The 72,089-nt window shown below is 48.1% G+C and overlaps 2 protein-coding genes and 1 pseudogene across 2 annotated transcripts; 1 reads left to right on the top strand and 2 right to left on the bottom strand.

Moving 5' to 3' along the window:
* Positions 1-31,920: 31,920 nt before the first annotated feature.
* On the bottom strand, positions 31,921-47,230 carry LOC139049258 (putative nuclease HARBI1; annotated as a pseudogene).
* On the top strand, positions 36,200-38,646 carry LOC139048680 (putative nuclease HARBI1). The gene is made up of 4 exons (XM_070523172.1): positions 36,200-36,595; positions 36,663-36,805; positions 37,337-37,505; positions 37,933-38,646. The coding sequence occupies exons 1-4, from the start codon at positions 36,386-36,388 to the stop codon at positions 38,644-38,646; spliced, it is 1,236 nt and encodes a 411-aa protein (XP_070379273.1). The 5' UTR covers positions 36,200-36,385.
* On the bottom strand, positions 38,703-46,089 carry LOC139048434 (uncharacterized). The gene is made up of 3 exons (XM_070522822.1): positions 45,941-46,089; positions 43,011-43,091; positions 38,703-39,617 (listed from the first exon to the last, which is right to left on the bottom strand). The coding sequence occupies exons 1-3, from the start codon at positions 46,068-46,070 to the stop codon at positions 38,884-38,886; spliced, it is 945 nt and encodes a 314-aa protein (XP_070378923.1). The 5' UTR covers positions 46,071-46,089; the 3' UTR covers positions 38,703-38,883.
* Positions 47,231-72,089: the final 24,859 nt, after the last annotated feature.

Below are 72,089 nucleotides of genomic sequence, written 5' to 3'. Positions count from 1 at the left end.
ATTATTAACAGGAGTGTGACGTAAGCGCATCTTGTGGTCCCGCCCCGGCGCAATGGCCGCCGTGACGAAACGCGCGGGCGCCAACGAATCACGAGAGGGCAAACGAGAGAAAGGAAAAGCGAGCTGTTTGAACGATCGCACCGCTGGTAAGTTATTGATCCTCAAGCTGTTGGAAAAAAATTACGCTCTCGTATTTTATTGAGCTAGCCCAATAAGCCATAACATGGCCACAGCCCTTTTTATGCATGCCATAAAATGCAGTGCAACTGTAGAAAATGCTGCATGCTTTCAGTGTTGCAGCTTGCTGCACGGCCACCACGTGGACAGCGACCACGATGGGTGGACACACTCTTGGCCACGTCGCCGCAGTGGGCCTGCAGCCTCGAACACGGCGCCGAGATGCTCCAGGTTGGTAGACACTTTGGTGTCATTTTACATGAAGGACATATATATTCTTATGCTCTGTTATCATCACGAATCTGAAAAACAAACGAACTTGGGATGTAAGCCCGAAGTACGCGTTGTTTTTAGGGTTCGGTATCGTATCTTGCCAACGATCAACCACCGGGCAAAAGGTTGGTTAGCCCTGAAAAGTGCTGTTTGGTGGTGAGAGATGCATTTTAATAAATGACGGAAGAGTAGTTCCAGCAGGTCTTTGTCTACACGAAGAGGGCATAGTTTGTACAAGACGCATCACACTGCCAAAGGATGCCATCAAGCCAGTGTCTCTTCAACAGAGAGAGAATTGTTGTGCACGTTGCCATTCTTGACAATAGCAGCTTCCAACCGTGAGCTGGTTGCGAGTAATCAGCAGCTGATGCGAACCGTTCCACCACGATTATTCACTCCAGGTGCGGTGCTGCGGAGGATTGAAGAATCCACCACCCGCCTCGCTGTCGTGGCAGAGAGGACGGCAGCGGCTCAGGAAGGCATCGTGGAGCAGGTGCGGTTTGTTTGTACAGTGTACCTGCGATTTGCAGTGTTACGATGCTTTAGCATATACGTTGTGGTGATGCCCGAATTCTCAGTATGTTGGCAAGTGTAGGTAGTGCTCTGCGGTGCTGTGAGGACGGCTCATTCCAGTCAACGTATAAACTTTGAACAAGCGATGTTCTGTAGGCACCGCTCGCCAGTCGTAGGCCGAGATTGTGAACAGGATCAAGTCGCTTAATGTAGGACTGCCTAGCTGCACCCTAACCAACACTACCGTAGTCGAGGATGCTACGTACAAGAGACCGGTATATACGCAATAGAGATGCTCAGTCAGATCCCCAGTGCTTGCGCGATAAAAGTAATGATATTTTGTGCGCTATTTGCTTTAATTCTCTTTAACGCAACATTAACGCCACATTAACGCAACTAAACGTTAATGTGGGCCAAGAAATTCAGTTTTGTGTCAAAAGTTGCGCCTCAAAATTTGTAGTCTTCCACCGACAGCGTTATACCATACAATGTGAGAACTGGAGTGCAGTGTAACCCTCGCTTCTGGGAAAAGAGAATTGTGACAGCTTTGTCTGTTGAAAAACGAAATCCATTTTTGTCAGCCCATTGTGCAAGATTATGGTTATTTGTATTTGTCTTTCGCAAGTGGGTAGATTTGAAGCGCGGCAAGCCACTTACAAATCGTCGACATATGAATGCATAAGAGACGGGATTATCTTATTAACAGAGTTCATTCTGACTATGAAAAGGGTCGTGCTCAGTATTAAGCCTTTGTGGAACACCATTTTCTTGTATAAATGTGCGTGAAAGTATTGTGTCGAGACGTGCTTGAAATGTTCTATTTGAGATGAAATCACATACACAATTTAGCGTTCTCCCGCGAATTCCCAGGTCAACCAGGTCTCGCAAGATTCCATATCGCCACCTCGTATCACGCGCCTTTTCTAAATCGAAGAAAACCGTGAGACAGTATTGTTTGTACAGAAACGCGTCACGTATTTCCTGTTCTAGTCGCACGAGATGCTCAGTGGTGGAGCAGCCCTTTTTGTATCCGCACTGGTGCATGTCTATTAGGCGGCTTGTTTCAAGAATGAATGCGAGTGTTACGCTTATGCTGGTTTCATAGGATCTGGCTAGACAAACCGATGAAATGGGTCTATAGCTGCTAGGAATGTTGCGGCTTTACCAGATTTTAGAAATGGTACTACTACCGCAGGTGTCCAGTCTGTAGGCATTACCCCAGGCTCCCATATCTTGTTGAAGATTTAAGAAGTGTCCCTGCCGATGCTTGAGATAGAGGTGTGCCAGCATTGTGTAGTGGACACTGTCAAGACCTGTTGCCGTTTTTTTTTTGTACCGGCAGAAAAAACTATTCAGTTTATGCATTGTGTGTGTGGGGGGGGGGGGTATTTAAATTTCAGCTGAGGCCCCAGCGGTGGACAGTCTGTTTCTTCGCCGATTCCTTATATTTTAGAAATGTATGAATAGTGTGCTGAGCTGGAGATGTAAAAGTGTTCAGCTAATAGGTTGGCCTGGTCCTGTAGTGTTGTGTGCCTGGACACGTAAGTAGTGGTATTGTGTAAGATGAGCACTCTCTAAATTTCCTCACCCGGTTCCACATTCGTTTTGATGTGACCGTACTATTAATTGAAGATATATATTCTTGCCATGATTTTTTAGCTTGTCTTCAAATAAATCGTGCTTTGGCTTGATTGAAGTTGTAAGAGGTTGCTATAGGTGGGGTACTTCCGTAGGATTCCCCAGGCATTATTTTGTTCTTTTTTAGCGTCGGAATACTCCTTCCGTCCACCAGTCCACCAGGGGTACAGCTTCTTGCGCACAATATCCGATCAGTGGGGTACCGGCTTTTCAGCCACCGAGATTATGACCTCAGTAATTTTTTTCTTAAGTTCATGGACGATTAGGTCTGGCAAGAAGACATCCAGTTTCGAGTTCTCCATAAAGATCAGTCAGTTCACGAGCTGTAATTTCCATCGGCGTGGCCTAGTGCTTAAGGTTGGAGGTGATGATAAACGTTTAATGACTGCGGGTAAGTGGTCAGTACCATATAACATGTCGATGGTTTCCCATTTAAGATAATTAAAGAGATGGTGAGCAAGAAGGTAAATCTAGTAATACTTGTTGGGGGGCTAGTTGGTGCATGTTTCCCGAAGAGGGTTGTAGCGCCGAAAAAGAACACATAGCAAGCGAGACGGGACCCGTCTAGCAAGCGTCCCGTCTCGCTTGCTATGTGTTGTCTTTTTCGGCGCTACAACCGTCTTCTGGAAAGGTAAATCTAAGCAACTAAAAGTGCGGGAAGTTGGTGAAAAGTAGGTCGGGGCACCTGAATTTAAGACGCAATATCATTGGATAAAATGAAACCTTCAACCAGCTGTCCTCCGTCAGTTTTGACTGCCCCAACGAGTACAATGAGCATTCAAATGCCCTAATAAAACAATAGGTTTCGATAATTGATCTGTTAACGTTTCTAACTGTTTAGTAGTAAAATGGGTGTGGGGTTGAATATACAGTGAACAAATGGTGATGGTTCTGCAAGACAGAATGGCGACAGCTACGGCCTCTAAAGATGTATTCAATTGCACGTTTCGGGTAGGAGTGCCGCCCAGTACGATTATAGCTACTCCACCTGACAAACGGCTCCAACATTCGCGGTCCCGTCGGACAAACGTGAAACCTTGGAGAATTTGACTATTTTTGCAGCCGAGATTTGTTTCCTGGAGACACACTGCAACTGGTGCAAAGTTGTTGATGTCTTTGAAGTCACCTGAATTGTGAATGCGACATCTACAATTATCATGAATAAAAGCCATTTTGAAATTGAAAGGCAGGAAATAACACTAAGGAAAAAATAAGAGGTAAGTTGTTGGGCGACAGATTTAACAAAGGCTAATACAAAGGAGTGCTAATACAACTCTCGTCCTCCAGCGCCTCGGAGGAGGCGCTGGAGGACGAGAGTTGGGCGCCGAGACGCGTCTAGGGCCGTGGAGTTCGCTTGATCTTAGGGCCCTGCGGGACTGGTGTCTGCACGGCCTTTGAACAGGATAAAGCAGCGCCGGCTGATTCCACCATGGGGGCGGGAGGGCTCACTGCGGGACTATATTTATGCTATCTTCGTCTGGTCGTTTCTGAGCGCTCTGGAGCGCTCTCGCGAGCGACGTTGTCTTCGGCTGGTTGAAAGAGGGTGCACACCCTGCGTTCGGCTGGTTCTTCTCAATTGCTCTCCTCCATCTTGGAGCGCTCTGAGGCGCTCTGAGCCCTGTCGTCGGAGCAGTCATCGAGATTGAAACGTCATCGCAGCGCCGCGTCGCTGCTGTTGGCGACGGCCCACCGTAACCTTGGCAACCTAGGCCACTGCATGCTGGCGTCTCGAACGTTCGTCCCGCCGGCACGTCCGCCGGGTTTTCCGGCAGCGCCGGGAGCTTTGGATAGGCGAACCACCGGACGTTGGCAGTAGTCACGTGGTTTCACATCGGCAATTTCCTCCTCCGAGAGCGAGTCGCACGGTCGGCTTGCGCACTTCTCCTCTACCTTGGGCTCGGGAAACTACCGATCTACCCGACTCTGCTTCGGGGCATACAGGCGACCAGTCGAAGATACCATTAGTGTGAGGACTCCGGAGGCCTCTGTGACACTGCCCCCGCCTGCGTCACATCGGCATAACGTCTTCGCGAAAGGTATGACAATCGCTTTTTTGCCTCAAAGACCAAGATTTTTTTGCATTTAACAGTTAATGCAATTACCTTTTTGTTTTTCCAGCAAGGGCAAGACCGAGTAACCTCAGTGATCTCCTTTGCAGTTCACACAATGTGGCGACGAGGTGCAGTTGTCAGATTGGTGACCATTGGAGCTGCATTTAGCACAGGTGTTTGGGCTCGGCATGCATGTGAAGCATGTCCGAACCTTTGCCACTGAAAAATCGTCTGGGGTTCGGGATCTATGGACTCACATTGACTTCAGCATAAGCTGAATCGAGCGATGTAGGCATTACGCCTGTGCCTAGGGTGAGTATAACATGTTTGGTGGGGATTTCTTCGTCGTTTCTGCGGATTACTATTCTTTTCTGCTTGTATTAGGCCTGACATTTTTTTTTTTCAGCGCGCCCGCTTCAGTTGGCGTGATCCTTCTGGCCCTTCAGGCATCATGAGGAGCTGAGCTGTGGTCTGCGTGCCCGTGCCGTGCTTGCTTGCAGCGTTGATGAGGCGGCGGCCCAGTCCAATGTTTTTCCTTTTCCTGTTCTTTTTGTATTTGTTTTTAAAATTAATTTGTAATTTATTTTCATATTTTTTAATTAATAGCTGTATGACAGTGTGACAGCTGTTGGGGCACTTGATGCGGTTGTTGCATGCGTGGATAGAGTGGTGTTTAAGTAATAGTTAGCTACAGGTTTATTGTTTACATAAGGTCCTTGTTCAGCACGGCTGCTGTTTGCATTTTGGAATGGTCCTGGCGTTGCAACAACGCTAATTGACATTATCTATCTGTGTCACAGATATATCTCTGTAAAATTATTAAGTCCGCGGTCGCTTAAAAGCGATCTGAGCGCGCGCAGCTCACGACTGTGCGCCCAGAGGTTCTAGCTATGGAAGTATGCGTTAGTGGCCAGCGGCGCTAATAATCCCATTCTCTTAGTAACCGTCCGAACATAGTCGTCCTACGTATCGCGATAGCAAAAATCGCTTATCGCGGACATTTCTAGCCCCTTTCCTGTACAGTACACTTCACTAGACGCTTTTTACACGCTCGCAAAGTACCTACGGACGTATGCGATTAGCTAACTGCGCTATCGCTAATCCGCTGGTCGAGGGTTCGAATCCTTCAGCTCGGCACCCTTTTTTTTCTCTTTTTTTTTCTTTTTCTTTCCTTCATTCTTTTAGTTTCCTTTTTGGACTGGGCTCTGCGGCTGGGCATTGCTGTATGGCACGGGGGCGCTGTTTGTTTGTTTTGGAAGCCTCTGTTTAGTAACACGTCCCCAACTTTTTCGTTATGGCCAGCAACGTTCACTTTCTCGTTTATCCTTTGTAAAATGTAAAGTGTCATTTATGTTTGTACTCGGATCGTCGGCTGGCATCTCTGGAGCGTCACTATGAGCAGAAGCAAGGCCTTAATAATAACTGGAAATGTTCGGTGTGTGCATGCGGTTTTCGGAGCTCGCGAAGCGTTGCGGCACATCGTTGGCACTGTTCTAGTAGAGCGAGTTTTGCAGCCGACACCTCTAGTCAAGTTGATAGTGTTAACGAGGTGTCCGTGGACAAAACGGGAGTGCAATTATCTGCCGCGAGACTACAAGCTGATCCTGGCTCTAATACCAGTGTTAATGACATTACTCTAGCATATGCTCCACTTAGAAACGAGTGTAGTCGGTGTCTAACGCTATTGTCCTCCAGAGTGGCCCTTGAGGTACACTATCAGAAAAAGCATGGTGTTGTGGTTCGCTGGATGTGCTCATCCTGCTCCCGGGCCACTTATATAACCTCCCACTCGGCCTCCGCGCATTTTTCTAAATGTAGAAAAAAGAACCCCTCCATTGCGGAGGTTGAAGGGGGGGCATTGGCCAATAAAAGTGCCACCGGTCGTGCTGACGCCATGAGTACTACGACTATCCCTCCTGGTCGCACTGGGACTACTGGGGCAGTTACTGGTGATGGAACTCTCCGGGCGAATGCCTCTGCTCGGCACTGGAGCGCCTCGGAGTTGCGCAAAGTGGCCTCTCTTAGGCTTAAGCTGGCTGAAGGTGCTACAGGTTATGCCATTAGTTTCTGGATCGCTGGGAGGACTGCCGCGGAGATCGACGCCCTCCTTTCCTCGGCCCAGTATGGCGAAGTCGAAAAACACTTGAGGTCTGAGCATTCGGCGGACTATTCCCAAGGCACGTTGAAAGAGAAATCCGACCCCCCTCAACCTCTAAACAGTAATGCTGGCTTAGCCTCTCACGGCAGGCAATCTGGCAAGTTTAAAGCTCCTCTACATGCTCGTATGCCGTTATTTTCCTCCTCCTCGTCATCCTCCTCCTCTTTGGGCAGGGAAGAGCTGCCACCCACCCCTGGGCAGCTACCCAGTGACAACTGTGGTGCTAAGGGCCAAACTGTTTCCCCTGCCAGCGATGCTGGGGTGCCACCACGGGGCGAAACTAAAGAGGTGGACATAGCTGATCGCCTGGGGGTTCCCCAGTTACCACCCACTGGGATGAGTGGTGGGTCTGGCCGTACGTCGCCGGGGTACGGTGCTACTACAGCGCACTCGCCGCCCTCTGCCGGGAGGGACGCGCTAGAGTGCAGTGGACTTAGGCCCCGGCCAACGTCGCCCGCCTCACCAGATCTCCAAACCGGCTTTATGGGGGGAGGCGTTTTTGTGGCACCTGAGGGAGAGGATCGCTTCTATGAAGCTCAAGAATTTCAGGAACAGGAGGGCGGAGATGGAACGGCTGACAGCCTGCCGCATGACGACGAAACTGTTTGCTTGCTACAGCTTGCTGAGGGGGATCGGGTGGATCTGGATGCGCTGCCACAAGATGTCCGCATCAGCAATGACATTAGAGATTTCTCCAATGGGCCTCAGGTTCCAGTTGGCTCATCTCCCGAGAGTGCCAGTCCCAGCGATCGGGCGGAGCCGATAAGAAGGTCGCGGTCCCGTGCAGTTCCTGCTGCAAGCGCATACCAACCCTGGACCGAGCAGAAAATCCGCATTCTGGCCCAGACCGAGGCTGGGTTGCCGCCCGGCGAGCGCCTTGTTAACGCGGCTCTGGCCGCCATATATACCACACGTTCCCTTGACGCCATAAAGTGCCTGCGGAGGCAAACTAGGTATCGGGAGATTCTGGCCGATGAGTCAGCACGGGCTGTCACTCCAGCGCCGTTGGGGTCTACTGTGCACGATGCCGGACAGAGTGACACTAGCACTGATAATGTGCTCTCTGACGGCCAGAGTCTCTCGACCGATGAGGTTCATGACTTACTATTATCCCGTGGCGTCGATGACTGTGGCCTAGCAGTGAATCTTGTCTATTCTCCTCTTACAATGACCGACCTTCGCTCAATTTATGAGTACTTTTGAGTAAAAATTCGACGCGGCCGGAGGCGGGGTGGGAGGCTAGACGATATTAATGCTAAGGTACTGAGGCGCCCTAGCGAGAGTGCACGCTCATTTAAACGGCGACTGCGCGCTGATCAGCGCCTTTATGCCTTGGGCACAAAAGTTCTTATGGAAGAACTAATCTCTGGCGCCGGCACTCTGCAACCTGTAACTCTAGAGGATATACATGACACCTTTGATAAGATTTTCTCCTGTGAGTGTCCTCGCGTTGAGGAAGTCGGTGTGAAGGGCGGACCACCACGGTGCTGTCCTAGAGTTTCAGCAGAGGAGGTGGTTCTGGCACTTAAAGGTATGGTTGCTTCGTCGGCCCCTGGTCCCGACGGAATTACTGTGCGCGAACTACGAAAGATTCCGTCGGAGGTCCTAGCTTTAATAATGTCTAATTGGCTGACTCACCACAACATTCCCGATGAGCTCCGAATCTCGCGCACAGTTTTTATACCGAAGTCACCCGATGTGTCCTCTGCGTCAGAACTCAGGCCGATCACAATTTCATCTGCCTTATTACGTTTGTACTCCCGTGTGCTTCTGGCCAGATTGCAAGAATCTTACAAATTTCACCCATTACAGAGTGGCTTCTCCAGGGATCAGTCGGCGCAGTCGAACCTTCTGCTGTTGAAAGGATTGATGAAGCATGCAAAACGCTTCAACCGCCACTTTTATGCTGGCTCGCTTGACCTTCGGAAGGGTTTCGACTCCTGCAGTCATCATGCGCTTCTCTCTTCCTTGCGAGAGGGAGGGGCGCATGATGACTACGTACTGTCGATCGCTGACCAATACTACGGTCAATCCACTACCTTTCCTTACCGAGGCAGGTCCGACGGGATCAGAGTGTTCGTGCAGAGGGGGATCAAACAGGGTGATCCCCTGTCACCGTTTTTGTTTAATCTGGCCCTTGATCCCCTTCTGCACAGCCTCAACTCGTCCGGATGCGGGTATAAAGTGGTGGGAGAGACTGTGTCGGCCCTTGCCTATGCCGACGACCTAATTTTAACGGCTTCTAGCTATGAAGAACTGGTGAGGAACCTCGAAGTGGCTTTACAACACTTCAAAAAGATTGGATTGGCTCTAAACCCTAATAAAACCTAGTATTTTGGGTGGAGGTACGAGGCCCATCGGCTCAAGTGGTTTGACTACGGCGTTCCCCAGCTTCATCTGGGGGATGCCGTGGTAAGCCCCAAGAGCCGAAATGAACCTATCAGGTATCTGGGTCTCGACCTCTTCGTTAATAAACCTCCGAAGGCTTCAATTACACTAATCGAGAAAGAATTGGCATTCATTAATTCGGCCAAATTGAAGCCTTTCCAGAAATTACATTGCATTTCGACCTTATTGGTACCGAAATTGTTATATGCCACGTCAAGCTCCCTCTCAGTTCTACCTATCTGTGCAAACATTGATAGGTCTGTCCGGCAGGCGATCAAGCAAATTTTGCACCTGCCCGCATCATTTCCCGACTTCATGGTTCATGCCCCGCATCGAGTAGGTGGCCTGGGCGTCTTGGAGCTCTCTCGCGTTTCGGCCAAATCTCAAGTCCTTCGCGAGGCTCCAGCGTCTAGGCTCTCCGATCGTGGATGCCGTTCTGGATGGCGCACTTGGCAGTTTCCGGCAGCAGCTAGAGGAGAAGGTGGGCGTGCTGTCGGGGATCGTCGAGTCGGCGTCTCTGGATAGGGCACTGCATACAGCCCGAAAATCACACTTGGAGGATGTCAAGAAAAGATACACGAACAAAAGCCTTTTTGCTTTTGAGAGTGATCCAATCGGGAATAGGTAGCTCAGTCCGAATACAAAGTTTACGAGTGACGGGGACCGCATCAAGGCCCTTCGACTGAGGTCTAACCTATTCCCTACGCGGACACACTCTAATCGGCATAGTAGTGATGATTCGGCAAAACTATGCAGACGATTCCATAAGGCCCAAGAAACAACCTATCATATCCTCCAGGTGTGTGAGGCCGTCCACGAGCCGCGTTGCTCACGGCATAACTTCATTGCAAAAGCCATAACTAACAAACTTCAGGCACGTCATCCAGATGCTGACATCTCAAGTGAACGCCTCCTTGTTGCCCATGACGGTGTCAGGCTCCGGCCTGGCATATTTTTTTTTTTCTGTGGGCTGATACTCCCACGTAGCTAATACCGGCAAGTTCAGAGAGCTTCTCTGCTAGACATTTTGGAGGCGTTGTATGTCGGTCCAATTTTGTCTTTCAGGCATTTGGCTACAAGGAATGGAGAGAGCTTTCTTACTGGCATGTTGCTTTCGCTGTGGACAACATAGTACTTTCGGAAAGATGGACTGTTGCTCCGAAAGAATTTGAACGGTGCGGCATCTTTTCAGATGCCGATCATAGAAAAGAGGCTTGCGCTGCCATAAGAAAAGGTGTATGTTCGGCAACAGCGCCGACCGCCCACCACGGTGCCCAACGACAGAGGCGGCACAGCTTGTATACATCCAACTGCACGACGCCAGCCGTACGCGATCACTATAACCGAATATGGTGTACCCAAGGTAGGATAGCCACATAAGGTTAACACTTGCTGCCTGGAAGATCGGCGGAAACACGAAATGAGCAGGAGACAGGAAAGATGGAAAGTGAGAGAAAGACGAAGATTCGAGGGAGGGAGAGAGCGACAGGAAAAGGCAACTACTGATTTCCCCGGGTGGGTCGGTCCGGGGATGCCGTCTACGTGAAGCCGAGGCCAAAGAGGTGTGTTGCCTCCGCCGAAGGGTTGTAAAGGTCCGAACACCCGGCATTGGCTCAACCCCCAGAATCCCCTTTTCCCCTGACACGGCTAAGCCGCGCACGGTTCAAGGCGGGAGGATCCAACCCTCGTGCGCTCAGATACGTGGTGACGCAACACATCAAACGCCTGCTGACGCAGACGTGCCTGCGGGGGAGTAGCAAGGGGTGGCAGCAACTGCTAAAAATGCACAAATGTTTCCAGCGCAGGACAAGTGTCAGCATAACGCTGCGATAAGGTGCGGAAGCATATCTTGCAGAAATACCTACGAGTGGCAAACACTATGTGTCATCCAATGCTGCTCAAAAAACTGCGAGAACCTACCGTTGACGGCGACGTGCACGACAAACTGCTTTCCATGTGCTGTATATGCCGGTTGCGCGCACGACTAAAGCAATTTGTCTCGCACGTACTGAACTTCCACGCAAGTATAGTACCTGTCTGGGTCGCAGTGCTGCACTGTGATGCTGTGCTGCAGGAGGCATACGGGCGCTCGCCGTCGTGGTCGTCTTGTTCCCGGTATAAGCGGCCCGTATGCAGCACCTCTGCGTCAATGCAGAGACTGTAGTCCCGCACACGCTACCGCAAATGTTGCTGCCTGTTCAGGCTGTAATACAAGGCGTGGTCATGCTTGAGGCACTGGAAGTGGCTCTACAGGATGGATCCAGCGGGGTCTTGCGCAAGCATGGGCAGCGTTCTAGGGCAGGGTGACCGGGCGACGGCGTCGAGTCATTGCTCAAGAGCATAAGCACTGTCACCTACACACATACAGATAGCAGTCATACTATTTCTTACATCTTACACAATATAGGACAACATACACACGCAGCGCCTGCTGTTCTCTTCTTTCCAAAGCAATTTTGTTACTGCTCAACCAGCAGAAACTCGCCGTCTTGGACGGCAATGCGGCCGCTGATAATGCGCCAGCGAAGCGGCGCGTGTCGCCACACGTGCTCATCGTGACATAGCCAGCAAACCGGGGTGTAATGTGGAGGACCCTCATGTCGGAGTCGCACACCTGGAAAGATCAGGCACTGGTGTGAGCGATGCTAATGGCTGTCCATCAACTGTAGCTCCATTATCGGTGCAGTTTCGCTTAAAACATACCACATGGCATTGAGGACGTCCTGACACCGTACGTTGTTGCCTTCTGCGCAGGAGGGAGCTTCGGAGCGACAATTACGATTAATGCGCCATCAACACACCCAATTACACCCGAACCTGCCGGGGTGCAATAGTCCTTGCTTGAACGGCTGTTCGGTCCCTGGCGGTGCATGGAAAAGCCACCCCTCCTCGCTTCTTGGCAACCATGGCCTGCGCGACTATCGCGATACGCCTGCTCACTGACGCCTGTGACATGTCGATCGTCGCGTCGCTGCCGACTGCCACGCTGCCAATATTGCAAAGAACCTGAGCAAGCAGCGAACTTGGTCGTCAGCGCTCACGCCCCCCGCGGTGAGCGGCTCGAGCATGTGTACCAGACCACTGCGAAGCAGCCGGACGGTACTCTTGTTCATTCGGAAGTGCCGCCGAAAAGCCTCCCCCGTCAGGGCGAAGGCGTCACGGCTGTGCCGGGTGTGTCATTCACACCGTCGCGCACGGAACCACACGAGCAGCAGTGCGTTTTTAATGGTGCCACTGTAAGCTGGCCCAAAACGTTGCCACCGACACTTGTCACTTCCCACAAAGCGAGACAAGATCCACAATATTCAACATATACGGCCGCAACACAACGCGTGTAAGACGCCACCGAAGGACTCCTATAAGGTACCACCTCTCTAATCTCTACTACACCGCACCAACCGAACGGCTAAAGACGTGTTCATTTATTAAATATATGTCAAAAGCGCCCATCGGCACCATGACGTTAAAATGGTCTAAGCCAGAACTACTAGATGCCGCTGCAGACATTTCGGTTTCACTGAAATAGCCAGTCGGCGTGCGCCGTTGGCGGAGGCGACGCCAGCAGACGATGCCACGGCATACGAAGCCAGCGTCGCTAGCCTGTCGGCGGCACTCCTCGCACGCGTCACCGCGCTTTCGATACGCATTTAAACTTTCTAAGCACCACGACGTTATCCAGACATCACCTGTCGTTCTTAAATTTAGACTGCACGTGAATAATATTCAAAACATTATTACTGCTAAACATGCGTCTTGTATTAGAGCAACTACCGTTAGATTCCAGGGGGCGCTAGCGTCGCCTGCGAAACCCAGCCCCATGGACCCTATGGGAACGTCAGGGGCGTGATACCAGCTCATCAGGCAGCGTTGTACCGCCAGCGGTTAAGGCTGCAAAATGCGCAATTTCGCACCCATCGCTGCAAAAGGCGTGCACGCGCTACGTACTAGCGCGAACTTGCATGACATTCACGTTTTTACGTTAAAAGATTGGGCGTCGGAGGGGAATATAACGTTACTAGTTTAGAAGAAGATACAACGGTCAAGTATAACACACTTTTTCATTGGAAATGGTGACTGTAGCCCGTCGACCATCTGTTGATGAACCATTCACTTATACTGCACTTCGCAGTTTTTCTGCAGAAGGGTGGACGCTATGGTGAAAACAATTCGCTCTAATCCCAATTGGCGATTATACGGCACCTTGTATCTTATGCTGTAGTCGACACACTTCTGAGCATAAAATGCTGCCCGGTACCAATTGATCTAACTCACGCTAGAATGTGTAATTGGAAGTGTACTATATAAAATACTTCGTTTAGGTTTACTGAGTAGACAAAGTAACCAGGGCAGTCGATAGAATTTTCACCAAGAATACTGATCAAACAAAACACGGAGAAAACACCAAATAAGGGCGCACTCATAACTGAAATTTGAATAGGAGTGTATCACATGAAAAATGTTTCCTGTATCTTTATATAAACGACACGGTAAATTAGGTGAGTCGATACAAGTAGTCCACATGAACCTACAACTGTGACCAAATGCGAGAAAACCACACAAGCTCTAATGGGGTACAATAAATTTGTTGAAATTGTATGACATAAAAACACGTTAGGCTTTACACAACACCACAGAAAGGAGTCGGTACAAGTGCACATGAACCTACAACCGAGCAAATGCGACAAAACCACATAAGCGCGAATTTAATACATCAAACTTATTGAAATTCTTTATTCAAGTTGTATCACATAAAGACGTTTGACCTTTACACAAAACGACCACAAATAGTAAGGAGTCGGTAAACTAAAAGCGCGAAACGGTCACAAACCAGAGTCCATACGAGCGCGAACGCAGGATTGAAATTTTATTGGAGGTGTATCACATAATACGCACATCGCTGGGTTTGACACAACACGTATTCTTGGGTGCGTTCGTGTGGGTGACGTTTGTCGGTGTGTTTAAAATGTGAATTCACTGGTGTTGTACGTGGTGCCTCCCCTTCGCCGCGTCTAAACGAGCAGTGCGTAGCAGCTTAAGCGCTTCGGCAGCGCGGCGTATTCCTGCCGCTTCAGCATTGCCACCGCGTCTGTCGGCACAGCGCAAAATACGAAGCCTACTCACGCGCCGACTCCTGCTTCGAAGTCCAGGCGGCACACGAGGAGCCTTCACCGCGTCGGCCGCACGGCAGCTTCGTCTCCCGACTGCTGCATCGGTCACAATCTTCTCAGGACGGCCATGCTGGTAACAGCAGTTCTTTCGCAGAGCGTCGGTGATAACGCCAACACCAACGAAGGCAGCAAGCGCAACTGACGATAGTGATCTAAAAGAAAGGGAGGACGCTTGATTCTGCAACACGTGAGGCGCAACTGACGAAGAGGGCATGCGCATGCAACGCCGTCGAAGCTTATGGTCGAAGTGGGAAGCGGAAAGCGACCACACCAGCCGCCGCAGCCAATGGCGTCCCGGCGTTCGTCATCATGCCACTCCGTCGTAACAAATCGAGAAAGCGTCGAACGCGCTCCTCCGAATCCGGCGGGGTCCGGCTTGCATCGGCGCTGCCGGGCCCCACGTCTGAAGTAAGAGCTGCATTCTGAAACGCCAGGCGCCAGGCTTTGCCAGCGTTTTGGCGTGTCGAAAAGGTGAAAGGCGGCCAACATTCCACCGAGATGTCTGCCTGCACCTGCGTCCTCTCTTTTCCTGCGCTTTCCGAAGTTCTATTTGTTCAGTCCTCAGCTACGTCACGCAACATTAGGGATTGAACAGGGGGGTGGGGGGGGGGGGGGTATTCCGTAGGAGTGCACCTAGTGGACTGTCCATTTCGGCCGCAGCTGTACGAGAGAGGAGACGAGTCAAAGGAGGAGACCCGCTGCCAAAGATAAATGATCTACTGGCAGCGCTGGCCGGGGAGCTGCATTTTACGAAGATAGATCTGAACAGGGCATACCAGCAAGTATTCATGGCGCAAGAGTCGAAGAAGTACTTGACATTAAACACACAGAAAGGTCGTTTACACTTAACAGGCGACCTTTCGGAATTGCGTCAGCGACAGGTATATCTTAGCAAATAATGGACACGATGCTGAAGGGCCTGATGGGAGTGTGTTGTTAGCTCGATGACTTACTACTCACGCGAAAAACCACTGAAGAACGTTTAATTAACCTAGAAGCGCTCCTGAAACGTCTGTCAGAGCGAGGTGTCAGGGTGAAGAAAGAAAAATGTGCGTTTTTTTTTCAAAACGAGCTCTGCTACCTGGGACACAAAATAAGTGCGGAAAGAATCGCTGCGCCACCGGACAAAATTGAAACAGTTATCAAGTAACGCTTCTGCACCGACAATAAAGCAACAACTGCAATCCTTGCCAGGTGTCGTCAACTATTACGGGAAGTTCGTGCCTAATCTGTCAACTGTTGCTCACCCCTTTTACCGGCTTTTGCCTAAGGATCCTTCGTGGTGCTGGAACGACCGCCTGCCGCGCAGCATTCGAGCAAATCAAAACAATGTTATCACCACAGGTGCTGGCCCATTACGACCCGGACAGACCGTTGAAGCTGGCCTGCGACGTGTCGCAGTACGGAGTAAGTGCCGTACTTTCCCAAGTTTTCGAGGACGGCAGGTCTAGCTAGACCTGTTGCTTTCGCATCGCGCACATTGTCCGAGTCGGAGACGAAATACAGCCAGCATGAAAAAGGGGCATTGACCATAATTTTTTCCATAAAGAAGTTTAACTACCACTTTTTATGGTCGCGCATTCACTCTAATCACGGATCATAAGCCGTTAATGCAAATTTTGGGACCAACAACTGGGATCCCGCCTACTGCAGCTGCGCGATTACATCGTTGAGCAGTGACGGTATCGACGTACAGTTACGACCTTCCCTTTAAGAAGTCAGCCGATAACGCCGAAGCTGATTTTTGCTCCCTGTTGCCGCTTCCATATGTCAAGGACGAGACGCAAGAAGGCGAAGAAACTTTTTATACCTTGCGCCTGGCCTCCCTGCCAGTGTCGAGTAAAGAAATCGCGCGTGCCACGAAACGCCACAACGAGCTCACAAGTACATGTTGGCCAAGATCTGTCGGTGAAGACAGGCTGAACCATTACGTCACCAGGCGCAATGAATTAACCTTGAACCAAGGATGCATATTGCTGGGAACACGAGTACTCATCCCCGCAAAGCTGCAGAGGGCAGTTTTGGACGAGTTGCACGAGAGTCACCCAGGTATAGTTCGCAGCAAGGCACTCGCGCGAAGTTATGTCTGGTAGCCGTGTATCGAAGGGGACCTCGAGCGTATGGTGCAGTCATGTACAAATTGCCAAGAACAACGCAGTGCCCCTTGGAAAGCACCATTGCACCCGTGGTACTGGCCCACAGCGCCGTCGCAACGCATACACATTCATTTTGCAGGACCATTTCAACAATCCATGTTTTTCATAGTGGTCGATGCCCACTCCAAGTGGCCAGAAGTTTTCGTGATGCAGTCGACTACTACAGAGGCCACAATTCAGCGCTTAAGAGATATTTTTGTGCGTTTAGGTTTCCCCGAGACAATTGTGTCGGAAACCGGCCCGCGATTCACGTCACAGGACTTCAAACAGTTCGTCCGAGATTGGCTGCCGACACGTGCAAACAGCACCCCACAATCCTAGCGCAAATGGACTCGCGGTACTTTTCGTGCAAACTCTGAAGCATGCGCTACAAAAGGATGACACGCGCCAACCACTCAAGGTAAAACTAGACAAGTTTCTGCACGCCTATCGGTACACTCCTCACGCAACAACGCACGAGGCGCCGGCCAACTTGTTGTTGGGTCGACGTTTGCGTACGCGCCTTGACGTGCTCAAACCTGTGGTGGGGGAGAGGGTGGCTTACGAACAGTTCAAACAGACGGTGAACCGACCATGTCGAGTGCGCGAAGTCACTCTTGGTGATCATGTTCTCGCACGCAATTACAGGGGACAAACAAAATGGAAGCCAGCAGTTGTGATGGCTCAGACTGGACCAGTGTCTTTCAAGGTTCGTGTATCAACCATTTCAGGATGCTTGAAGTGACGGCGTCACAAGAACCAGTTGCTTCAAAGCACGGTATAGTGCCTTCGGAAAACATCAAGACGATGAGCTCTCCATTGGGCCACACAGCGACCCCCGATCAGGACCAGCTGCGGAAAACGTCGTTCAAGACGATGGGTACTCCTTGCGGCCACACAGCGAACCCGGATCGGGACCAGCACTTTCAGTACCACCAGCTAGTGTTTCTCCTTCACCACCGACGTCGCAGGCTGACACTTCACGGGGCGACGAGGATCGACGCTACCCAATTCGAAATCGTCGACCGCCTGATAGGTTCCAAGCAGGAACGCGAACTTTGATAGTTCCATAATAAAAGGGGAGGAAGTGTTGTGTCGGGGATAGCGCACGCGATAAGCAGACTGTTGTTAGTGAGCATGTGCGCACAAATGCTTTTAATGTCGTGCTATGTGTCCTAACCGCTTATTCTTAATGTAACCATGAGCCCATAAGCTTCGGGCAATAAACACCGTTTTCCCGTTGGAACCCTTGTCTGATCGCTCACTCCTGACGAATGCCATAATAAGGCCCATTGTGCGAACTGCGATGGCAGCCACCCTGCATATTCCAGATTTTGCGCAGCCTGGAAGAAAAAAATAATTAACATCAAACTCAAAGAGAACATCAGTTTCAGAGAAGCACGGCAACGTCTTTCACCTTCATTCGCAGAGAAAATATCATTTGCCGAAGTGGTGCAACAGGGTGGAGCACCGCGGCGGACTTTGCGGCCGCCCAAGGCACGCGCAGCGCACTGAGGCGACGGCCACCCGCACCCGCGGGGGGTGCAGCTGAGGCTGCTCTGCCATCCCTGAAATCGGCCACACCAGAGACCTCTACTAGCGCTGGCAACAGCCATCGCAGCTTAGAGGCTATGGAGCAAAGAAGTATTCAGCAACCTCCGGGCTGGTGGGGTCGAAGCAGTCGTCCCTCGGAGGCGAATCCTGACACTCTATGTGTCAGGTTCTGTGCGTCAGGAGACCCGATGGACAATACTTGAATGTTCAAGCAGTACTCGAACGTCAGTAAACTTGCTGAGGTATGCAAATTAGAAGCAATTCCCTCTTCTCCAATATTGACTACACACAAAAAAGATTCGTCATTGCACTGCAGTAGAGAAGTGTTGCGTAATCGTACTCTTTGACAAACCTTGTTAGATAAAATAGAAAAAAGCATGAGAAGTCCCTGCATCGATTTGTTAAGCAAATATTCAAAAAAGGTAAAAAATGCAGTACTGGAAGCACATACACCAATTTATTTCACCGCGCATCTGAGTCCACAGACATTAGGACATTTTAAGGGAGATCGCTCGTTCTATTATATGCAAGACATTACCTTTTATGTGTAGTATCCCATGTGCACGCGCAATGTCGAACATAAGAAGACATGGTAGCCATTAAAGGAATATAAATTGTCTCATCCACCAATAAGGAATACACACAGAGAATTACCTTGTGCTGCGGAAAAAAATGCTGTTAGCTGGGAGACGCAGGCGTAATAGCGTCCTAAAAGTAGTTTGTGCATGAATACGTCGCTTTTGCCAGTGTTTGTGTTACGTCAATGTATGAAAAATGTAATGCACGCCCAGTAACGTCAGTCTTTGTACATTGCTCTCGTCGTTTCCCTATTGTGTACGACCGCAGCGTTCTCTGAGCTCGTGTTTATTTTGCTCCCCACAACGTTTGACTTTGGTCATAAAATAGGGCAACAATGACATCGCAAAAGCACCCTTGTCAGGTCATTCACAATTTACACGTGCCTTTTACAAGAACAGTGTTGCCAGGCGGATTCCTATGACCAAGAAACTTTATCCTTTCAATACACTTTGTCAACATGTACATTGCTCTTTGCACCGTGAGCCTACTTCAAGAGTGTCCCTAAACTCAGGAACCACAGCTAATCTAGTCAGCTTTTATGCGGTTAACCTCGTTTAAATGTCGGAGATTTCACATGACGAGACCTCGATATCACTACGAGGCACGCTATAGCAGAGTTTTGACCGTCGTCTGCTCTTTAATGTACAGCCACCGCACAATGCACGGGCCTTTCTTACGTTTCACTCTCGGCGAAATGCGGCCGCCTCTAAGCCACCACGGCGGGTGGCATTTGTGACTTGATATTTCTCTCTTCTATAGCGGCTACAACTCATCGAATTATTCTACTATGATTTCACTGTTTCTGTACAGAAGGACATCGCGTACATCTCTAACGAGATGTACACGATGACGGAAATAATTTAGTGAAACCTCGAATGTGCACAACCATTACACAATGGTTGAGAATGCATACGGTGCTACGTGTACAAACATATGACGTACTTGATCAATGAGTAAGATAGCTAATTCCATATAATGAACTGTTGCACCAGTGTAATACAAGAAAAATGGTGTGTGAATATAAATGTAATTGTTCTTATTAAAAAAGTACTTGTTAGTGAAAGTGAATACGTGTACTTTTTGTAACAGGAATATGAAGAGCGTTTCCTATAAGCGTTTCTCCCATTGTCGCACTGCCTGCTCTGGTGAATATGACGGTAAGGGTGCTATTACCGACATCGAAATAAGTTACAAGTGAAACAAGCCAAAAATAATATATAGATGTTGACCTAATGTCGGTTTAATCAAATACAATTGCAATTTTGCGTTTAGCAGACTGTACATGATTTTCTCACAGTTGTTTTTTCAGTACGCCTCCCTCCAGAGCACGCTATGCCCGGCATCAATGAGTGGTTCATATAGTTAGTCTCTCTGCACGCGAGCTGCTTGTCATTGGTAGAATGCCCTGGATGTGCTCGTCATCACCATTAGTCCGCACGTGTACTTGCGGAGCACGGCATTCGCAACCAGCTCCTTCGTGAAAACTCAAGCCACGCAGAACGTGCATCGGTGAGCGTACGCATACAGCGTAAAATTTTCGCACAGTTGTTCACTTTTCACTTGCAAGGTCTGCAAGTGCACATGTGGTGAGAAATGAAGGGAACGTGCACATTTCCAGAACGAGGTAGCTCAATCGACAAGGCTTTATCGCTATTAAAAGGACATTTCTCTAGACAGACTTCAAACACAAATTTTTTGCTGTTTCTTTTAGTGGCGCATCTCATGTTCCTTTCGCCTAACAAAAACAGTTATATGTAAATGCATTACGACATCTAGGGAATGCGCATTTGTTGCAGCCGTGTAACATGCCACGAAACCGTGCATAATTTCACGTCTCTGCAAGGAGGATTGAAAAGAAATGAGTATATTTTGATTTCGCCAAGATGTTTCCACCTATTGCACAACGTCATCGTGAACAAACGCTGTTTTTATTTTCGAGCTGTAAGTGGATAGCAACTACAGCCGCCAGAAACTGGCATGGTCATAATCGGTGGCGCCCTTATCCGTCGAGGATACTTCGAAGAACCCGTGCATGCAAGCGGTTATCCATAATACGGCATATTTTTATTTTTCTTATTTTTATTTCCCACACTTTCAGTCGCAGATGCACAAATTGAAAGGACCGTTCGTTTTCGACACATTCTAAATTCTTGAGTGTCATTGCCCTTCCTTTTCTTCCCAGGCTGCCATCGGATTCCGGACGAAGACGGTTCTTTTCGTAGGCGTGCGAAATAAATTTTGCACGTGTTGCGCAAGGGAAAAGGTCATTCGAGGACCGAGGGAGCACATTTTCTGCCGAAATTCGCGCCGTAGCTCAACAAGCATGGAGCGTGACATAATTGTCGAAGATTTCCGGCGCAGCCTGGATATCCACGGCCTAAAATACACTAGGCTGATAGCCGACGGTGACTCTAGCACGTAGAAGTCCGTGCTAGAAGCAGCGCCGTATGGCCATCACATTGTGCAGAAGGTAGAATGCCGCAATGATGTCCTGCTTCAGGCAGCAGTGCGGCTGCGCAGTGGCGTCGCCTCTGCAGTAAGGTATCGCAGTTCGCAGGACGCTGTGCATCAGAGAATCAGACAACGTGAGGCCGACATAAGAAATGGACCAAGCCTAGTGTTCGGCGAGCACCAGAACTGTGCGACCTAATTCTGTTTCCGTCCAAAAAATGACGAAGTAAACCGAGTTCCCGAGCTGCGGTCCACGGGCGTGTATGAGGAAATACTCGTAGCCATGAATCGAGTGCCTGACAACTCGTTCAGCCTAATGCACAACGTGGACAACAATGCCGCGGAGCACTTCAACTTCGTGGTTGCGAAATTCGTCGGAGGCAAGCGCGTGAACTTTTGCCAGAGGCGTTGGTACAGCACAAGATGCCTGGGTACGGCAGTATCCTTCAATTCCCGAGGAGGCTATCACTGTGTGCTGCATAAGAGCATGTACAAAAGCAACCCAAGGCGATGGACAGGAGCCCACGTAAAGACGAAGGAAACGCGACTGAGAAAAACTCTTGGTCACAAAATCGCCGCAATATAGAGGGTAAGGAGCACTTAAGGATAGGACTCCCTTCCGCATAAAAATGCGAACGTGGATCATGATTACGGGCCGAACACACAGAAACCCGACATGGAAGAACGCTTCACACAGGGACGCGAGACTTTTCTGGAAACTCTCGAGCTGTCGCAAGAGCAACGAGAACGAGATACGAGCGGACTGGCCGAGAGCCCTGTATGGTTCCAGGAGCAAAGGAAGCGCCTGAGCGCTTCGTCTTTTCGCAGCGTATGCAAAATGAGAGAACACACCAGCTGCGAGAAGACCGCGCGCTCTTGTATAATTCTGCATATACTGACGCAATGCGCTTCGGAAGACAACACAAAGCACCAGCCGTTCAGGAGCTGGAGGAGTATCTGGGGTTCCAGGTGCAAGAGAGCAGTCTGTTTGTCCACCCTGCGCATTGTTACCTGGCCGAAAGTCCTCACCGCCTAGTAGGAAACGACAACGTTGTCGAAGCGAAGTGCCCGAAATCAGCAAGCCCCATGACCATCGCCGAAGCAATGGAGCAGAAAAAGCTACATCACATGACCATTGACACCAGTGGCAAGATTGCACTAAAAAGCAGAAGCGACTATTGGTACCAGATCCAAGGGCAGCTCAATGTAACTAAGAGACAAGCTTGTTTGCTCGTTGTGAGGACGGAGAAAGCACTGTTTGTGCAGGAGACAGCAAGAGACGGCAACTTCTGGAGTGACCACACGCAACCGCTCTTGAGCAGGATCTACCGGTTTTGCCTTGTACCAGAACTTTTTGACTCACGGGTACCGCGCAGCCTGCCCGTACGACAGCCTTCGTATATTTGTGAGGCACAAAACCGGCAATCGAAATAGCAATTGACAGCTACATAGATGGACACAAATAATTCAGTGCGGTGTAAAGGCGCGGGTGAAGCAGGACGTAATGCACTACATATTGTATATATTCTCGACAGCTACGGAGAACTGAAAGGACACTATGACGAGTGTGACCAAGCACGATGACTGGAGCATGCGAAACTCAGATACGCAAAGCCGCGAGAAATGTCCCTGTACGCATGCAGTAATAGAATTACACAATTGCGCACCAGTATAAACGAGGGTTCTCAAGGAGACCTCGTGGATTGATACTTGGGGCATGCCAGTGACATTGGGGGTATGTTGGAAGTTTCAGTGCTGTTGTTACTGTGTGACTGATCGCAAGTGTCCCTTCTCTCTAGACCGCCCAGTCATAGCCCGTTTGCTGGGCTGCTACTATGATGACTGTGTATGAAGCTGTTAGATTGTGTAATTGATCGCAAATGACCGTGTTCTCTAGTCCACCCAGTCAGTGTCTGCTGGCGGAAGTGCTAATGATTGCGATTACTGTGTATTAAGCTGTTACATTCTGGTAATGATTGCAAGTGTCCGTATTTATGACTATGTATATGATGTACAAAGACGCTCTCCTCTGCCTAACTTAGTCCTTTGTTCGTTTTTTTTTTCCAGTTCAGCTATTCAAACATGTTAGCGATGTATGCGCGTTAGTGTCCCTCTGCGCAGCTCACAAGATTACAGGGATGTTTTACAGTAAAGTCTACTAAAGCCTATTTCTCATTATGGAAGGCACATAGGACCCTCGCCGAGAGGCGAGGCACGGGGCGTATGCACAGTTCACTAACATGATACAGAATCCAGAAAACGGATCCCAGGGCTAGACACCGGTAGAGTTCGAAAAGTCTCGTAGTTCGAACCGGCAGGAAAGAAATTGGGCTGAACATAGCGAGGAATTCTCAACATCGCCCCTGCGACCATCTCTTGAACTCCACCGCAATGCACCAGCGTAAGTCAATGGGCTGCCATATTAAAAATGGTATCTCGAAAGAACGCCAGGATTTCAACAAGTGCTTTAATCCTAATCAAAACACTGCTATAATGCAGCAAAGATGTTAAGCCCAAGTGCCATAAATTGCGCATGTTAATAAAACTGCGCGTGCCCTCTCGACGTTGATAATGGAAAGTCGGAATTTGGGTCGCCTTCCGAATTTCTCTTAACATGCTGCCCATTTAGTTACACTGGTACACAGCGGTAAAGTTGGAAAGATGGTGGCAAGAGGAATGTCCGAAATTCCAAGAAATGGAAAGACAACTTGCTTTCAGCAAGTCGTCAATGAGGCAGGGCAGATATGGCAGAATAAAAACACAAAACGGTGAAAAAGAAGCGGCATATCTGATCATTGCCACTCGCCCTCGCACTGTACAGTGCAAATAAAGATTATTACTATTATATGATTTATTCAATGAACACAAATCAATACATCAGAAACAGTTCCATCTCAAGGGGCAATACAAGTAGGAAGGACATGGTCATGCATCATGGAGGGCAATCCAAAAAAAAAAAAAAAACTTGACAGGACAAATCATTCGCTTGGTATAATTAATAATGAAATATTCGGTGGCGGCGGAAACATCCATGTAGCTGAACCCGAGGTTTGAAGCTCCAAATGAAGGGAAAACGGAAAGTTTGTGAAAGGAAATTCTACGGCGGCATGACTTGTTCCCTTGTTTGCACTGCACGTGAATTCCTGATGTTCATTCTTTAATAGTTTTCCAGCAGCCCAATTAAACGTTCGGCGCTTCTGTGACATCGCGAAATTAGCTTGGCCGCCTGCACCATTATGCTCATGGTAATTCTCCATGGTATTGATCACCGAATCACCACGATACAAAGTGGCGTGGGTGAAGATGAACTACCGCCGAAACGCGAGTTTCTGTGTAGAAGGCATGAAGGCAGCGCGAAAAGAAAAAAAAAAGACACGTAACATAAGACATATAGCATGATAAAAAACATTTAATAACAGAGAAACGGTGAAAAACAATAAACGCAGTTCGAAACATATACTTGTACATAGAATCTGGGTAGTCATTCGCACACCGTCGATTTTGCAAGGCGAGGAATCCGCAAATTTAGTTATTTGTGGTGACGAGTTTCATTTTCTAAGCTGCAACAGTGATGACAGGTACGTGCTTCATGACGCGCGCACTTGGTGCTGGCGCGACACACGCGCGCAAGCAATGTTGCCGGGTTGCGCTGCGACACTGTTGCGCACGAACACGGTAGAGTGATGCATTCTCATGCATAAATTCATAATTAAGATAAATGTATTTGCGCCGCATACGGTGACGTTCAAAATATTTTTGACAGCTTGCACGTTCATATTGCAAGTGCTTGTTGACGTCAAGGTCGCGTTACCCTAGCGCATTGTTCTACTTTCGTTATCATGATGTTATCCTAAAGTTGCGTTTTCACATATAGTGCAGTGATCGTCGAGCGAGCTAGGCTCTTGGTCAGCTTGGGGGGAGGGGGGGGGTCCTCTTTGACGACGTCAACGCAATCGTAAAGCAGCCCTTTTTTCTTCTGTTGAACTACTGTCATACGGTTCTTTTTGTAATTCTTAGTGTACTTTTGTGCAACCTACTTTCAGTATTTAAGTCATATATGCAGTTTTTTTTCTGTTGTCAGAGTTTCAGTGTAGCAGCGGTTTTTTTATGCGAAACGTTCTAGTTTGAGATTTAAGGCACTTCTGGCCGCATTTCTTTCAGGTTTTTATTGATCTTAGATAATTTTTGCTTAGCCTGTAGCATTTAGCATTGGCTGATAAGTCTTGAATAGCTTGCTTGTGCTCTCCTGGTCACCATGACTCGCGCTTTGTTGGTTGGCGATTCGATGGTGAAATACGTCGGTCAGTATTTCCCGCCGCGTCGTGACCTGGCTGTTGAGGTCAGCGCGCACAGGGGGGCAAAGATTGAGCACTTGCTTCCAATGATTGCCCACAAGCTAGGAAGCTTTGCCGTTGTCAGTGTGCACGTCGGCAATAACAACACTGTTGAGCCTGTTGACGTGTACATAGACAAGTACCGTCGCTTAGCTCGTGACATAATTGCAAGCAATCCCGTGGCGCAGGTTGCGTTTTCTGTCATTCTCCCTCGCGGGCAGAATGAATACCGCATGCGCGCAGCACAGCCGCCTAATTTACGTCGCGTGAACGAAAAGTAAAAAAAGGTGAACGCTGCGCTGCAGGAGCTGTGTCAGGAGCAGGACATCCACTTAATGGGTGGCTTGGTTGAAGATTAGGCAAGCTGCCTCCTTGCCAGGGACGGTGTGCACCCGAGCTACCACGGAAACCGGCTGTTGGCAGACTACTTCTACAGGGAGTCCCGCATCCTGGCTGCCACTGCCGAATGAGTCCTGCACAACTACGAGGACAGGCAGTCGCCATCTTCCTAGAGTGGCTGGGCAGTACCACCTGCAGCACCTGCCTTCAGCAGTGCCGACTTTCCTTCCCTTGGAGCTAACTTTATTTCTCCTGCAGCAAGCAAGCCATCTTGGGTGAAGCTAAGAACACCGGCGCAGGTGACCAGCCGTGCTTCCTTGCAGGCGTGCAACACCGACCAGCTTCCTTGTACCCTTGAGGGTCCTGGCTTTGCTCTCGTTGGCGGTTTTCGCGTTCGCCGCAAGAGCAACAAGACCTGGTGCACCTGGGTCTTGACCCATGGCCCATTGTTCAAGGGTACCCAGAAGGGGAAAGGCTGAGGTGGGGCTTCAAGACCATGTTCCTTCTGGTAAGCCAGTGAGCCTCAGCCGAGGTGCTAGCACCACTGGTTCCAGGGTCATGGGAGGAGTCATGCAGGCAAGTCCTTCTCCTCTCTTATCCACAGAGGGTGTGGCTGAGGCGGTACATTTTTCCTATGGTGGTGAGTGGACTCTGGTGACATCAAGGAGGAACCGCAGAAAGGCTGCGACACTGTGCAAGCAGACAAGTCAGGCGGCGCAGAGTACTTGCTGACACAGCTGCCAAGCCCTTGCAGCGAGTTGCATCTTTGCCTGCAGTAGTAAGGCGGCCAAAGCAGCAATTAAATATACCCGCTTCTATTGCAGCCTCAGGTGCAAACATGCAAGGGCAAGCCACAACCTCACACAACAGTGCCCATGAGTGCTGTTTAGCCAGCAAGCAGCAGCAAAACTGTCTGCAGGCCACTACAGTAGACTTTGCAGCTGTCTTGTGTGGTGTGGTCGAGGCTGCTGGCTACAAAAGCCGTAAAAGTATGACTGACAAAGCTATTTGTACTTCAGAAAGGGCCAAGTCCAATGCCGGAAAGCGCTGCAGGCGTCTTCAGGCAGCTTTGCCTTCCATATCTAGTTCAGACAGTGACAAGGCTGTCTCCATACAGAAATGTGGCGTTACGACTGACAGTTCTGTTCAGGCTGTGCTCTAGGCAGGTCCAAGTAAACATTCGGCAGCCTTGATGCCAGGCTGCAGTGTTGCCAGCTCTGATGCCGCAGCTTCTGTGAAGACATGCGGAAGTAATTCTGATGTACTACTTGGAGCAGGAGCAAAACGAATTTTTGAAACGGCACATTTGACAATTTTTTAAGGAATGCTTTGATGCCTGGTGCAAGGAAGGGAAACGTAGTTTCTGTGAGCAGGTCAAATAGAACCCTTTTGCGGCAGACAGTAAAGATTATGAATTTATCAGAATTACTTACCAGTGTATTCATGGCAGTCCTGCTAGGCAGAGGGGAATTGGAAAGCGCCCTAACCAGAGCTATAACAGCACTAACTGCAATATGTCTCTTTCAATTGTCCTTTGTAAAGAACCGGCGTTGCACAACATCAGCCAGCTAGTAGACAAACATAACCATAGCCTTGATCTGTATAACATCTATTCTCAGAAAAGGCTTCTAAGCAGTAATGAGAAGGCAGAATTGTATGACCTAATCAAGTGGAATGTCGCTCTAAAAGATTCTAAGAACTTGGTTAGGCAGAAAACAGGAAATACACTAACAACGAAAGATGTCTACAGCTTGAAAATGGAATATTCCATTCCTATTCGAACTTGAGAGGCACATGGTGAAATGTTGATTCATGAAATATAAACCTTAATCGGGAAGAAACCCGACTGGCTTATTCATTATGAAAACAACCTCCAGTTTATTCTTATTCAAACTAGCCACATGCGTGAAATGCTTGAAAAGTATCCGGAGGTCATATTTATTGATCGCACTTATAAAGTTAACAGGGAGAATTATGTCTTGTACTCAATTCTTGTCGAAGATGGTCTTGGTCATAGAAGATGTGTTTGCTACGCATTTGTGCGGAATGAAACTACAGAAATCGTTCGGCCCATGTTTTAGCAATTTGTAGACTTTAACTCATTTGTTATAGCAGCCTGCAAAGTAGTAATGATAGACAAAGACATGAATGAACTTCGCATTTTAAGTTCTCTTTCGAAATAGCATAATATTGCTGTGCACATGGCATGTGCTGAATTGTTTCCACAGAAATGTTTATGAGAGGGCAAAGGCTCAACGCAAACTACTACTTCTAATTTTGAAAGAACTAATCTATTCACAAGGTCTCGAAGAGTACTATGATAAGCTGCCACACCTAATGCAAATAGCTCCAAGACTCGCCTACTACATGCCACAGTGGCATTCGTGTAGACAGATGTGGGTGCATGCTTACAGGAAATAACTCCCAACTTTAGGTAACAACACAAATAACCACATTGAAAGTCACAATCAGAAGCTAAAAAGCTTTCTTAAACCATCGTTGCATTTAGTTGAAGCTGTAGCAGAACTGGTCAACTATGTTAATAATGACAGCATATCTCTGGAGTTTGCCCAACTGAAAGAAATTAAACTTAAGGTTAATGTAACTTGCATAGACAAATTTCAGATGGAACTGTCGCATAGCTGCACTGTGGAGGCCAAAGATAAAATACTTGAACAGTATGAAAACTTAAAGACAGAAAATTACCAGGTTAGCAAAAGCAGTTATTCATATTCTGTCGCATTAGTAAGCAAGGAGTACAATGTAGCACAAAGCTTCGACAGCTGTGCATGCACTTTGCATGGTCAGTATGGCTTGCCATGTGCACATATTATGGTAGCTCGCTCATTTTCGGTAAGGGAATTAACGCATGCATTCCACAGCGGGGGCGTAAGGAACATTTTCTTGACAATAGCTGCACGACGCCGAGCACAGGATCCAAAGTAACAAGCAGTGTTCAACCATTACTTTCCATTAAACTAGACACTCCTCAGCAAAAGTACTATTATGCCTATGAGACTCTTCGTAATATGTCAAAAGCTGTAGCGATCGTCCTGGCAAATTGCAGCACTCAGGAATATAATGAAAAAGCTAGCTTCATGTGAGGCATTTTTTAGAAATTTGAACACATTCACACAAAATCAAGTTGCTGTAACATAGTAAACAAAAATTAACCAAACACAGCCTACCGTTCAAGTGAGCCCTGCTAACGTAGTAGGCAAAACAGTGCATACAAAGCTATTATTCCTGTGGTTAAGGCGAGAAGAGGGCGCTCAAAAACGATAAAAACTATCAAGCGTGTGTTCCGGCCACAGAAGAGCAGAATAACCTTTGCTACTATCAAAGCTGACATGTTGCAAATTTACAAAAGTTATTCATTTACTGAAGACGACTTAACTGCTCTGATGCGAGGTGGCTCACTGCCCGATAGTGTGATTAACCTTGCCCAGTATTTAATAAAAAGAAAGTTTCCCAATGTGCGACGTTTCCAAGATGTTCTATCAGGCGAAAGGCTACGTATCTCGCAGGTCACTGGTATGTTTGTTCAAATTTGGATGTTCGGAATCCAGATCATTGGCTTACAGTTACAAGCATAGGCGCTCCCCAAGATGCAACCTTCGTCTACGATTCCATAGATCAAGACACTCCTCCTTATGCCATTAAGCAGGTTTGTCATATTTTAAAATCGCCATCTCCAACCATAACGTTTTCTTTTTCGGAAGCCAACGTTTAGGCACATATTCAAACAACATTTTTTAATTCTCAAGACGTTGGGGGAGTATAGAGAACTGTGAGAAACGTTGAAATGAGGTGTTTCCCTCACGAGTACTTAGGCCCAAACAATGAAACATTCCTTTCCTTAGACCGCTTCCTAACCTTACGTGAGGCCTCCTTACAATGAAGGACCGATGGAGGAAGCAAGCGTACTCTGAAAGCTCCCTTCGCCCGTCCTGACGTGAGGAACCGTCGCCGTACGTTTGGGTTCGAGAGCATCATTTAAAAGCTGTACGGGAACACCACTATTGAATAAAAAGAAGTTGTATCGTTACGCAATTTTAATTGAAGTGCTAATACACAGACACGCGGTCGCGTTCTTCTAGTTTTGTTTACTATACGTGAAAAATTACATTCTAGCGCAAAGATTGATGGGTTCTAATAACACCAGCACGTCGGCGTCCTGCAACGCGTAACAACGCTATTCATGCCAAACGTGCGAATGAAACCAACATGCCTGGCAAGACATACTTCACAGAAGAAGAGAAGGACCTTCTGCAGGACCTCATCAACAAGTACAAGAACGTCATTGAGAACAAGTGCACGGACGCCGTGTCTATAAGCGTGAAGGCCAAGGCATGGAAAAAGGTGTGCGCAGAGTACAACAGCAGGCGCTGTGTACGTGCCCGGGACGCCAAACAGCTCCAGAAGCTATGGGATAACATGAAGCAAAGGTGGAGGCGCGAGAAAGCGAAACAAATTCGTGACGTCATGACCACACGCATGTATCACTGTTTCGTAAAGAGGCACCAGTACAATGCGTATTGCACATTTACCGGAGGCGGCCCACCACTACCGCCTATGGAGGATCGGCTCGGACAGGTTGAAGCAGTCGTACCACACCTGACCGCGCGAGTACCGAACCCATTTGACAGCGACCGCCCGCTAGACGCTCCGTCAACGCAAAGTGCTTCGAAGATCCTGAACGGGATGTTGCATGACAGCGGGAGCAGCCGACAATGATGAAGGTGGGAAGACGTTCGAGAGCTGCACGAGAGAAACCGGTAAGTGATCCCTTCTATTTGCAGTCAAACTTCTATTGCGGTACCGACCGTTACGGTCCATTATGTGCAGGTGCGGACAAAAGCTAACGGAGCACGATACTTCGTTCTAAGTGCAATCACAAGTTCTTTATCGAAAGTGAAGAAACATCGTTCGTAGACGCAAAAGCGCACTATCGTCAACTACCTTCGGGCATACACCATATCCGGCAGTTTCAATTAGGCAACGCGTCATAACTGTTTGAATTCAACAACGTGCTTACTTTGTCCACGCCTGAACAACTCGAACGCGTTACGCGTCTGCAGCGGTAGTTGTACCTGCATTCAGAACAAGGCTAGCTCTCGGTTACGCAGCTTTCAAACTATCTATTCAGCAGAATATGTTTTTGCGCTATGCTGTAATTTTCGCGATGCTTGTGACGCCTTGTTTCGTCGTCGCTCGCGGAGTGAACTTGAGCAGATATGCTCAATACGACCGCAGCCAAGTGACATATGGCCCGCTTCCATCAGTCTAGCATAATGCATACGAACACCGCCTGGCACAGGAACGCGAGAAAGCGACGCTTTCTAAGTACACAACATTTGTCTCGTGCAGCTGTCTATGGACAACAGCGCGACGAATGCGGAGCAAACCGCATTCTTCCCGTTTAAGTTTAAAGTCGTGGGTTTTGGTACCTCCAAAATATTTGCCCGTATGCAGCATTCTGTACGATAATATTCTTCCTTACTTGTTGAGCAGAATTATACTGTGGTCAACATTGAGGTCTGAGAACTTATTAGCCGCTTCAATTTACAATGTATTGTAACGAGTTCCGAGTATGCGAAGCGTCTGTCCTTACCACTCTTTCGGAAAAGGAAAAAAAATACAGTTAAGCGTGCCTCATTACAAGTTACTTTTACTGGAAGCGCTGTCACTGTGATGAAAACCTAACTTTGAAGATAGAACCGATGCAAGAAATGAATGTTAGACAATAAATAGCACTGCACGGGATGAAGAGCTTACCAAATATAAAAACAAAAATTGCTATATACGTTTAGAGTACATCAAAGAAAATATGCTTGCTTTTCAGCGATTGTTTTTGTCTCTGTGCTGTTCTTTTACTTGCAATGTCTGCTCACTTGGGCTTAATGATGTCTGTCTTGCCGACCTTCATAATTCGTGATACAATTGAAGTTCATCAGCAACTGGCAGTCCCGGCACACACTATAATTGGCAAGAGTACACGGAGCAGAATACGAGCCAGCATCAGTGGTAGCAACATATAAAAAAGTTTATTTTATACTCAAGCAAGAGAGACAATGAGTGAATATTTATACACAAATGTTACAAAAGAAGTAGGACAGTGGCATACACAAAAACTCTTGGTTGAATAGTGTTTGCCAGGCACAACACCAAAGTCATTACCACGATCTCTTGGATTAAAGGAATAAAGCAATCAACATAATGTCACGTCCTGCATAGAAATGCAGCCTACGGTACAGAATCTCTGCTGCTGGGCATGGCTACTGAGTGTGGCATGTTAACTTGACGTTTTCCTTGTGATGTTAAACATTCAAAGACAATGCAATGCTTATATGAGTTCCTAATGCAATATTTCTTAACGTGTGCAGGTGCTGGCAGCAATGAATATGAGTTGCCTGCCTTGCTGGAGGCTGTCAGGGACGTCGTCGGGGCAAATAACCCAACTTTAGAGGGCATACCTGACGCTGTCAATCTAGACGAGTAAGTTTAAAACCTCCCCAAGTGCAATGAAGTGCAGGCACTATGGTCAATATGTCAGCCACTAGGATGAAGTGTTGCGGTATGGAAATAGTGCAACGTATATTTTTTGTATTTGCTCCTCAATGAAGATACACTGAAATCTGGCACAAGAATTAGAGAATGCAATCACATGCACATGGTAGGATTAAATTACTATAATGCTGTGTGTACATTGCAAAACATGACTCATAAGTTGCTGTCGTGCATAATGGCCCCAATTTGCTTATGAGAAAGCCCTTAAAATAAAATTTTCACACTTTCAGCATTTAGCGAAGACCAAAACACACTTAATACAATGCGAGTCCATAATGTTCAGCACTTCCTGTACAAATAGGTAACCTCACAAGAATGAAATCGAAGCTATGTACATAGCTGCCACATTGAAACAAGCAGAAATGAATTTCTGTCAGTGTTTGTCATTCTGTTCACTCCCCTCTTTATACATATTACGGAACACTAACTGTGCAAATCATTCACACAGGCTCCATGATGATGGTGATTACCGGCCTTTGTCAAGCCCTGCTGATGACCCAAGGCAACACGAGCTAAATAACAGCAATCTGACAGAGGTGTACACGGACTATGAAGCCCCTGTGGATGCAGTCGATGAGGCGATGTTCTACTCATCGAATCATACAGAAGCTGAAGGGGACACTGCTGGCTCAGAAGTGGGCAACCAAGGGAGCCCATCACAACAAGATGACGCATTGCCTTTTCACGATGACACTGTCCCGGAACCAGTGGTGGTGGGAGCAACAGTAGCCACCACTCCAGCGCCATCGGCAGCAGGAGGAGGTCAAGCAGCCCTGAACACAAGAGGGCAACAAGCAGCAGCAGCAGCAGTGGCGCCTCAGGCTCCACGCTCCTCCCAGCAGAATCATGGCCTCCAGGAGGCCATCCAGCTGAATAGAAGAAATGTTTAGTAGGAATATGCTGTCCTAGAAGGCAAAGAAAGAGCTGTTCATATTGAACTGAGTGCAGCGGAAGGTGCTGCAGAAGCAGCAGCAAAAGTGTCAGAAGCAGCTGAAGGCTGGAAGGCAGTCAGCGATGCTGCTGTTGCCGTCATTAACAAATATGGAGCTATTACTGATGTAGTTTTAGCAGCAACAGAGGCGTTTCAGAAAAAGAGCGGCATAAGCTCGAGATCTTAAAACTACAGCTGGAACTCAAAGGAAAAACCAATGAGAGGGCAAATGGCGGGGAAGGGAACTGAGTGGTCCCACATTATTTTTAATTATCAGTCAGCTTTATACCTAGGATTATCTTTTATAAATCATCTTTCCTAATGACGTTTCTATTGGTACAAATGTTAAGAATAACTTGAGCTAAAGCTATCTGCAAGGTTTGTAGATGCATATTTGTTATTTGTGGAGGTGCATTGCATTTTAGGGCTTCCCTTTTTTCTGAGCCATGATATGGTTTGACTTAATAGGGCTTAATGTCCCAAATCAACTCAGGCTATGAGGGACGGTGTAGTTTAAGGCTCTCGATAATTACGTCCTCCTGGGATTGCACTTCACAGCACACGTGATATGAATATGTAGTTTTCACACTGACGTAAAAGCATATTGCAATGTGATATGTGCCCAGTGTGCTTGCAACCCTTTCTTGAAACACAATGTGCAGGTCGAGTGGATGGGTTGTCTCTTTGTTCATGATGTGCTCGGCGTGTCATTCCTTATTTCAACTTCCACTGTTATGGCAGCGTGTCAGCTGGGTCTTATGAGCAATGTTTGCAGACACAATCATCTAGTTTAAGTTTAAAACACCTATATCAGAAAGCATTCAGGTGTATTCCTTAACAATGCCTTCGTTTATTTTTGTACCTAATTTCTTTGCTTGGCCTTTGACACTCAGGATTTTTCTTTGTCCGTGTTTCTACCCACTTTCTAGCTATTTCTCAACTGTGATAACACTATTGCATAATCAAACAGGGACTTGTTGTTGTCCGGGGCAACATACGTGTATGTTGGGGGCATAAACCTCAGTGGTAGCATTTTTCTTGTGCCATTAGTTCAGAACTGACATCATAACTGATTTCCACGACTGTGATACGCTTGCATACTTATCACATTAACGGAATAGAGCATACCTAGGTGATATTTGTCTCTTGTAACCAAATTTTGGAGCAGTATTCGATTCCTATGTGTATGGGTTCTCCTGCATACATAATATGGTTTCATGTGCCATGATTCCCTAACTAATCTTGTGCTGTTCTGGCAACATGCACCACTTTTATTATAAAGAACAAGGTTTAAATACGCAATCATCTTTTGTACTCGAGGTTAACTACAGACATGAAATGCTAAGCAGTAAATTTTTTGCTTGACTTTTTGTTAACATTGACGTTTTCTTGTGCAATTATTTACCTTTTGAAGTTTTAGTTTTTTGTTGTGTACACAAACAATAAAATGTGTTCCTGTTCACTGTCTAAGGTTGTCAGCATATATGACAAAAGCACTGCGCATTCAGCAAGGGCTTTCGTGGAGTCCAGCAGGGCACGATATGTTAGAACAGTAACACAAGGAATAACATATTTACCATTTTCGTATTTCATATTTACATAAAAATTTCATACTTACACTAAGAAAAGTGTTGCTGCACCAGTGCATTTCGCACTGTGTTGCGATCATCAGTCATGTCACTGGGAGGAGTTGGCACCTCTGGTGGAAGCAGGCATTCATCATCACTAGTGCATGCGTACACCTTGTCAATGTTGTGCAGCACACAGCAGGCGACGATGACAGCTGAGCACCGGTGAGGTGCCATTCGCAGTTCCCCATGCAAACTGTGGAAGCGCCGCTTCAGCTGCCCGATCGACCTACAAAAGCAAGGGGACACTGTTAATTGGAACAGTCACACGCAAACATAGCTGTAGCATGCAAATATTGGTTCATGTGTCTACATCAGGCTACGTGTCTTTCCGGCTGTTATCTGTAAACTGCATACTGTACATTCACATTCTGGAAGTTACGTTTTCTATTGAGCAGTGCATATTTTCACTTGGCAGAATATCACAACAAAATGTGAAGAGCACAGCACACTCAAGCACAATAACAGATCAGCACCTGCCTTAGTGAAATTATTGCTACAAAATATAAGTATGCTGCTGATAACCATAGTGCATACATATTTTAAGGAAGATGTTCACTCAGCCTGCTTTAATGCGTCAATGTCTGACCCGCACAATCAGAATGCAACCAATACAAATTGACTAATAATGCACACCTCTGTTATGTTGTTACGTGGTGGCATGAGAGCTCAATCGTGTGCTGCATAGAGCTGTGTGCGTTTTACTTTTTCATGTGTTGCTCACTTCCCGATACCGTGTATACGAAATAAAGTATAGGCACCTGTGTTTGTTTTCGACCGAAGCGTCAAGATTTACCTCTCCACAATCGCCCTCGTTGTGCCGTGTGCAGCGTTGTAGCGTCTTTTCCCGGGCGTGTTTGTAGTGCGGAACGGCGTCATCAGCCAGGGCTTGCACGGGTAACCACTGCCTCCGAGTAGCACCACTGTCTCGGCCACACTGCTGTTCGCCAGCATCCGTGCGTTGTGAGTGCCGCCCGGCCAGCGTGCGACGACATCGATGACGCGGCAGTGGCTGTCAACCACCAGCTGCACGTTTATGGAGTGATAAAAGTGGCGATTGACGTGGGCTTCTTCATGCTCTCCAGGAGCCTGTGTCCGCACATGCGTGCCGTCAATTTCACCCACGACGCGCGGAAAGCCAGCGACAGCGTTGAAGCAGCCTTGGACTTCCCGCACCTGTCTAGGCGACGGCCAACTGGGAAGAAAACGAGGGTGGTCACCTTTATGCTATCTTCGACTGGTCGTTTCGGAGCGCTCTAGAGCGCTCTCGCGAGCAGCGTTGTGTTCGGCTGGTTGAAAGAGGGTGCTCGGGTTGCGTTCGGCTGGTTCTTTTCGATCACTCTCCTCCGTCTTCGAGCGCTCTGAGGCGCTCCGAGCCCTGTCGTCGGAGCAGTCGTCGAGATTGAGAGCGTTTCCGGTCACGTGATCACAACATGCCGTCGCGGCGGCGTCGTCTGGTATTCCCGTGTCATGTGGTGCCTGCGTTATTTCGCTTAAAATGCTACGAAAAATCCGTTTGAGCGGTGCGTTGATTCCCTCACCATTGCTGGCAAACGCGGAATCAAGCAGCGAGAGCTCTGAGAGCGATGACGACGACTTCAACCGTACTTGTGAGCAGAAATTTGCCCAGCTCTTCGACGTGCCTAACAGAACACCGAAAGTCACCGGCTACGTGAAGAATGTTGTTCGGACGTACTCAGAGAAAGAGGTGGGTCGTTACAGCGAACTATCGTGTTGTAAGTAAACTGAATACGTTTCCCCCCCCCCCCCATCAGTTTCGCAAGAATTTCCGGCTCCCCAGGAAATCGTGCTACGCCTTAATTGAGCGTTTCTCCGAATCCAGCTTCTACCCCTCGAACCAACGGCACGGTGGCTCACCAGCTAAAACGGCCGAGGAGCACATGCTTTCCTTCATTTGGTAAGGAAACCGTAATGCGTAAGGTTTTACTCTGTTTCAAGCGTGGCTTTGAATGCGGAATGAAACACGGATAGGAAAAGCATGTGCGCAATGACTTAACTGCACGACGTGTCTCCGCTGCGTAGCCGCACGGTGCGCATGCTGTAAAAAGAAAATATGAGCGTCTGCCAATGAATGAAGCAAATATCAAAACAGTGGTGAACGCTTTAAGGGTAATACGTCTGCATTTTCCGGCCTAATAATACACGCCTAGTTTCTGACGGGCACTGTTAACGGTCAGGAAATGAAACGTGCGCTGTAGCCGCATAATATTCCGGTATGCATAACGCCCCTGCGACAGAATTCTTGTTACCTGCCATGCGTATTTTAGCACATATATGACGATGTTTATATGTAAGCTACTCCCAAGTTTGAAAGTATGCGATCTGACGTGAAGAGCTGACGAACGCACTGCGATGAAGGCACAATGCGAAACATAACATTTCGTTATGGGGTAGTGCAGTTCACTGCTCATTGCTTTTGTGTTACCAGGTACGCGGCCAACAAGGCTTCCATGAGGGAGGTGTCCGTACTTTTTGACACACCTGAATCAACGCAACTAGAGATTATAAACAGGGTGCTCAACTTCATGTGCAGCATAGCACCAGAGGAGATCTACTTTTCAAGCAACAAGGAAGCTGTTGCAAAAGAATTTGAAAAGGTAAGGTTACTTTCTTGGTGCATGCGTTCAAAGCAAACCGAAAAAGTGATGGGAACGGTTGCCATTGCATACGTGCCGAGCACTAGCTACTTTCCTGCTTTCTTGCATTCGCAGTCATACAATGAAATCAAGAACGTGTTCGGGCCAGTGTGGTTAGTCAAAATGAGCAGTACAGGTGCTAGTCGCGAATTTCATCATTGATCTAGGTCCATTGCTTCTGGCTCGCATATTTGGAAATGTGCTTTAGCACTGAATAAATTCAGTGGATGGGAAAGCAGAAAAGCATTCCCTATGGTTACTGCACCTTATATGTTGCTTTGTTCATTCACTGTTTTTTACATATTTTGTATGTGGATAACACTTGTAAAGTTCTGCATGTGTTATTGAGCAGCTGTGGGTACTTCATAGTAAACATACCTTTCCTCAGGTTGCTGGATTTCCCAACGTGCTTGGGTGTATTGATGGGACGTACATTCCAATCAGATGCCCCAACAACAAACTGAGATCAACATACACAAACAGACATGACCAAGTTTCAATCACCATGCAAGGCATATGCGACAGCAATGGGAGATTTGAAGACGTTTTTACAGGCACCCCCAGCAAGATCCACGATGCCAGAGTCCTTAGGCTGTCAACAGTGAATGAGGACCTACCAACAATCTGCCAAACCAACCGGTACCACATTCTTGGAGATGCTGCCTACCCAATAAGGGAACACCTTCTTACACCATACAAAGATTATGGCGACATGACAGATGCGCAGATTGTATACAACCACCGTCACTCTTCAACACGAGTCATTATCGAAAATGCATTTGGGCGTCTCAAACAGAGGTTCCGCCAACTGCGGTACATTGAATTCCAAACTGTGGACAAAATAACGCAATTCATCATTGCTTGCTGCACACTGCACAATATTTGCCTAGACGTTGGGGATTTAAACGTCGATGACATTCTAACAGATGACGACCTGGAGGAAAGACAACAAGACATCGCTCAGCATCACATTCTCCAAGAGGAAGAACTCAGGGAAGCAAGCCAGTGTGCCACGACACAGAGAGTCAGCCCTGCGGCACCTTGGGGAACTGAAGCGGAACAACCTGGCACAGCGTTTATAAGTTTGCTCCTTCTTTTGTGATGGCATGAGAAGAATGTGTAAGCACTTCTCATTGAAAACAAGGCATTGCAGTAACACGTTTTCTTTTTTATTAACAAAAGCATTGTTACAATTCTGTTACACAAAGCAAATTTAAGGCAGGCTTCCTTCTGCAATAAAAAAAAATGCAAATCGTGTAAATAAATGTCCCACCGCTTTGGAGTTAAAATAAATATATGTTGCAAACATTATTTACAGTGTGCCTCACTGTCTCAAGAGCTATTGGGTTGCGCTCACTCTCCCTTCCTTGGCAATCTCCCGCAGTGCCTCCACGTAATCTGCATGTGCTTGAAGGATTTCTTGATGTCGCCGTGCGCGGGCTTCCTCACGCTTTCTTTCTCGTTCTTCCTTTCGAGCTTCGCGCTGTTCATTTACTTTGTACATCTCATCAAAAAACATCTTCATGTGCTTCATGCGGTCAGTACTTGGCCGTTGATTTCTTGGGCGCTCAGGTCTTCCTTTGGGTGTAGTACCATCACAGTCCAGCCTGCCATTTCCCACCTGCTCTGGAGGTGCTGTGTTGACGGAGCCGTGCCTGTGTTCACCAGAGTTTGATGGTATTGACGATTCAAGATTTGGGTCCTTTGCAGTGGCATGTGCAGCAGAAGGCAGCCTCTTGTACATCACTTTCTTGACTCCCCGAAGAACTTCTGGTTCTAGGCTGTCATCTATAGCTCGAATCGATGCAAACTCTTCCTCAAATGCCACATTACAGCGTGAATGGCCAGATGTGCGATTATTGCGATCCTCATTGCGTTTGCGCTTCGCAATGGTCTTGAAACGACTCTCACACTGAACACCAGTTCGCACAACATTGAGTAAAGCAAACATATCGCGAGCAATTTGCTCAAACATTGCCCTCTTGCATTTGAACTTCTTCATTGGCCCCACATATGGCGCATACTTGGCATAATAATCGAGCAGCAGCTTTGTCTCTCCATCAGTCCAGGTAGCTGTAAATGAAATGGAAAATGTTTAAAATAAAGTATTAGACAAGTGGCAATTACAATTGTAAAAGAACCATTGCATAAAACAGTTTGTTGCACAAAGGGCCGAATACACAGCTAAAATTTGTATTGTGAACTGAATAGGTATACGGCACTGCTCTAACTCTGTCACGTGCACCACCAGATAACCTTGAACAGAGGAAAATTACCAGACAGTACCATTACATAATGTTGCTCTGTTAAGGTGATCAGTGCAGTCAATTTTGCCTTACATTCCTGAACGAAGATACAATTGAGATGGTAACGGAACAAATACAAAATAACACTAAAAAACGTCAGTTTAGCCTGACGTGTTGTGTGCAAGAATGTATCTGCATTGGTTCTGCAGACTATAGTAGGTTGCTAGCTGAAGAAACGTAATGTAACATTTTCCTGAAAAATTATTCGTCTGAATATGGTGTCAGCACATGAGGGAGGCCATGGCACTCAGTGCTTTCCAACACTTCAGCAGTTCTTTTTTTAAAGGAAGTGTTCTGAAAACTGGCGTTACTTTGCATCTTAAGAGGAGGGAGCGAGAAATTCAGCAGTTATGTGGGCTTGACGGGTACCATGCCACATTTCCAGGCATCTGCTGCAACATATGGAACACAACTATCAGGCGCTAACAGAGGGTGCTGTAAACTTAAAGCCAAGTTCACTAGAATATATGCCACGCGTAAATCACATGAAAATAATGGAAATACAATATCATAAAGTAGAAAGCAATGAGAAAAATGTCTGCCGTGTATACGTATATAGCAAGCATAAAAATATAATTTAATACGGCAATAACTTTGCAATTGGGTATTGCAGAATAAAAATGAGCAAATGAACACTTCTTTAAAGTGTGAAGAATATGAGACGGAAGAGGTGAGAGCGAAAATAAAATGGAAGCTGTAATAAATCCAGTCATGTGTGCACTATGTTAAAGTATACTTTGAATGAAGTGTTCTTTCTGTGATTTAGGTATGACAGTGTCAGGGCTAATGCTAAGTGCTAGCAAAATATTTGTGATGAACGGTAACTGGGACTGTAATTTTTGGCATCCATAGTTGATTCTGCTAAAGAGAATGTGCCAAACTGGAGACCGACAAAAGTGGCATGTCTGTGGATTTTAGTTAGTTTAGAAATGTTGTGTAGTAGTGCACCATTTCTCTCTGAGCCTTTTACGTCAGACGAATCACAGATATAGGCAAGTATTTAAAAAAATCATCCTAAACTCTTGAGGCAAGGCATTATTATTAACCATAAAGAATGCTGGCTATGATGCGAATCGTTTTCTTTTGCAAAAGCTGCCTTAAGGTTAAGCTGCAGTGGTGCCCCATGCAAGATGAGTGCATCCAAGGTGGCTGGAAAAAGGAAGTTGTAAACAAGTAGCCTGATTACCTGAGCTGGAGTAACCTTCATTAGCATGCAGACTTTCTAAAGGTTGCTATTTTTATGGCTGACTTGTGAATTCTGTGACAAGAGGTTCGGTAAATGTCACTCACACTTTATCTCACTTACATGTGGGATACTTGTATTATCAGACAATTTGATTCGTGGTTTCTAATAATACTGTATTTCTTGTTGTGAAGACAACAGCTTTAGTTTTCTACGTGTTAATGATGAGTAAGTCAGCAGTGCCTCAATTATGAAGGCTTTTTTATATGTGGCACTCATAGACAAGAGAATTCATTGTTAATAACTGCATTCAGAAAAATGATACCTGTGTAGCAAATGTCAATGCTAAATTTTTTATAGAATTGTTCCTGCAATGATGGAGCTATAACAGACTGAAAACGGCACTTTGAGGCACTCCTGCATTGATAAATAAGAATTCGGATTTGGTTTCATTGAAAACTATACATTGGGCGTGGCGATTCAATAACTTCACATTAACCTTAAAGCTGTACCAAGACACCATATTGCTCAGGTATTGAAGGCAATGTAAGATGGTTAAGTCTACCGGAACCATGCGATAAATATATAAATATACCTATTGGCAGCATTTTACATTCAAATCCCTGCAGTATTCTTTCTTTGTTCAAGGTGTGCAGGAGTGCATGGGGTGGAGACCTAAAGTGGCCAAAGCTGAACTGCACATTAGATAGAATAAAATATATCTCACAGTAGGTGACAATTACTCAGGAAATCAGTTTTTCTATGCTCTATGACATCCCGGCAAGACCAATATCGAAAATTCGGTGCAAAGAAGTAAGTGACTGCTAGGTTGAGTCTTTTCAGCAGTCATTTTGCTTGCAAACAAACAGTGAACTAACCCTGAGTAGATGCCGTCAAGAATCATGCCATGAGGAGCCTGTATGGGAACTTACAAGGTGGCATTATCATTTCATTTGTTTTTGCACATTTGCCAATTTTCTCATGACCGCACTCAAGGTGACATGGGTACTTTTGGTATTGCAGCTAACGAATCCAGTCTAATTTATCCCTCTTTAGCGTCCTTTGTAACGTTTTGCTTTTGAAGAAAAATTAGTTATGAGCATTGTTTACAGAATCGAAGTATGTTTGAGTCAAGAAAGTTCAGAAACTGAGTACCTAGCTACAAGCAATGAACTGAAAACGATAGGATAAATTTTAAGGAATATGGAAAGGCTGGTATGGATTGAACAGGTGAAAACAGGTTTAGCCTATATTTCGAGACAAACCATTTATACTCAATTTTTTGTTGAGATCAAAAAGCCGGAGTTGAGTTTTGCGGACCATTTTATGTGCACAATAGATAGTCACCAAGGGACACGCGTTGAGGATGGCAGAAAATTAGGCATGACAAGTATTGGAAATCTGCAGGGAAACAATGACATCAGTTGACACAACACGTGCAACTGCCCCAAGCCTTGCAGTGGGCGTCCAATAGCTCTGTTATTATTGCTTTGACACATATTGCATTACAAATTTTAAATGCATTATCAGGGCAGCAGAGATGAGGCAGTAACAGTTATGATGGCTTAGTCGTTTGCATTTTGCTACACTACTGAATGTTGACATAAAAATTTTACTGCTACAATGCTTTCACAATTAGTTTTTTAGTGTTCTTCCGTCTGCGTACAGTGCACTGCAATGTGATGACAAGAATGCTTCATGTTGTAGGCAGCCCCAGCGCAGGTGATGTTGAAATATTTAGGTAATTACTGTAGCTGGTTTGCTCTTTTCCGCATTGATGTGGCATTACACGAGTCCTTAATAAATACAATCAAAAAGCTGTAGCCGAAAGCATGCACACTCAAGTGACTTCACTGCTTTGTTCAACAAGCGAAACTTTCAGGAACGGTAAACAGCCTTTCAAATTCAAGCTGAAAACAGTAGTCCTGCAGTTGTGCCTACAGTTGCTGTTCTAACGAGTTGGAAATGTTTACATACCATTTACTGATGAAGAACCACCAGATTGCACATGTTGCTCAACTGCAGGACCTCCTGACAGTGCATCAGTTGCTGCAGTGCCTGTGGTACAAGACAAAAACATGCACAACTTTTATACATGGCTATTTCATCTCTAAACAAGTTCAATCAGTCAGGTCGAGCAGGCTGCTTAATAGTGATTACACAAACCAATGCCAGATTGTAGAACAGACAACTGGGCTAGTTCGTAAAGATTCATTACAAGTACAGCAGCGAAACACATGATGAGAACAAGAAACTAGGCAGGATGAGTGCTTATCAAGGTTAGCACAAATGAAGGAGCCCAGGATACTACAAATAACAGACAACAGAACAGAATTCTCAAAAGGCTAGTTGGTAGCGATGCATGAAAAGTGCGACAGACAAGAAAAAGGAAGTAAAGATGAAGGGTGCCCGCCCAATTTACTTCCTTGAGCTCATCCTCTACAACGCTGTAATACTCATAACCAATATCACATTATTGCATTCACCAAAATACTTTCTGCAGTAAGAGCTCATCGTTTTTAATGTAGAACTGTATATGGCAGCACAAGAAAGCCCTTAGCCATGTTTGTGGAGGCAATATGCAAGCAAAAAAAAATTGATTTAATGACAAACCCTCAGTGCACCCAAGGTCAATATTACACCTTATTTTTAAGAGTTATGATAATCCAGCTAATACTAACTTCTGTGATGCCACACCTAGAACACTTAGCATAACAATATGCCAGTTACCATGAATATCTGCTGAAGCAGCATGATGTCCAAGATGAAGTGTAGATACATGGAGTGTATTTCCACTAGAGTTGGGGATATATATATATATCAAAAGGTTTATTTAAAAGAAAATGCAGAAAGCGAGTGGGTGGAGCCCCTAGTCCAGGGCACTTGAGAAGCTAGTTGTGCAGTGTGAATTGATATGACTTTCTGAGTCACTAAAAAATCCATGGCGTAGCACTGTGTAATGAACAATATGCACCAATGTCTTCAGTTTGCAAGCCTAGATGGCTGTGAGAGAGCAATCCCTATTTTGCCATGTTAACTAGTTGAAACAGCTGTTTTATGCAAACCGTGCTGAATTACCGACACATTGTGGTTACACACACAGTAATATAGTGCGCTCGTTATCATATTTGCTATGCCAGATGTTCAGCTTCTAATGGCTATAAAATCGAAACGCAGTGTTCGTGTTCAGAAACGGCAGGAAAAAGATCATACCCAATACTTAGCATGCCTTTGGATGGATTCTGGCCTTTCACTTTTCGTGAGTCACATTGTAAGCACACTGCAACCTTACATTACAGTACAGCATTTAATATAATTGGGTGCCATAGGGAGAAATGGCATGCATGCCTACAGTCGCACAATATGGGCAGACTGTTGCTATAATAACTACACAGAAGATAGACTTAAAAAAGCAGCTACTACACATGTCGAAGTGAAAAGCTAAAAGCTCCCTTAAAAGGCATGTATTTTACGAAGATGGCTATTATAGCAGATGAACATAACTTTCAGCCTCATAGGCAAATGCCCCATAAAACATAAGCACATTGCAACAAAATCTATACTTATGTCATCGGTTGTTTCGGCTGGTTCTGTTTTCTACGACATATACACATCAAGCGCACACGCCTGATAAATGCAGCATTTGGCAAGCATCGCCAGTCCAGCTAGCAAGAACATGCCAGCGCAACGTTGTTGGAATCAGTAACGTTTTAAATGGTTAACTGCGCCACTCGATACTTCCACCAATCCGCTGCGTCCCCACGAATCAACTGTTTACACTGAACGGCTACAGTAAACTGATTATTTTAATGCAGGTTCTCTGTCAACACTAGTGTTTGAGCAGTATTCCTGGTTCCGCACTGCTAAGGAAAGAGGCTAGCGACTAATGGCAGGCACGTTAAACAACCACAGGTGGTTACAATACGGAGTCCACCACATACGACGGATCCTGTATAATTATATCCTGGCTCTGTAACGTGAAACCCCACAACTTAATTAGAGAGTTTTAGTATAGCGTGAAATCCTTGCGTTAGCGTGCGACGCAACGCTAACGCAAGCCACTCAACATCGAAGCTATTCCGGAGGGGACGTTTCGCCGGCAATTTCGCTTCCAGAAAGCGAATTTCCCACTTCCCAATTTTTTGCAACGGACGCCCACCTTGACGTCCGTCCGAATGGGTTCAAGGCGAAAACCTCCTTCACGAGGTTCATATCGTCGTCGTTGGTAAAACGCACACGCATTGTGACCACAGCACCGACCACACTACTGTGTTTTGCCGCGGAAAACGTGACATGCGGCTATACAAGCGAACGAGCGAAATACACTCGGGCGCCATCTCGAGGCGGATACAGCTAACATGAGTAAACATTAGCAAACCCTCTCGTTAAGCCTACTGCGTCGCTAATCGTGAACGTCTCGTTAAGCCTACTGCGTCGCTAATCGAGAACGTATATCGTAAACAACGCCCATTTGTCACCTGTGCGCCACTGTCGAAGCATCATCACACAAATCTAAAGCGAACACGAGCATTAGTGGGGAACGATTGAGCCGAACAGTGCAGGCCGACGACTCGATAGATCTGAAGCGGGCTGCTCACATTTCGACTGGCGCCGCCATGTTGCCGTACGTAAGGCTCCCCTTGCGTGCGTTACCGTTCACCGCCAAATCTTGTAAATAGCGTACGTACGTAAGCGCTCCAGCAGCGTTTACGTACAGCGTATGCGCAGTGTGGTGCACGCAACGCTAACGCTAACTCTTTGCGTTTGCTGCTTTACGCTATGCTAAAACTGTCTAAACCTATCACAGGAGTACCAAACTCTCACAACAAAGCCGGGGCAATATAACCAGTTTGCAGCAGTTCAAGAATTCATACAGAGGTTTGGTGCAGTACTTAACAAAAACTTACCGTCCACAATCATTGAGGCGAAAAGAATCTGCGGAGTTGGCGACGATACCCTGCTGGATTCCAGCGTCCCGCCCGTGGTCTCGCCGCACGGCCACACGCCTGCCATCTTGCTTGAAAGCGTCAGGAACATTGGCTAGACTTCGACACGGCTTCGACTAGAAACCGGATTTTTTTCTATAGTCACGTGCTTCCGCGTTTGCAGTTTTCTCCTCCGAGGGGGAGTCACACGTTCGGCTTGAGCGCTTGCACTCGGCCTCCGAGTTCGAGGCACGCCGGATTTGCCCTACTCTGCCTCGGAGGATGGAGGCGACCAGTCGAAGATAGCATTAGATTCACGCCGATGTCATGCGCGGGCTTGCACACAATCACACGTGCACATATTCAGGGAGGCACACGTATATAGTGTTAATCTCGCGCTGACCACCACACCGCTACGCACGACGTCGGCTTGAAAGAACAAAATGACGAGCGGCTCGCTTGAGCCTGGAAACGTTATTCACGGAGAGCGACACCTTCGCGGTACGTGCAATCAGTTAGCTTCGTTGCAGTCGAGTACGTGCAAACATTTGAGACATCGTACGTACGGCAGCTGACGTTCTGGCAGCGTAGCTTATTAAAAGTTAAAGTTCGACGAAGCGGGAAAGCGCTCACACGTTACATCACGTAAGCGAGTTCAACAGAGCCTAGTTTCACCGGCGGTTCGACGTACTGGCGGACGCGGCCAATACGCTCCGAGGCGCCTGGCGTCTAACGCTCGCCTTCTAAGCACGTAGGTGTTTCGAAGCACTAAATCCCTAACGCGACACGTGCTCCTACGTTTCGCAAAGCACTTGCGTGCTGCGTATTTATCGTCATGACGCAGTACTAAAGTTGTCTCCTAAAACACAGGCAGTGGAAAATAAATGGTTGGAGAGAGGCTTACCTGATCCAATGGCTGCTGCGACGGACGAGGGCGAGAGCAACCCGGCGTACCGTGCGGCTTGCGGTCGATTCGTGGGCGCCGATCACATCTCCGGCAGTAATCAAGAAGCATCAGGAGGCAAAACATTTCAGCGCCAGCATCACCTGCAGCTCGGCGCTCAAAGCACCACTCCGACACGTCGGGTGCTCGATCTCGGAGCGAAGGAACTCGACAAGAAATAGTATGCCGTGCCGCCCGAAGCGTACGCGCCGCTCCAGCTCCTCCTCGCTGAAAGCGTCAAACGCATTTGTCCTGTCGCGAAACACACGTTCGCGGCGCAGCAAGTGCTCGGAGAGCATCTCGAGGCGGTCCAACCGCAGGGCAGCCATGTTGGAAAATACTGAATAAGTTTTGGATAAGCCAGCTCGAAGCAGCCTAGATTCCGGCCTCATTTCAATCTTCATTTTGATGTCCCGAGCCTCTAAGTCCAGACTTAAACCCGAATCTTGCCTTATTGTAACTTAAAATAAGACTGGACTTTCCGGCCATCATGAAGCGCTTGCACGAACCGACGAGACTGAATTATAGTGCAGACTTATTGAATACGGTAGGTACATTTAGTAACAAGGCGGGAAATTTCGCCGTTGACAGGGAATGAGATGGGTAATGGGCCGGAAGTTGGTTGCGGCACGGGCAGGCGTTCGCGCTGTCCAATAAATGACCGCGATTCGATGTCAACATCCGGACTCGACATCTTGGACTCGACATCGACTGCCGGGTCAACTTTAACGCCACCGTCTCCCAGCTCTGCAAGAATTCTAAGAAGGTGGCTGGCGTCGCACGCTCTCTGCTCGCCCGTGGCTGCGGTTGTACACCGAAACTTGCACTTCCGACTTTACAACTCGGTCACAACATCGCGAGCGCTCTATGCCCTTCCCCTCACCAACGCCAGAGCCGCCAACTAGAAAGCCATCGATATGGAGTACCGCGCCGTAATCCGCCAACTGTACGGGCTTCCTCGCAGTTCGCAAGTGGGAGGAACTCTCGCCGAAGCGGGAAACGGGCCGCCCTCACTTCGCGCGCGGAAGAGAGCGCTGCACCACATCGAGCGCCTCCAACGTTCGCCACAGGGCCAGCGCCTCGTGTGCCGCCTCTACACCCTCGAGGGCTCGGGCATGTGCCAGCGTGGCACTGAGTTCAGCGTACTCATCGCGTCGCTGCCGCAACTTCTCCCTCTGCCGCTCTCGCCGCACGACTCCGCGCTACTCGACGTCACCACCACTGTGCCAGGTGCCAAGTAAAAGCGCCGAACAGCTGTATGTGTCATGTAGCAGGAGACGGTTGCACTTCTCTACGAGTGCCTAGTGGATCGGCTGCTCTTTTACACCGACGGCTCTGTGCCGAGTGATGGCTCCGGTGCTGCTGCGTGCACGGCGCCGGACATTTCCGCTACGCGACAGTGCCGCCTTCGGTTTGCTTCGTCGTCGACGGTGGCCGAGCTCGCTGCGATCGACCTTGAGCCTGACCTACTTCTACAGCAGAGCGGTGTCGTTTCCACTGCGATCCTATCTGACTCGCGCGCGGCACTGTGCATGCTTGCGAAGCACTAAGCGGGTGGGTTCAAAACTCCGCCATCTCGTCGGGCGAGGCTACGATTTGGCCTTGCAGTGGGTCCCGGCGTACATAGGCTTACCGGGCAACTATGCGGCCGACGACCTCGCTAAGGAGGCTCACTCGGATCGCTTCCCCATCGCCACCTCGGTCACCCCTTTCGACTTGGCCAAGACGACGATTCTACGCACCCTCCGAGCGCAGCACCCGGACCCGCGCGTTGCGGCAGGTACGCCCCCTCGCTTCCTCCTTCGCCTGCCTGTCGAATGCTACATGACGGCCACCAGACTACACCGGCTGCAGGGAAACGGCAGCCCCATGTGCAGCAACTGCGCCGATGTGGAGACGCTCGGGCACCTCCTACTTCACTGTCCTGCTTTCAGTGTGGAGCGCATGGACTTGTGTTCATCGTATCGGCGTTTGAGACTGCCTTGCGACACAACCAACGCGCTGCTTTCTCCTATAGCGTACTCGTCTATCGTCAAGAGTGCGCTTGCGCCACTACTTGATTTTTGCAGTGCGACGCAAGAGCGCGGCACTGAGCCCCGCATTCGCTTCTTATGTCTTTTTCTGCCTTCTTTCCTCTCTCCTTATTTCTTTTTGTTCCCCCACCCCTTTCCCCGTGCAGTGCTGTTAGGTGTCCTCCTGTGAGACACAGTTACGGCACTGCACTTATCTCTTCCATTCTCTTTAAAGTCACCTCACAGACATGACCGACGTGTTGGGCGCCATGTAACTACGCTACCAGCGTTTAGCACCGTGTACCCCTTCCACCTTCCTTTTCGCTCGTTCTGAGCTGCGCTACGAGCCTAAAGAAGCGTTTAGCCATAACCACGGTGAAGGACGCCCGTGTAGTAAAGGTACAAGCGACCCCCAACTCAAGACGAATGGCAAATAAGCGCGCATAAAGCAACCTGCGCGGGTTGCCTATCCGTTCAGACCCGCTGAAAACCATGCGCAGGCGTGGCGCGGCTAAAGGGGGAGACGCGTCGAGTTAAGACAGCAGGGGACGTATTCTGAAAAGTTCGCCACCGCGAACGTCACATTCGATAAGCCGAGCGCCTGCTCACTCGTGACGTCAGCGTGCACTACAAGCGCGCGCTCTCGAACGCTTCACATCGCACGAGAGATCTCGCCCGGCGAGTGTAGAACGACTCGGGTTAGTCGTAATCGAGTGCAGTGGCCATCGCTCGGTTCCGGGCACTGGCTATGGTTGGCTCCGAAAGTGAGCAGTGTTATATTTCAATGAATAAATTGTCCTACAACTGACATAGTTGCGAAGCAACATTTGGGTGATATCATAAACCGACGGTTTTTGTTGCTGCGTGTGTATGTCAGTCATCAAGCACCGCCAGAGGGGCGTCGTGTCAACATGGCGCCCTATTTTGAAAATGTATTTGAAAGGCACCGAAGTATGTGCGTGGATGAGAGTTCGGATGGCGGGATGTGCGGCAGTGTGAGGACGACACTGTTATTTTGCTGCATGGAATCAATGCATAAGGCGGTTAGTTGCACTGTACGAGGAGCTTGTATTGCTGTTTTATGCATCCCGCAATCGGTACACTTGTAAGCACGTTATGTAGACTGCAGGATACATCTGAGGGCAGCGCCTCAATGAGTTTGTATTGATGTGGTACAGTGGGGTTGGTATGTGCGATTCACATTTGGACGAATGCTGTTGTTGCAAACGAAACAATAACATTAAATATTATTCTGTACTAGCGCTCCTTTGATATGCAGGTCCCCCATATAACCAGAACTACTGGCCGAAGTGTGCCAGACATGTTGAGCAACTTACATTGGCAGGTGTGGTCCTAGACGCAACTAGCTCAGTGAAATATTGCGATGCGGGTCTGTAAATGTAGCACGAATAAATTTTGTATAACACCTCTTACCTTAACCTGCGTACCGCTTAGGAGAACGCACTGATATCAATACAGCAAAAACATGTCACTAAACGTTCACACTGGCATTTCCAGAAGGACACCCACTACGACACGTGTAACATAACTGTGAGGCTGCAAGAGGGAACAGTGCAAGTTGGTTCTGTGTGAATGCAACAAATCGGACAAGGTAGACTTGCAAGTTCATGACGTAACATTACATAGGTCCTGCAAACCAAACGAACACAGCAGGGAACCCGCGTGAGGACACACCGTATGTGAAGTGCCTTTTTTCCCGCTCCTCTCACAGCAAACTGCCGCGATGGAAAGGATCGCCGGCTCCTTAGAGCGACTGGGCGGGATCATGGGGCGTCAGGAAAGCCGACTGCAACTGCTCCAGGAGCAGTTAGCCCCAGCGTGCACGCTTGCTGCGGCATTGTCAGTTTTCCTGCGGCAACAGAATCTGCCGCAGGGGAACCAGCCGCAGCAGCCCCAGTAATTTTTTCCCCGTTCATTCCTCCTGTGTCAGCAGCACCTGACATAGGCGGCCACTTATTTGTAATTTATAATTATGGCTACTAATCAATCGCAGTAATTTATGTATTTATTCATAGCTTATTGTTTCCTTTCGTTTTTTGTTACATGTTCCTTGTTCATTGCTTGCGTGTTCGTTCGTTCATGTATCGTTCATGTATCAGGTTCGTTCGTTCATGTTCACAGTACAGGCCTATTCGATATGATCATCGAATAGGCCTGTACTGTTTGTATTGTTGGAAACATACGTTAGTGTTGGTTCTTTACTATAAAGTACTTGGTTGAGCCTTTTCGCTGCACAACAGCGGTGTGTGTACACAGCAGGGCAACATATAAAACCGATGATGCCCTGACCAAAGACAAATGCACTTGTCGAAACGTTGGCTTCCGCTTTCAACATATGTGTACTAGAAAAAGACGAGGCCACTTGCCAAAATGTTGCCTCCTGTGCTCACCTTGTTCTGATTATGCTCATTGAAATGTATGTCCATGTCTCGCGCTCACCCTGTTTTTGTCGTGTTAGTGTGACAGCATTACGAGAATTCCGTATAGAGGTATGCAGATTCGTAATGAATTGTAAATGCACAGACACAGGCCATATTCGCAGCAAAGAAGGTCTGCGATGTGTCATACCACGTAACGCTTCGTTTATTGCGTGTGCACATTTTTTGTGGAGGCACAGCAGTGGAAAAGTTTCGTGCTGCACGAACATGTCTTTCGTACCGTGCGCAACGTTTGGTGTGTTTGTTTTTTTTTCAATGTACACACTGCTGAATAACATTGCATTACTGCACAACAAGATCATGTTATTGCTCAGCCGTCGGTATGACTGTGCAATGTTTGTATCGCTAGTAGACGTTGTTCTGCAGTGCGCCGCAGAAATGCAATTATTTCTTTGTGAATGAAATCAGTCTTCGCCTTACATGCATGTGTGTGTGTAGCATCTGCGCGGGACGCTTTGCAGCACTTCGTTGTACTTTGTAATTATTTTGTGAAATTTGCATCCATTAGCGCCCACTATTACACACTGTACATACCGGTTTTAACCCTTGCATTTTTTATTGCCACTATGCATCAATGCAAACCACGATGCCTATACTTGTGCAGCACTGAACATGTATGCACACTAATTCGCATGTCGCATGAGCTAGCAATTTTGCTTTGGCAGTATGTTGAAGTGAGACGTTCGCTTACCACATAAGTGCACAGATGCATGCAAGCAGTGGGGGTGGCAGCATAAAAGCAACATAATGCCACCCTGATTTGCCCCACCTCCCCGTAAACAGCACGGCGAGGTGGGAGCAGTCATACATCATCTCCTTTGTGCGTTTCGCATTAGCGGTGGACGTTTCAGGTTGCATTAAGAACGTGTTTGCGTCTTGTTTTGCAATGACCTACAAACATCAAAATTTCCTTATCTGTCCTTCACGAACAGCTGTATCCCGTTGCATGCACGTATTTAGGGAGCGCCATGTCCATGTGTGTTTACATGAAGCTGCACCACCTCTGAACATGTTGATGATCGCTCTCCATTAACGAAGACTAATGAGGTTTCATTGGCAATGTTATGCATCTTGACCATTGTGGTGTCCCGTTCGCAGAACACATAACATCATGAAACGTTAACCTTGTGTGATCCATATGTATCGACAGTGCACAGTTTTGCAATGAACGGGTGGTGGTCTCCGTTGCCAAGCAACGGTAACTGCATATCAGATGAACTGATGTCAATAACTGTGCTCATCTCTCTCAACTTTTTCAAGGCAGGTCTATTGTGGCTAAATGTGTAATGCGTATGTGCAATTGTGTTTTAGTTTTGTGAAGCGTTTCCTCAACAGCCGAGTTTGTGAGTTAGTGTGAGTACTGCAATCATTAACAGAGGGTTCCATATGTGCACAAGTCCGTGTAACTTGTGCCATGCCATTGTCCAATATGAAGTGTTAGTCATGCAGACAATGCGAGGCATGATTTGGGATTATTGTGGGTGCATTGCGAACGCAGCCTGTACGATGCAGTGTGCGTACATATCGATGTGGTGAACTGTTTTGTTCGAAATGTGCCTTATTCCTCGATCATTTGAAGTAGTGCATATTGAGGTAGCGTGCTTACTGTGACAATGTGGTGAACGACAACTCATGACTCGATTTGATTAAGCATTTGTACTCGAGCAAACACGTGTGCCGGAAGGAGGTGCTGCAAGCACAACTAAACTTACATCATTTGAACACCGCAGCACATTACGTGCGGGAGGCAAAGGTAATGTATTGTGGTCGTGTAGGTATCAGCAGAACGAGTAACAGTTGTACATATGCGCGCATGCACAGGCCATAATAAAGAAGCAATAACGTAAAAGTAGCACCACAACAAGACAACACTTGCCACACGCACGAGTATAAGGGCAGAACACACGGCACTCCAGCAAACAGCACAGAAAACAACAAAATCTGAAAAATACAATGTCTTGGCATTATCCTGAAATTGACACTGCTCAGCAGTGCATCGATGCCCAGCTTACCTGCGTGGCTTGACCACACGACAGATAGAATTGTGCGCCGCTGTTGGAAGCGTACTAAATGCAATATAATGAATAGAAATGCCACAGTCCCAAGCAGAATATACGTGAACACAGAGAGGCACTGCACGTGTGATATTGAATTATATCAACGTGAAAGTGACATTCTGCGAGACAATACGCAACATAGCCGGTACGAAGTGCAATGTGGCCATTCGCAGTGTGCGAACCCCATTAATGACACAGGTGTTACGAGAAATGCGGAATCTTGCACACTGAGGGGCGAAAATGCGAAGTGTGTTACGTTGCTGAACACTTGTGAATGGAAGGCATGTACCTGGGTCAATGTTTAACATTCCGCTTCATTGCCACTCGAATGTGCCGAATGATGTGAGACTGTTTAGAGGCTGTGCTGTAACTGCAGTATGTAGCTGTGACATCAAAGGAATGCCTTTCGGCTTTCCGTGTGCCGGGTAAGCTAGGTATTTGAGAACACTTACACCTATAGCCGCAGACCGCTGCATGCTCACGAAAACTATGTATGCATGTGGCAATTCGTTCGTTGACCACCTATCAAGGAAAAGGCGGACACTGCTCAGAAATGCAAGTGTACAGCCGCCCTGATTTTTAATATTATAGCGCGAGCGTCGACTGAACTGCTGGTGAGCGCCTTATAACGGCGATAAGCGTGCAACAAGGCGAGTGCAACAAGGCAACAAGGCTCGTGCGCGAACTCTCGCCTTGTTGCACGCTTATCGCCGTTATAAGCAGTTATAAGCAGTTCAGTCGACGCTCGCGCTATATTATTAAAAATCAGGGCGGCTGTACAGAGTTTGACGCAGAAAACAAAACGCCATGCAGTCCTCCTCACCGTGGCTGCATACCACAGCGATTTGGAAATTGTTACCTTCCTGAATGGAGCGAAGTCTCGCTTAGAAGGTTCGTACAGAAGTGTGTGTCATTGCAGTGACGTGGCATTTGTGGCTAAAAGGAAAAGCACAGAGAGTGGTCAGAACCTGCCAGAACCCCGGATATCCTTTGGCGGCTGCAAGTCATCGCGAGTGACCACCCAGGGAAGTTGGTGCAAGACACTGCAAAGGAACTCCAGGTGGCACAGTCGACTGTCAGGCCCGCTGTGCACGAAACCATGCGGTACCATTTATATGTGATGACAAGGGGGCAACTTACGTCCGCTAAGACTCGGGAGGGTCACCTACCCGGCTGTGTTCCTAGCGATTTCTGATCAAGCTGGAGAGGCCCGAGGAGCCGCAAAGGCTGCGGTATTTATTTTCCGATGAAAAAAACTTTGAGCACGACCGAAAACTTTCCTGTCGTAATGGCAGGTCGCTTTGTGCAAGTTCCAATGAGTTAGCTGCAGCGTTCTACACGAAATTTCCATCGTCAGCAACAACGGTAACACCATGCCGGCACGCTGATTTGCAGAAAGTGTCCGCGTTAATGCTGCCGCGTACGCAGAGGTGCTCATCACTGCAACGGCCTGGACAGAGACAGTTTCTAGAGGAAAATGTTACGACGGTCAGCAACACCAAGCCCTCGCTCACACCACCTGCATTACACAGGAGTGGTTTACTGACAGCTTCCATGACCCTGTCATTCCCAACTTGAGACCTCCTACCTCTCCACAATTAAATCCACTGGACTAGCTCATCTGGGGCGGCATTGCGAGAGGTGCCAAGAAACGGCCAAATAATACGAAACACTCGCTGAGGGCTGCCATAGCTGCGTGAATGCGAACATTTGTAATGGCCCCTTAAAGGGAAGCTGAAAGGTTTTCCAGAAAAAATGAGTGAACATGTGTACATAATGGTTTTCAACCGTCCGAATTCGAATATCGTATCGAAATTGAGCGAAAGAAAGCGCAAATATATTTTATTTCGACGAAAAGTGCAGCAGCGGACACGCCCAGCTCGCGCGTCTCGTTTCCGCCTGTGATTGGTCGGGCGACCCGTGACGTCAACTTTAGCGACCGACCGCTGCCGCTCCACATGAAGCGCGGTGCCAGTTAGTTTGGTGCCGTAATGGCAAATTAAGAGGCAATAGAAAATTTAGAGAGACTGCGTTTTTCTGAAGAGTTCGGCGTTGCTCCCTACATGTACGAGCCGATTGCAAAGAGCCGGCCTCTTGAAGAAGCAAACGATGCTGGTGCGAGCAGTGCTTTCGACGAGAACGAAAGCGAAGTCTTGGGATCTCCTCGTGTTGGAAATGCTCTTTGGCCAGTATGTTTTTTGCAAAGCGGTCTAGTGATCTCGCCGATCTTTCGCCGATCTAGTGAGCTCGTTTCCGGTCAAACAACTGCAGTGTTGTGTTCCTGCATGCCTCCTCGTGGAACGTAAGCGGGGATGCGGTCGTCGGCATTTGTGCGCTGTCCAAAGCTGTCGGCAACCTACAAAGACGGTTCAAACGCGTTAAAAGCTTCCCGGTTCATGCAGTACGTGTAGTGACCTTCATCTGTGCGCCATCCGCACACTACTCGTAACCGAAGTCGTAAAGGCGGCGAATTCCGTCGGCTACGTGAGACGGTCGGTTTCTCGCTGTGCGCGAGAGACGGGGGGAGCGTAGCGTCCTGGCGTGCGCCGGCTTTCCAGCACATGCAAACTCTACATCTGCACTGCGTTATGGTAGCTGCGTGCAGGCTGTTTTACAACACACGTGCAAATAGAAAATTCGCGGCGCTTTGCGATGAAACCTGCGTCGAGGGCGGGAAATAAACATGCACCTTCCGTTCAGCGTGCTAACATGAAGGAGCTCGCAGTAAATCAAAATCCAGGTGTGGGCGAGTTCCTGTATTCATAAGGCCTTCCAACACCCGTTATCATCAGTCAGTCCGCACTCGTGCCGTCTTTGTTTTCGTTGCTCCGATCTTTTCGCGCTGCGTTTAGAAAGCCTGCTAGTGGCAAGTAGTCGTCTCTGCGCCGGGCCTCAGACGAGCCGACTTGACTGGAAAACCCAACGCACGCATTGATGATAAATTCTGGTGATAATCGTCGTCACGGAAGTGGTTGGAGCACAGCAGTGTTGTTCTTGAGGGCTTGAAATTATTTCGCTTTACAGCAGCCTCCCACGTCCTTAAAAGCTTCTTGTCTTGTGGGAAGCAATGGAAGACAACATCGTCGCGGCCGCTGGTGTTCGTGCAACCGTAGGCTGCACAGAAAGACGGCATGATCGGCCCACCACATCAGTTGCTGCTGTGCACGTTGACCACCACTCTACATACACACAGACGCACCAACAAAGAAATGCAGGGTCGATCGAAGCAGATTACGACGGCACGCACGCAGAAACAAGCGCGGTCAGGCACGGTCGCGCAGGCTGCGAAGGAGCAAAACACTAAAGTTGACGTCACAACATCGCGGTTTCCGGTCTCCGCTCGCATCGTCAGCAGCAGCACGCGGCATTCGACGGGGGGCGGAGCTACAGCGCAATTTCAACCGACGATTACGTCGCTCCTATTTGAAGAAAAACCCCCAAATTTGACCTACATGGTTTATAAGGTTCCGGCATCCGTATATGAGCATCTTATTGAATTCGACAGACTCTTCAGCTTCCCTTTAACCCCTTCACGCTGCCTCGTGCGCAGTTGAATGTGTCGTTGCTGAGGACGGTGAATCCATTGAGCAATTGTGGGAATAAAGCATTACGGAAGTATTGCCCACAGTTTGGTTACAAAAATCTGTGTTTTGCTATAGATGCTCTCCTGTGCGTGAAGGCAACAGTGTGCTTTCAAGTACCTCGCGAACCCGGTACATATACATGCTGTTGAAAACGTTGCATATTTGAAGATGTGCATGCGCGGAAGGGTGGGACAATTGGGGAAAATAGAATGTTTTCAGAGTATAACAATCATATATGTTTTCAGGTACTGCTCGTAAAATTAGCAAATTGTGAAGACTGCAATGTTGTGCATCACGTGCGTGCAGCAAATGTGAATGTGTAGCGCATGCAACACTACGACAGAGTATTTGCACATTGCTTGTAATCGGTGTTGTCCGATCTGACAGACTGAGGATGGATAACAAAGTGCTATCGCCATTTCTTATGCACGTGCTCATCGTGTGCACCTCATTATAGCCACATCACATTCTTAGTCTTCATTGCATGTGGAGAGCCATCATGAGATTGCTTTGTGCCTGTACTGTGATTGCACCGCCACGTGTTCGGGGCGCATTTTAGGTTCCGTTAAGTGCTCCTCCACACGTGGTGTAGATGCTGGGTAGGAATAGAACCTGCCGAGCAGTCAAGAGACTACAGCTGTGGCGGTGTGATGGTGCGCTCCAGTGCGCGTGAAGAGGGGTCGACAAGGCGATGGCACCTACATATATCGGCAATGCAGGTCGCATCCTTGGTGGCCAACACATTCAAGGCTGCAGTCACAATGCCTTTGAGTAGAAGACGTACTCTGTCGGTTTCCATCATCGAAGTGTTGACATGTCGACGAAATGAGAGGACATCATCTACATACGAGGTGTGGGACTTGCCTAGTTGCTGCTTTCGAGTGCGCAACAAACTGCCGGAGGACGACAACCTTCTTCACAGCATTCCAGTCGGGGAAGTCGATCTTGTGGTTGAATGAAGAAGCCTTCGCTACGCCCTTGAGTTAGAAGTATATGCGGCGTAGCCTAATCGCCTTGCCCCACCGGTTGCGTGAACTTACCCGGGCATAGTTGTCAAGCCAATCCTGCACATCTTCACTGTGAAGGCCAGCGAGCAGATGGGGATCGTGCAAGGGCCAAGAGATGATCCGAGGAGAGCACGTGGCAGAGGTCGCCGAGATTGTAGATGTTGGTGTGTCTGATGGAGCGTCTTGCAGCTTGAGGGCGATTAGCTGGCACAAACGGCTACCTGAGCGAAGCTCCAGGATGTAGAGCAGGCGAGAAGACGTTCAGGAACCTAGGAGCAACCTCCACCACGTGTGACGTAGCACTTAACACGAACTTGAACACGGCCCCAACACGTTGCAGCACAATGAATGTATTGCCAAGTTCGCACTGTGAGGTTTTCAGATGCGATATGAACTGTGATCATGAGCTGCCATGTGTGCTCGGCCCCAACGTTATGTTGGACTCCTACAGTCCTACAGTAAGGTATGCAATGTGCAGCTCGGTGCGGTGGCCACTTTGTGTGGCTGCAACGCGCAACTTCATGCATCTTCTTAAATTGCAAACATGCAAGCTGAGTACCATTGATCTGTTCGCGTGACACATTCGTCTGAACCATGGAGTGCCTATTGGAAAATTGTGATCACAACCCAGGGCAGGTCCTGTCACGCATGCAAACTGTTCGATGCATGCTGACAAAGTGGCAGTGCTGCAGTGGGAAAGCTATTAAACATAATTTGTTACAAAACAAAACACCATGCGATCTTTCACACATCTTTCGCACAACATGGTGTGTGCTACATGGGGTGAAGTGGTTTTCGTGTCACTGCACCCTTCTGTTCACTCGTTACAGAATTAGTGCACAAAGTGAACCTGATTGGGTCATTTCATGTCATATGCATGTGCATCACACCGTCGACTCAGAGTCGTTAAGTTAGCTGCCAAGGGAGATGCAAAATGCGATGGTCCTCACGATGTCGCAATACATGTAGCATCATCGTTACACAAAACAGAAAATTTTGCTCTATGCGAACTGTATCGCTTCACTATGCACATGCTGACTGCAGCAATGACTCCTTCTGGGTAAAGCGGAACATACAATACAGTGCATTTCATGTAAATTCCTTGCTGGGATCACATTTGCAGCTGTCCTTGTGCTTCATGCTCTTCATCTTTGTATCTTGCAATCGAGCTTGTTGCAGCATTTTTCATGGAGGCGCAGCCGGAGGTAAACATTTCTTTTCAAGCGTCCTTGCTCTACATTGCACCACCTTCCCAAGTGAATCACTTCAGATGACCACTGTATGATACGTGTAGCGAATTGTCTGCAGTATATGTTGCGGTCCGCTTGTAATACCACACGTGTTGCCCTATCGGAGCTATGGCAAAATGGTTTGACCCCTGTTGCTTCACACAATTGTCCAACTTGACTGGCAAGGGTCATCCGCCACTATATGACGGTGGCCACACGTACTTCGAGTGGGCAATGCGTGCTTCTTTGTCTGCACATCAATACCTCCCGATTATTTCGTAGTGTACTGCTTCATGTCACATGGCACAGAATATGCCACGTAATCGGAAGTACAATTCACTTTTGCGTTTACGCCACAGACAAGAACGCGCGCCTCAATGGGGCCTAGCTTATTTTCAGAAAGCCGAAAGGCCCCATTCTGAGAGTGCATCACTGAGCATTGGCCCCTTCACAGGACAATGGCGCTCGCTCTTAAAGAGTGCCATACTCCTCTTCGTATTACGTGGTCAGAAATGCTGCGGCATCTCCTCACAACAAAAATGTCCTCAATGGGCCGCAAGCACTTGTGCACCTTTCTTGCAGTCACGTTTCTGTACCCATAGCGTGCTGTAGGAGTTCATGCAAGAATGTCGCATACAAGATATGTGCCGAAATGATCTTTAAATGAGCTTCCAGTCTCCGCCAATTAGCAAATGTACGAGGAGGTTCACACACGCTTGCCAGGAAATGTCTGCCTCGCATGTTCTACGCACCTGCATAATAGAACAATCTGTGGAAACACATGCATTTGCACTGTTTGTGTGTCAAAACTTATTATGGAATAGGATATGAGCAAGCGTGTAATGTGTATGCGCTTTGCAAAATATGCATGTAACGTTGTTGGATGCTGTTGCATTCGATCCCACCTCGGTTCTGTTTCCTCAGCTGCTACAAAACGTCGCATGCGTGCTGTGCTTTCATGATGTCAGACACATATCGTGTAGTGTGTCTATCGCCGTAGACATGTATGACGACAATGCTAGGAATGCAGTCTACACAGGCCCATGGTAATGAGGCGGCGATGGTGAAATCATCTGACGCTATGTCATTCGCCAAACGAGCCACGTTGAGTTTCAAAACCATTGCAAACGCTGTAGAACACGATTGCATTCTTCTATACACTATGGGGTCACAGAAAACGCTCAACAACTGTTGCAGCACGCCATTGTAGGAAAAAGCAAACATAAGTCAACTTCTGCGGGTCATTGGCAGCACTCTGGGGGTGGAGTCCTGAAATTGGTATAATAAGCGTCTACATTTCCAGAATCGTTCCATGGCATGGTGGCGCTGCAGACTATGTGGAAGTTCTGTCTGCGGCTAAGGCACTTCACCAGCGTGGCGCTGGATGGCAGTAATGATTATTCGATTGCTACGGTCGCTTCAAAAATATTTGTCACTAACATGGTGCTATGCAGCCATGTTTGCTTTTGCAAACAGACCTTCACGACCAGTCACACTGTCGCAAACAGCTTCCACACGAGGAAAGGCTCAACAGCGATTGGCAAATGGAGACTGTGCCTTGTTTACAGTGCACGTGTTGTATGCTTGGCAATACATGCGATTCCACTTAGTTGAATTCCTTCATGCGGAGATTTCTCATACGGATGCACAGCTGCATTAATTTCGTACTCATATTCTGCAGAAAGAGACTATAGCATTGACTATCCACAGGTTGCGAGTAGTTTCAACAATGTTGCACAACTGCAACACCTAAAGCAATGTTACCATTGGCTTGTCTTCACGTAGGAGCACAATGCTTCTCGTCCCCTTAGGATCTGCTTGACTGTTCTTGCTTGGTCAATACCACATCGGTCAATGACACACAATACGTGTATGACTAAACAAGTCCCACAACAGCACATGCATCTGCAACGCACAAGGATGCGAGGGCCGGTTTCATGGCATAGGAGCATCGGGAGGTAGAGTGCTGTGAAAAATATGATGCTCATGTGCTTAAAGTATGCGTAATCACACTTTTAACGGCATTTCACGAGGAACACTATTGCCGCCCATCAAGCATTAAGAAGTGCACATGACATGTCGTAGTTGGGCTAATTTTCTCTAGCATACACTATCATCGTCGTTCAGTATCCGGACACCGTGATGAAAAGAGAAGCACGAAAGACATCACAATGACAGCAACACTACGAATGTGACCGTATGACACCAACGTAATGTTAATGATGGAACGCTGCCACTGCCGTAACATCAGAAAGGCTAAAGAACAACATTAACACACATGCGACAGGCTTGCAGCCACGAATGCAAACATTTCGAAGGCGCACCGATGCTGCATTTACAAGGATATTGAAACGCCATCACCATTAGGGAAACCAGAATCGTCTGATCACAGTTGCATTATTGCAACAAGCACACTTGTGTCACGACAATGCAGTATTCACAACTGCTGCAAAGTGAAAACGACAACGAAGACCAAGAACACCGCGTTTGCCGTGGCGCGAGACCGGCGTCATCGCACGTTCCGGAGCTGCTTGAGAACATCTGAACAAAGGGCTGTCACGGAGTAAACGGGCGCCGTGTTGCCGTTATTGTGTGGCCTTTATGGTGCTCCCGGCCGTCCGGCCGGATGCTGTTCCCGCCTGGTAGCAGTCATAACAGTTGATTTATAACAGTGGCGACGAGCAACAAACCAGAACCCTGATGACGGCGAACACTACTGCCATGGCGTACCAAGTTCCACATTTCGACGACGCCAAGGACAAGTGGTGGTCGTACTACATCAGAGTCGAGTCGTACTTCGAGGGTGACGGCATCGTGGATGACGCTAAAAAAAGGGTGCTTCTCATCTCGGCACTGAGCTCGAAGCCTATCGACGTATTGAGTGGGCGTTTTGCCCCGCGAAAGTTGAGCGAGTTAACTACGCGGAAGCGGTTACCATTCTCGAAGAATTTTTATCACCCCCGCCAAATCACGAAGGCATCACGAAGGCATCAATACAGTAGTTAACGCAGGTCACAAACGCACGCCATAGTGAAGTAACATCAGTTTTTGGTAAGTTGTCGACCAGCTTCCAAAGTTCATCAAGGATAGATTGATCATTGGCATTAATAAAGTCTTTAACAGTTTTGCAGGGCTTAACGTGCTTCCTTTCACAACTATCAAGCCTACTACTGACCAGCACAAGCTTGCGGTCCGATATGCCCTCCTCCGCTCGGACATCGAGCTCTGTCATACTTTTGCTGAGAAATACAAGATCCAAAATTGAACCAGTATCAGCATTGTCACGCGTGTTTTCAAGCACAACTTGTTTCATGTCACATGCAAACATCATGTCAAGAAGAGGGCTATCGGCCAGCTGCATCTCGGGCCTGTGCAGCCAATTACCTGCGGGTAGGTTGAAATTGCCCGCCATTATAATTTTCCGGGGTTTCAGCACAGTCATATAGTCACGCAGCGAGGACAAGAACTGGGGAGATGATGATGGTGACCTATAAACCGCGCATACCAGAACTACATGTCCCCAACAATTAACTTTCAAAAACAGACTCTCATGGTTTTCGATCTCAGGAAGTATTTCTGCGGAAAATGTGCTTTTTAGAATAATCGCAATACCTCCTCCCCTCGATCCACGGTCCCGACGGAAAATCTTATGTGATAGTGATACCAGTATTTCGTTGCTAACACCATCATGCAGCCAGGTTTCTGTGACAATTGCAATATGGGCGTCGTATCTGAAAAGAAGGCATTCAAGTTGTTCTACCTTATTGATTATAGTTCTGGCATTGAAATTTAGCACTCGCAAGATTTTAGAAATGGCGCACGTGTTTTGTCACGCATTACTAGAAGTTTTGTTTTCGCGGCTCACGACAACTCGTTCAGATGTGCTGTCATCCCAAGCATAAACGCAGCCATCAAATTTCAGTTTGTCATTGATAAGAAAAGCACGTTTTCCATTTTCGACATCCTGTTTGACAGTTTCCCAAAGAAGTTTTTGTTTTCTCAGAGTTTCCCTGTTGTAATCATTCTGGATAGATATACCACTACCCTTAAGCTTACGCACGTTTCGAAAAACGGCCTCTTTTTCCAAAAAGTCTTGGAAATGTACGATAACTGGTCTTTTTCCTGGCCGTCTTCCAAGACGAATACGCGCGATAGATTTGCATGATTGCTGCAGTTTTTTTGAAAAGATATCATCAATGACCGATTTTCGTAACGTTTTATCATCTTCATCGTCTTGCTCTTTGACGCCAAAAACAACTAAGTTTCATCGGCGACTACTTGATAACTAATTGATCTAAAGACTGAATTTTGTCTTCTAGTGTTTGAATTTGGGAGGTTTCTTTGCTAATTTCTAGCAGAAGCTATCGATTGCATTCAATCCTGTATTAAGAGTGGCGACGGCTTGTTCATTCGATGTAAGACGCTCCCGAATACCAGTTAGCTCAGTTAATATGCTTGCTTGCCCTGACTGAAGGCTTTCAAACATTTGTTCAACTGTGGGTCCTGGGTTTTCTTCAATGTCTCCACAGACAAGCAATTTACACACACAGACACAGTCGTAAGCAATTGACAAGCATGTCCGTGGGCACGGCAAAACCACCAATGTAATATCGCTACTGCGGATTGTGGTAGTGGTTGTGGTTTTGGCTGCAGTCTTTAGCTGCTCCGTCACTTGTTGTTTGTGCTTCTCGAATTCTACCAGCATTTGTGATTGGAAATCGAGGAGTTTCTGATTCACAAGGGTTATCATCTCGTGCATTAGTGATTTAGAGGTTTCTGACAATAATAGTTGGATTTGGGCCATTGCGGGTGGCGTTTCGGTATTCGGTGTCTGTGGTGTTGGTGATTTTGGTTCACTACGTGCGAGAGTGTTCGTATTTGAGGCGATTTGTGTCGGTTCTGTGGCCGATTGTCTACGATCTGATTCTAGCTGTTGTATTTTTCGTGTGAGGCGTTCCTCTAACTCCTTAATTTTCTCGTCGGATCGCTGTCGTTTGCGTTCCTCGTCTCGAAGCATTACTGCGAGTCGGCCTAGTTGGAACATATTCATATTTATACTTTTTGTGCGCAAACAAACAGGGACAAAGAATAGGGGCACACAAGGACGAGCGCTTTTCCTTGTGTGCCCCTATTCTTTGTCACTGTTTGCGCACAAAAAGTATCGTCTCGAAGTTGTGCGCGTAGCTGAGCGTTTTCCTGTTTAAGTATTTCATAACCGGGATCTCGCTGTGTGTTTGGTGTGTGTTGCGGAGCATTGGGAGATACAACCGTCGCCCAGCTCACCTGAGGCTTTTGTGACTGCTGGTGCTGCGGGGGCATTGGCGCTTGTGCGGCCCTGGTCAGCTCCCTCGATGGGCTCCTACTTCTTTTGCCGTTAGGAGATGTGGATTTGTGGCGATGGCTCTCTTCCTCGTCCTCTGAGCTGAACGATCGCAGTTTCTTCTGGCCCACTCGCTCTCGTGAGCGGGACTGACGATTGGTGTTCTTGGAACGAATGTTCTTTAGTTTCTGTGGACACTGGTTGCTGCCAGTCTCGTGGCCTGCCGCCCCGCACACGGGGCATTTGATCACGCACTCGTCGCAAGGGCGGGGGGATCCTTCAGGCCGCATTTTTTGCAGATGTTGATCGGGTGGGGGCACACATTCGGTCGGTGTCCCGCTTGGAAACATTCCGTGCATACTTGAACAGTGGGCTTGTATGGATGGAGTCGCATCTCTCCTCCCATGTAATAAATACATTTGGGAAGGGAGCCACCGGTGAACGTGATGAGCGCCGTGGATGACTTGCCTAACATCCGAGCTCGTTCTATTTGAACTCCATGTGTCTGTACTCGCATGTTGGCTACTAAATGTTTCATGGGTGTGTCCGCTGGAATGCCATGAACCACACCTCGATAGCAGTTGTCGGGGTCAGCTACGTATGTGTTGAATTGGTGCACGCGTCCGCTCAATTCGAGTAGCGTGATGCGGCGGAGCACGTTGGCCACTTCCGTGTTGCTCACCGATAGAATTATAATGTTCGATCCGGGGCGAGTGCGGAGGATGAAATCCATGCCTGTGATTCTCTCTCGCTTCACGGGTCCATCTTGAGTTCGACAGAGATGGTCTTGGATTGGTTGGCTTGCCTTGAGAATGGCACTCGCCAAGGTTAGTATTAGTATGTCTTTGATAGTTAATCCTTTTGTGGGACGCATGATGATTTTTACATCATCCTTTGGTAGTGCTGGCAGAGGTTTGCGCTTTGGATGGTGGAAGCGATTTCCTTGGTTGTCAGCCACACCATATGGATGGTCGTCGCGTTCCCCTCTCGCGAAGTTTGCCTCACTAGGTGAGCCGCGTTGCTTTGGAGATGGGGCTTCCTTGCCTTTTTCGTTCTTCTTACGTTGTTTCTTAGCTCTTTGTGATTCCACAATGTGCCAACTACCGCCAGTGCGGTCGGCCTTTGTCTGGTCGGTTTCGGTGAGGTCCTTGTCGAACTTGTGTTCCATCTCAGTGGATGAAAATTGTTCGTTTTAATCATTCAGTGAGTGCCCTGAGGCGGAGCACATTGGTGCCGGTGTTGTGCCGGTAGCCGTCGTTGGCTCTTGAGATGTTTTCTCAGACATTTTCTCTATCGTTGAAGCGGCAGCGGTCTCATAGACCACGCCTAGCCGTAGCGAACGCCGTGCGTTTCTGTGAGCGTTCTTGCCGCGTTTGTTACCCGACGCTGCTGCGCCCGCTTCGGATCTTCAAACTTCGATATTGAGGTAAAAAATTCACCTACCGGTTTGAAAATGATGTCTGGGTGTAGATCTCGTCGAGTATAGTCCAATCGATATCTTGGCTGCTGTCCTACGGTCATTAGAACGGGCGTAAATCGGGTTTCGGTGGAGCCGATGTGAGGCACGTCTGCTCCGTGTGGCCCCCTCTGGCGTTCCCCCCAGCAAAGGAGGAGCAAGTGTCAGCACGTGAGAGCGTCTGGCACATAGCGACGCGCACGTCTTGGGCAGAAGGAGGCGACAGCAGGTGTCTGCACATGGGAGCGGCAAGGGAGGCAGCAACAAACCCACAAGCACACCCAGCACAAGAGGAGCAAGTGTCAGCACGTGAGAGCGTCTGGCACATAGCCACGCACACTTCTCGGGCGCAAGGAGGCGGCGGCAGGTGTCGGCACAAGGGAGCAGCAAGGGGAGGCAGCTACTTCCCCAAAACGACGCCCACTTCCAGCGCAGGACTAATGTCAGCACACGGCAGTGTTTGGCACGAAGACACGCTCACTTCTAGCGCACAATAACAAGAGTCAGCACATGGCAGCCTCTGGCACGAAAGCACTTACGCTTCTAGCGCAACTTGACTAGCGCCAGCACATTGTGGTGTCTGGCACAAAACCGACACTGCCAGTGGAAACGGGCAAGCGTTAATGTACGGCTGCCTCAAGGGAGGGCAGCATACGTTGTTGAAGCACATGCCAGGAGTGTCAATGCCTGCATGTGTAATCCACTGCTGCTGGGAAAACTGTTACAGCCTAGCGTTGCAGGCGACGTGCATGGCAAACTGCTCTCTGTACATGCTGTAAGTGCCGATTACGAGCAATCCAGAGTATTGCAATTTGCCTTGCACGTGCTGCCCTGCCGCGCAAGTACAGTGCCCGCATGGCCCGAGGTGCTTCACCCTGTGATCTTGAGCTGCTCGAGGCGTGCGAACGGTCGCCTTCGTTGTCATCTACTTCAGAGTACATGCGGCCCGTATGCGGCACATCTGCGTCAATGCACAGATTGTGCAGTGCCGCAGACGCTGCCACAATTGTAGCTGCCATTTTGGGGCCGTAATGTAAGGCGCGGTGTCACTGCAGACATCGGAAGCGGCTCTTCATGACGCCGAATGCAGCGCTCCACCGCTGACCTTGCGGAAGTGTGCGCAGCGTTGTAGCGCCCTTGCGTTGTGTGGAGGGCAAGGTGGCCGGGCGCAGGTTTCAAGAGCCACGGCTCTAGAGGGTAGGCACTGTCGCCTGCACATATAAAGATAGCAGTCGTAGTATTTCTGGCATCTTACACAACATAGCACATCATACACACGCATCGAGTACAGTTTTCTTTTGAGAGCAACTTCGTTACTACTCACCGAGAAGGTGCTCGCCGTCTTGAACGGCAATGCAGCCGCTGACGGTGCGTCGGCGAAGTGACGCATATCGCCACACGTGCGCGTCGTGGCACGACCCAGCGAACCGTGGGTCAACGTAAAGGACCAAGTCCCAGTCACACGCCTGAAATACATTGCAGACAATTGTGACGGCGATGTCAATGACTATCCATTAATTGTTGCTCCAGTGCATGCAATTTCGTTTATAACTTACCGCCATTGCATTGAGGGCTTAATAACTCTTCTGGCACCACTACGTTGCCTTCTGCGCAGGAGGCACCTTCGGGGCGACGATGGCGATGAACGTGCCATCCGCACACCCAATCACGCCGCCGAGCCTGTTGTGCTGCAAGAACCCCTGCTTAATTGCAGCTCGCTCGCTGGCGGTGCGTGGGCAGGGCACCCATCCTTGCTCCTTCCGAACCTCAACAATGTCCGGTACGACTTTCGCAATGCAGCAGCTCACAGACGGCTGGGACATGTCAATGGTCGCCTCACTGCCGACTAGAAGCTGCCTGTTGCAAAGAACCTGAGGATACAGAGAACTTGGTCCTCAACGCTCAGGCCAGCGGCTCCAGCAAGTGGGCTAGCTCACTGCAAAGCATCCGGACGGCACTTTTCGTCATCCGGAAATGCCGCCGAAAAGCTTCTCGCCTCATGGCGAAGGCGTCACGGCTGGAGCGGGTATGTTCGTTCCCGCCGTCGCGCGAGCAACCACGTGAGCAGTGCGCCGTTCATGGCGATGCTGTCGGCTGCTGCCGACAACACTGCCACCCACACGTGTCAGTTGCACAATAGAACCCAACCTAACAACAATAATCAATAAATAGTCGCCTCGAAACAGCACGTGCAGCACGCCATCAAAAACACTACTATAGAAGCACCTTTCTACCATCTACTGGACACCACCAGCAACCGAACGTCAAAAGACGTCTTCGCTTATTCAATGTATGTCCGGAGCACCCAACGACACCGTGACGTTGCAAAGACGTAGACAGGAACTACTAGGTGGCGCAGGTAAAGATCCGGTTTTGTCAAAGCAGTCATTCAGCGCGCGCCGTTGGCGGAGGCGTGGCCAGGTCGAAACTTTCGCGTACGGCGAACGTTTCAAAATACGGCCCTTGTATCGCATACAAAAAGACGTTTGAGACTTACACAACGTACAGCAAATGAGTCGGTACAACTTGAAGAGAACCAACACCAAGGAACGTCACGGACACGAGTACAAAGACGATAGGAGCGCGAACATACGACAAAGTTTTAATGGAACTGTATCACATGACACATTTCGTTGGCGTCAACCCGTATCCTTTGGATGCCCTTATGTCGGTGACGTTTGTCGGTGTTCACAATGGGAGTATACTCACTGGTTTTATACGTGCCTCCCCTACGGCGCTTGGAAACGAGCGCTACGTAGTAGCTAAAGCGCTTGGGCAGCGCGGCGTATTCGTGCCACTTCGGCATTGCGACGGCGTCTGTCGGCTCGGCACAAAACGCTTGGGAATCTTACACGCGCTCACTCCTGCTTCGAAGTCTAGGCTGCATACACGATGAGCCTTCACTGCGTCGGTCGCACGGCAACTTCGTTCCCCCGACTGCTGCCTCGGTCGCAATGTTGGGACGGCCATTCTGGCAACAGCACTTGTTTCGCAGAGCGTCGGTGATGGCACAGCCACCGACAAAGGTAGAAAGCGCAACTGACGAGACGAACGCCGTCGGAGCGGCCTGACGAGAGGAGACTCAGCCGGCCGCCGCAGCCAACAGTGACTCCGCGTTCGCCACCACGCCACACTGCCGCAGCAAATCGCGAACCGCCAAACGCGCTCCTCCAAAACCGGTTGGATCCGGTTTGCGCAAGCGCTCCGAAGTGGCTTATGGAAGTTCCGCTCTCACTAATGCTGTCTTCGGCTGGTTGTTTCTGAGCACTCTGGAACGCTCTCGCGAGCGGCGTTGTCTTCGGCTGGTTGGAAGAGGGTGCGCGCCCTGCGTTCGGCTGGTTCTTCTCGACTGCTCTCCTCTATCTTGGAGCGCTCTGAGGCGCGCCGAGCCCTGCCGTCGGAGCTGTCATCGAGATTGAAACGTCATCGCAGCGCCACGTCGCTGCTGCTGGCGACGGCCCACCGTAACCTTGGCAACCTAGGCCACTGCATGCTGGCGTCTCGACGAACGCTCGTCCCGCCGGCACGTCTGCCGTTTTTTTCTGGCAGTGCCGGGAGCTTTGGATAGGCGAATCATCGGACGTTGGCAGTAGTCACGTGGTTTCGCATCGGCAATTTCATCCTCCGAGAGTGAGTCACACGTTCGGCTTGCGCGCTTGTCCCCTACCTCTGAGCTCGGGAAACGACCGATCTACCCGACTCTGCTTCGGGGCATACAGGCGACCAGTCGAAGATACCATAAACGAACTTCCCGCACTTAGAGCGAGGCCAAATTTATGGTACAGGGTGCATTATCTTTGCCCAGCGGAATATAGTTATGTACAGTCGCGATCTCTTTGAGGGTGAACACGGGAGCGCGCGGCTTTCCGTACTGCCAGCGCGGTAATAGTGCCTAGAATATAATGGCTAGTGTGCCGTGGCCGTGCACCCGCTCTTTTCAATGGAGGAGTGTATCGCCGCCTACAATGAATGCCCATAGTGGCCGGCAGAGGTCGCTGCAATACAGCTAGGTGTTTAGCTGGGTGCAGACTGCGCGTGTGGTCTGCTTCGCACATCAGTTTCGCAGCGGTTGCGTCGGTTTCTACGTTTGCGTTTTCTGTCTCATTACAGCGTTGCGTGTTTGTTCTTGGTGTTTTCCAAGAGTGAGTGCGTCGCTGCTGTGTTCGTGTGCTTGTCATTACGAGAACTATGTGGCGGCGGTGAAAAAATGCTGAAGCTATAGTGCAAGGAGAGGACTGGCTTTGTGCCGTTGTGTAGAAGCGGTTACCGCTTGAACAAAGGGCGTGTATCCTTGTCCACTCTACCATCTGATACGAAGCGGTAGCATAATGGGCAAGAATGACCAGGAGAACGGACAGAAGGCTGCCACCAACTGCTGTGATTTGTGAAAAACATGTAGAAAACAGTAGTCCAGCGTGCGTTCTCTATCACCGTGAACGGCGTTGTCCACGAGAATCCCCGCGATAAAACACGCCTATAACACTACGCCATACCAACGATATTTCCTGAGTATCATAGGCAAGCACCTCGTTAGTGCCAGGAAAAAGAAAAACGAAAAAAATGAGCAGTAGTGCTTTGAACTACTATGCTGCAGGTTATAATGTACGTTGCACGAAAGATCACTCCCAAAAATTCTTGACCACAGTGTGCAGGCTTAATTCCTTTGCGTAAGTAAAGCTGAAGCTAGTGCCAACGCTGCTTCATATTGCACTACCCATTTTGACAATGGAGGCCTTGTCCATCTTAGTTAGACCTTGTCAACCACTCTGAAGGCCATGGAAGATGCTTTTACTGTGTTGATTAGCGTGTGAAACGTGTGAAAAACACGTTACATGTAGCTAGCCTACCTGATTTTTCAGGTCATCTCCAGACACTGGCCTTTCCATGACTAGGGTGCCCAGACGGCCCAGAGCATAATAAACTAGCTTTGACAGCAGTTGTAAAGTTCTATGTTTTCTTGAGGTTTCGGTTTTTGTAAAAGGCATCAACAAAGAGAGGGAAGCGCAAAGGCAACTGCAGAAGCTCCTTAAACTAGGTTACTGCCACAAGATCTATCTTCTTCATGTATGTGTACATTGTCTCATATTTAGTGCTGTCTTGTGCCTGTGTTTGACTGTTACGCTTTAATAAAATATTTGTTACGCTCAAATAAAAATTTGTTCAATATTTTTGTGCCCAATATTTTTGGAGACACTGCACTGCGTCTTAATGGTGGAAGAGGAGTAGGTGTGCCGACCGAGCGTAGTGCACAGCTTCTCCGCATCATGACGGAAAAAATGGCGCTGCAGTCAGAATGGCTCTCCCGCACGAGTCGTCGTCCGTGCGTAGGTAAGGGCGTGTGTACGCAGGAAATTCAAATGCGTGTTTGAAGATATCGCTGCTATGCTTCAAATGCCATTCTGTCAAGTGCAACCAAAGCAGCATGGGGAATTGTGATATTCTCAGAAAACACGAAGTGCTGAAACAATTTTTTCAGCTGCTATGCAACAACCTTGCAGCTTTAGAGGGTTTGAACGAGTGCGTAGTTATTTGTGAGTTTTAGGCTGTGAACTACTGAGTAGTTTTTCGTAGATTTCGTGCACTCAACTTAAGTTTAACTCAAATAAATAAGGTTCAACGTCCAGAATCACGCGAGCTAGTTATGAGAGACACCGCAGTAGGGTGTTGCGCAGCGCCCTGAGTGTCGTTAGCATTGGCCTCAATCTAAGTACACGAGCGTTTTGTATTCCGACCCAACCGAGACGCGTCCGCTATGGCAGATATATGAACCCACGACCTCATCACCAGCAACACAACCCTAACCACTGAACCATCAAGGCGGGTAAGAACTCCGGTTCGAGCAAGGATATTCCACTTGGTGCTGAATTTACAGCTCCCGTGTTAATTAAGCCTTCCTGTCGTCCGCTTTTTTAAAGCGTAGTAATATATCCTTGTATTTGTTTACGCCGTAGCTCACAATATTTCAGAAACAAGCGAACTTTCCTTTCTTCCCGAGTTATGGGCTGCAGCCGTCAGTTGCTTGCACAGAAATTCACAGGATTCCAATCGAGCTTTAATTGTTGAG

Source organism: Dermacentor albipictus, chromosome 8 (assembly GCF_038994185.2).
Source record: "Dermacentor albipictus isolate Rhodes 1998 colony chromosome 8, USDA_Dalb.pri_finalv2, whole genome shotgun sequence".
Lineage (NCBI taxonomy): Eukaryota > Metazoa > Arthropoda > Arachnida > Ixodida > Ixodidae > Dermacentor > Dermacentor albipictus.
The sequence above is the reverse complement of the archived record's forward strand: the minus strand, read 5'-3'. Positions and strand labels throughout refer to the sequence as shown.

Coding starts and splice junctions, on each gene's coding strand:
- LOC139048680 (XM_070523172.1), top strand. CDS start 36,386: ATGCTACGAAAAATCCGTTTGAGCGGTGCGTTGATTCCCTCACCATTG. Junction 36,596..36,662: donor GGACGTACTCAGAGAAAGAG/GTGGGTCGTTAC, acceptor CCCCCCCATCAG/TTTCGCAAGAATTTCCGGCT. Junction 37,506..37,932: donor TTGCAAAAGAATTTGAAAAG/GTAAGGTTACTT, acceptor ACCTTTCCTCAG/GTTGCTGGATTTCCCAACGT.
- LOC139048434 (XM_070522822.1), bottom strand. CDS start 46,070: ATGTTCCTGACGCTTTCAAGCAAGATGGCAGGCGTGTGGCCGTGCGGC. Junction 43,092..45,940: donor CGCCTCAATGATTGTGGACG/GTAAGTTTTTGT, acceptor CTTGTACCACAG/GCACTGCAGCAACTGATGCA. Junction 39,618..43,010: donor TGGTTCTTCATCAGTAAATG/GTATGTAAACAT, acceptor TTTCATTTACAG/CTACCTGGACTGATGGAGAG.